We start from the raw sequence: 72,089 nt of genomic DNA on the forward strand, positions 1-72,089 counted from the left end.
TTGGGCAAAGTTCTGGGGATATAAAAGTAAGCAAAAAATACATGTTCCATGATTTCTTGGTGCTTACAGTTTAGTGGCAGGAATAAACATTAAACAATCACACTAATGGCTATGTAATTACAGAGATAAGTGATCAGAAGGGAAAGAACATGGTTCTCTGTTGGCAAATGACGAAAGAACCCTAAATAGATGGTGGGCTTGGATCAGAGAAGGCCTCTCTGAAGCAGTAGAGGTAAGGGTGAGTTGGAATGAACTAGACGAGTAGGGGGCTGGAGTTGGGAGCTGAAATGCACATCTCAGGGAGGGGAACAGCATTAGTGTATGTCTTAAGGATTTGGTCTCTATCCTAAGAGCACTGAGAAGTCACTGAAAGGTTTTAAGAAAGGTGTGCCATGATCAGATTTACATTTTATAGTAAGATCATTTGAGTTGCTGCAGGGATAAGGGATTAGAGGGGAGCAAAACGTGGAAGTCAGGGGACCAGTTAGCAATAGTCCAGGCTAGAGATAGTGACTTAGACCGGGGTGGTGGCAGTGGAGATGGAAGTGAATTTTGGAGGTGACAAATTTTTTGGAGATGGTGCTGATAGAACTCGGTGATAGATTCAATAAGGAAGTGCGGGATGGGAGAGGGCAGTGGTGTCCTTTAATCTTTACAGCCACCCTTCAAGGGAGGGGTTTCTTTTTCCTTGTTTGACAAATAAGGAAACGGACTTCCCATTGCTTTAGCATAAAGTCTACAGGCTTCATAGGGCCCTCGAGACACTATATAATCTAGGCTCTGTTGACTAACATATCCTGGTCTCCCTTCTGCCACGATCCCCCTAGTTCTCTGTGGTCTAGCTGCAGTGGCCTTTTAGTTTCTTGTTATGCCAAGCTCCTTCTAGTCTTAGAGCCCTTTCACATGCTGTCTGCTTGACCTGAAATGCTTTTCTCCTCTTCTTTGCCTGGTTCATGCTTCCTTGGGAAAACCTTTTCTGACCTACCAGACTGGGTTAGGCCTTCAGGTTATGTGCTCCCATAGCACTCTGCACTTTTGCACTTACTACAGTTGTACAGGCCTACCTCGGAGATATTGTGGGTTCAGTTCCAGACCACTGCAATAAAGCGGATATTGCAATAAAGTGAGTCAAATGAACTTTTTGGTTTCCCAGTGCATTTAAAAGTTATATTTACACTATACTGTAGTCTGTTAAGTGTGCAATAGCATTATGTCCAAAAAAAGTACATATCTTGGTTTAAAAATGCATATATTTGTTGAATGAATGAATGAAGCTTATAGATGCTGAGTTAACTTGTCTACTGTTAAACAGTAAGTGACTGATCCAAGACTTGAACTAACTCTAGTAACAGCAGAACCCAAGTTCTAACCACCATGCTAGACTGTTACTATTCATGTTTGCAACTGAAACATGTCAAAGGCCATACAGCAATTTCTAGAGAACTTAGTTTTCTTTTTCCTCCCTTCCCTTCCCCTCCTCTTCCTTCCTCCCTGCTTCCCTTCTTACTTCTCTGCCTGTCTGCCTTCATCTTTCTCTATCTTTCTTTTATAAGATTTGGAAGGGCTACTAGAGGTCTTGTCCAACCTGCACATTTTATAAAAGACAAAACTGAAGGTAGACCAAATTGCCTGCCCAAAGGCTATAGTTATTGGCAGACCTAATAGATAACTTTAGCTTTTATGGTGGGCATCATTCTAGCAAAATCAATGGAGATCTAATTTATTTCAATCTTGTTTATCCAATATCCGTTTGTTATAACCAGGTTAGTTTCATCAGTGACCTGGGCACATGTTTTGCTCATTTCTACCTCAGTACATGACCCACACTGGTCTCTTTGCCTGGGATTTATTCCTTCTTTCCAACCTGTTTCTTTTACTCATCTTTCAAGCCCCAGCTCAGTTCTCACCTCCTCCATGCAGACTTCCCTGCCCATTCTGGCTCATTGTAAAGTCATATAGCAGTCTCTATAACTCATTTGGCCTGGATTCACGCACTGACATGTATTTTCATTTAAATGTTCTCAGGTGTGTTTTTTCTTCCCTGTAGGCTGCCCTCCCCACAAGCTCGTCAAAGGCAGGAACCATATCACATAGTGTGCCTCTTTTGTACTCCTTTTTATTCCCAGAAAAGCTTTAGATACTTAGTAGACACTCAAAGAATAGTTCTTGAATGAATGAATGAATAAATGATGTAAGCAAGAAAAAAAATGGGATGGTAAACTCTGCCATCTGGTGGCTATTAGTCTTTAGTGTTGCAATTTTCACTGCATGTTTTAGTGTTGAAATGAGAAAGGTGGCACACGGTAATAAACAAAGGTGATGATGGTGAAGTGGGGAAGGTTTCTTTTTCTTTTGCTCAATGTACCAGTGGCGTGGCTACTGAAATGTTTTATAAGAGAAAGCAGAGGTGGAGGGAAACCAAAAACCAAACTAACCATGTCCCTAAGGACTGGACACAGAGCTGGGGAGTATTGATTGTGTTTCCTCAGGTACAATCCCTGCTTTGAAAGGGACAAGTAAAAGAAGCCATCCCAACAAGTTCAGCAGTCCAGAGCTCTGATCAGATGACCAACCTACTTATTTGGGGGGATCTATTAATAGACCTTTTACAACAGTCGTCCAGTGAAGAGAATCTTTCCCTTTGTGTTAATGGTCCTAGGATCGTCTTAGTTTTGTTGAGCAACTGTGTGCGGATCACACAGCCTCTGTTGTCTCAGTTTTACCAGTTAATTTACTTCTTGATTTACTTCCAGGTCTGTTGTGAGACTCTATGAGACCACAGGTATGAAGATCCTTAGAAAAATTTTTAAAAAGTGATATATGTGTTTAACATTTCCATAAAAGAAAGGTAATGTTTATACTTTCCATTTCAACAGCACCTAAATATTTATAAAGTACCTTTACAGCCATTGTCTATTTTCAGTCTCACAGCAACCTTAGGAGACAGGCAGGCAGGCCTTATTACCCTCAATTCACACATGAAGCTTAGAGATTCATATTCAGAGTTAATAAACATACACTGAGGACCTGTTACATGCCAGGCATACTGATAGGTGCTTTCATATGTTAGAGAAGTGAAGTTAGTTGCCCAAGATCACCTGGGCTGGTAAGTGGCAGAATCTACACTCCCACCCAGGTCATCTGACTTCGCAACCCAGTGCTCAACTACTACTGACTTTAGGTTGGTCTAATTCCTCTCCTGGGGCCATCTGCATTTGATTTTTCTCTCTCTTTTGTGGAATTAAATATTTTGTTGCCTGTTAAAAATCTTTAAGGTCTCAAGAGCAAGTGCACCAAAAAGCACTTGGTGTAGGTTACAAACCCTTACTAATGCAGTGGTTCTCAGCCCTGGCTGTACATTAACATCACCTGAGGAGTTACAAAAATTACCCATGTCATGGCCCCACAGAGGAGTAATTAAGTCAGAGTTTCTGGGGGTGGATCCCAGGAAAAAGTCTTTTTTTCTTTTTTGAAGCTAATCCTAAGGTGCAGCCAAGGTGGAGAACCACCCTGCTCTAGCAGAATGGTCAGTGACCCAACATTCTAACAGTCAATCAACTTTCTCAGAGACTGGTCCCAGCAAACATCAAGAGCATTCAACGAGGGGCCGGCCTGGTGGCGTAGTGGTTAAGTGCACACGTTCCGCTTTGGCGGCCTGGGGTTCGCTGGTTCGGATCCCCGGTGCGGACATGGCACCGCTTGGCAAAAGCCATGCTGTGGTAGGCGTCCCACATATAAAGTAGAGGAAGATGGCCACGGATGTTAGCTCAGGGCTAATCTTCCTCAAAAAAAAAAAAAAGAGCATTCAATGAGGAAGAGGGAAGAGGAGTAAAGAAACACCTTGGAAATGTCACTGTTGAATTCGATTTTAGTAGTGCATGCAAACTGAACAGCAGTGACAGAGGTAAATCATTGGAGCTAAAGAAGAAACAGGAAAGAGAAGGACATGGATCCCACTTTGAGGTAGAGAGAGGGTTGGCAGACACATCATTCTCACTCCATAAGAGCAGACATTATAAGCCCCTATTCATCCATCCATCCATTAATCCATCCCTCCCTCCATCCCTCCCTTCATCTATCCATCCAGTATTTACTGAACATCTACTATGTTGCAGTCACTATTCTAGGTAGTGGGGATACAGCAGTGAACAAGGCAGATATAGACTTTAGACTCATGGAACTTTCATGCTAGTTGTGGGTTTAGGGGAATGATTCAGCCATGATGTCCTCGTGACCTTGAACATCACTACATAGGCCACATAGCCAAGGCTCAACCACGGTCTGACTCAAGTCTTGGAGGAGTGCCTGTAATCCTCTCTGAAACATGGCAACATAAGCAATATTGTGAGGAGCTGTTACAGGACCATTTCTCATCTACCTCCTTATCTTGTGGGAGGCTGCCATGAGGCAGTTTCTTGTTGGCCTCCCTGGTCCTGGTGAGGCATAGAACTTTCCACCATCACACAAACACTCCCCTGAAGTATAGCAGCAGTAATAAATTGCTTGGCTGTAGCTTAGAGTTGGCTCTTCTGCAACAGAGTGACCCACTACTCATGTCATCACTCATCTGGCCCCTCCAATTCAATCATTCTGTGGGACTAGGGACATGGGGTGCCGACACCATGATGATCTTGCTTTTGCTGCCTGTGTAAGTAAAAACTGTATCCATTTGGGCTCATTGTCTTCTTATTGGCTGGATCTATGGAAATGTAGTAAGCCAACCTAGCAGCTGCCAATACACTGCTGCTTAAGGACTGCTTGACCACTAGACAGTAGGGACAGACCCATACCAATTAGACTGAAAAACAAAATTATTACAAGTTGTGATAAATACAGTGAACCCTGAAATGTCAGCTGTATGTGAGCTGAGAAATCACCTAAACACTGGGGAGAAGGGACAGGGCTTACTTACAGATGAAGAAATGTAGAAATGTAGAAAAAATGAGAAATATACAAAATCACCATTAGACAAATACCATAATAATTGTTGTGGACAAGATGCATGCTAAAATCAGTGGGCTAAAGTTTGAGAAGAAATAGGATATTTGTTTAGTCTCAAAGTATCTCCCCCAAGATATTTGTTAATTACAAGGGGAAAAATAGTAACTTTACAGTGGAGAAACCCAGTCCCCTCTGTTTGAGAGGGACCATATGGGAGTCAGGTAACTAATGGAGTCCTGGCCCAGGAATAGGTCACTGTGGGTCTGCTGGGTCTATGGACCTACCTGATGGTCATTTTCCTAGTTCCAGGCTCTATAGAAAAACTTAACATCTGTTGCAAACACCCTCCTAGGATGGATCCTAGAAGCATGGGAAACATGATGGCTGACACTAAGTTGGGTAGAAATGCCTGAATTGCCATGACAGACTGGATTATAAGGCTCAGGGAGGTGGGCATGCTGGAGTGGATATGTTACATGAGGCCATAAGATCCACTGGAGGATTATGTTGCACAGAAGGGCTCAGGGAACACACACTTGGTTCACCAAGGCCATGAGGACTGTGCTGGTGAGAGGGGGATCAGCATCACCAAGAAGTTCATGTGGCTCTCCTCTTCAGGCCAGGGCAGAGAGTAGGAGGAGCAATCACAGAGCTGGGCTCATAACCAGCAATGGGGATGATGGGGAAACCAAAGTAATAGAGGCCGGGTGGTTATGCTCAACTGCCAGAAGCTAGGTGGATGCAACAGTCATAATAAGGAGCTAGGTCAGAGTGGCAGCCAAGGGGACCTGACCCAGTGGGAGTTATGGAGGCAGTTAATAGAATATGATATCCTTAGGGGCAAAATAGATGGGCAGACAATAAGGACACTGCTCTGTCTGCAAAATTGAAAGCAATCAAGCTTGAATGATCAGGAGGCTGAGAGGAGTTGCTCCAATACAAAGTCATGACCTCTTGCTGTGTTTCTGGACATAAGCCAGTTTTCAGACCTGGAACCCATGGACTAAATGGAGGTCCAAGTCCCCAGGGAGGAAGGATCCAGCAATACCAATGCAAGGTGTATACCACCACAATACATATACTACAAGTATATGTAGTAATGATTCCTCCAGTCTTTTCCCAAAGGGACCCATGTTTATTTACTTGGGTAACTGTCCACTGGAGAAAGGAAACTCAAACGTTTTTACAACTGCTAGACTGACAGGCATGAGAGTACAAAAAGCTTTTTTCTCAAGGTTGTGGGGTGGGGATACTCTATAGTGCAATTCATATTCCAGAGGATCTCTGTGGGATCAGACTGAGGCTACTCTCCAGCTAAGACCAAATTCTTGCTTAGCTTTTCCCCCTGGCCCTATACTACTTGCCGTAGTCTCTTCTCCTGAGAGCACCTCCCCAGTAAATCATGTGCACAAGAATTCTTGTCTCAGATCCTGCTTCTGGCAAACCCAGCCTAAGACAAACAAACTGTGTCCATTCATACATGAAACATTCATAATACTCCACAGTATGGTTGTATCCTGGTACATTTAACCCCTCTCCAAGTGATGGACATTTGGGATTTATCTAGTCTTTTTCTGTTACAAACAATGCTTCAGTGAACATCCTTGCATCTGACTCTTTATGTCCCATATGTCTTCAAACCTCTTTATATAACTTGTCTTCAGAAATGCTTATCTAGGATTTCAGGTAGTCCCAAGAGGGCTATGAATATTAGTTTTGTGGACTATGGCTGTATTCCAGGAAACTAATTACCTAAGGTAAATCATAAAAAAGTCCATGAATTATGGAGCAACACAGAGGTATTCACAAAGGGTCACAGATTAGGGAAATGGAAAGGGTGAAGGATGTTTGGAGAAATAAGTTGAGTTAGAATAGTCCAGATAAGCTTTGAGGAAGTGGTTAGATTTAAGTAGCATTTAGGAGTATTTTTACTAGAAGAAAATTAGAATATCGAGGTTAGGTAGGGTTAAGTGGCAAACACTGGTTAGAATGTTCTGGTTAATTAGGAGACTGAAGAGATGAGGCAAGGGACTAAAGTGAGGATCTTAAAGTGCGATATTGGAAATTACAATCAAAATGGCTAAACTCACCACGTGCACCTAGGAATGAACTATTAATGAATACAAATGCCTAAGAATCACTTGTCTTGAACTCATTTCCTGTAGTGCTTTTCTGAAAGAACACTGTGCTCCTTTCTAAGCCTATTTTATTTGTTTTTATCATCATTCCTCCCTCACTTCCTGTCTTCATTGCCAAGATCCAGGTGGTAAACACAGGCAAGAGAACATGTCATGGATCATAACTGGACAAGCTGCGTGACTCAGGAGACTGAACAAAGGTTGGGTCACAGGAATTCTGCATTGGCTGTGCTCTTACACAAATGGGTCACCTGGCCTGTTTTTTAAAAATGTATCTGTTAATATGACAATGTGCATTTTGTGATTGTTCCATTCTGGCATGCTGCTTTTACTCCCATTATACTACTGTTTTCATTCTGACTTGCATTATAGTTAAAATATTTACTATTTTGAGGTCACAAAATGGTGGTTTATGGGACATCTCTGGCCCATAGATATGCTTAATTAAGCTAATGCATGTTCACATTAAAAAAATAGTTGCCAATATTTCAAAAATAGGAGAGTTCATACAAAAATATGGATTCCTGACTTCTGAAAAAACAATCTGGCACACAGGGCTCTCATTTCCTCATGACAACAACTGACTGGAACTGAGCAGTGGCTGCCCTTATTGTCAACTTGACATTGAATCTGAAAGTTGGTTACCATATTTCATGGAACTGGCATTGTTGTTCTTCCTTCAGTGACATTAAGAAGAAAGTGAAATATTTTTCTATATCCAGTTTCTATAAAAATTGGGAAAACAAAAGCTAGACTGAGAGAGAGGACTGTTGTGATTCAAGAATTAAAGGATAGAGGTGGGTTGAAGAACGGGTTAGGCTAGGAATGGAGAGCTTGGACAAAACCGCGGAGATGGCAGAGGGAGGGAGTAGAGGAGGCAGTTGGGTCACTCCCCTTCCCGGGCTTTTCACGGGGGAATCCACTCCTAGGGCATATTGTACTGTTTCTTTGCCTTCAACTGAAATTTTCATTTAGAGTCTCCATTATACCAGGAACAAAGGAGACATAGCCTCTGCTCTCATGGAGCTCACAGTTGAGTAGGGGAGCCAGACATTAGTAAATAGCTATGAAGGAAAATAAGAGGGTGCTAAGGAAACAAACACTAAAGAAATTTTTCCTCAGGGTTCATCCATGTCACAAATGGCAGAATGTCCTTTCTCATGGCTGAGTAATATTCCATTGTGTATACATATACCATATCTTCTTTATCCATGAGCACATTATGTTAAGTGAGATAAGTCAGACAGAGAAAGACAAATACTGTATGATCTCACTCATATGTGAAATCTAAAAAAGGTAAACTCGTAAAAATAGAGTAAAATGGTGGTTAGCAGGGGCTGGGGGTGAGGGGACAGGACAGATGTTGTTTAAGGGCACAAACTTGCAACGGGCAGTAAATAAACCCTAGAAATCTAATGTACAGTATAGTGAATATCGACAGCAATATTGTACTATAATCATCAAACTTGCAGAGAGACTGAACTTAATTATTCCAACCATTTAAAAGAAATGATATTATGTGACATGATATAGGTGCTAATTATCGCTACAATGGCATCATATTACAATATATGCGTGTATCAAATCAACATGTTGTATACCTTAAATTTATACAGTGTTATAGGTCAAATATATTTCAGTTAAAAAGAAAAGAAATTTTTCCTAATCTGAGTAAGGTTTCCCTGTGGAAGTAACACTAAAACTGGGGCCTGAAGAGTAAATGGAGTTAGTTAGCAAAGAGGAGGAGGTAGAGCTTTGCAGACAGAGGGAACAGCATGTGCAAATACCACAAAACAGGTGGGAGTTTGGCACCCCTGAAGACCTGACAGAAGGTCAAGTGGCTTTTGTTGGAGAGTAGGGAGGAGAGTGGCTGGGAATGAGGCTGGAAGCTTGACAAAGTCAGTGCACAGCCTTGAAAGCTGTGGGAGGGAGTCTGGATCTTATCTTCAGAGCAGCGAGAGTTACCAACAGATTTTAAGCAAAATGCACCATGATACGAATTTTGTTTTAACTCTTGCTTCACCTGCCCAGTAGTGAGTTCTTGTCCACAGAAGGCTTATCATTCTCATTGTTTTCTATGGTTAAATCAGATAAAGATTTTTCCCATAAAGGATCTTTTAAGTTTTTCATTCAGAAATAATCATTGCAGTACAAATCTCTGACTACTGTGGAAAATGTCTTTTAGGATATATAAAACAAGTCTAGAAAAAAAATGCACTCTTTTCTGGCTTGCTGGCCATATTGAAACCAATGGGAATAGGGAGGGGTGTATTTTCCAATCATGCCAATTAATTTTAAAATTTAAAGGAATACAAACAAAATCATTTTATTAATTCAGTCCTGCTCCTCTGACCTTGGATATATTTTTCCTATATATCTCTGCCATTCTTGCTTCACCAGCAACTGCCCTTTTCAGACCCTTGATATCCACATGTGAATTGTGGTCTCCTCACTATGCTCTGTGCCAACCTTCCAAACATTACATGCTTGAGCTGGAAACCATCATTGTCATCTTTCCCTGCCAGCAGGCCTGCCTATCCCATCGCCATGTCACTCTGAAGTTCAAAAAGCCCTAATAGCTCTCCCATTGCCTACAGCAGGGTTTCTAAAGTGTGGCCCATGACTCTGCTCAAATCTATGTATTTGCTTTTATATGCATAAAACATCTCTGGAAGGATACACAAGGAACTGATAACACTGCCTTCAGGGAGGGGAATAAGTGGCTGGGGGCGGTAGTGGGAAGGAGATTTTTCTTTATATAATCCTTTGTACTTTTTGAATTTGAAATCTGTGATTTTAGTATTTTTTTTAACTTAAGAAGTATGGTTCATGAGTATGTTTGTTTTCTAGGGCCGTAATAACAAAATACCACAGACTGAGTGGCTTAAACAACAGAAATTTATATTCTCACAGTTTTGGAGGCCAGAGGTCCAAAATCAAGGTGTCAGCAGGTTTGGTTTTTTTCTGAGGCCTCTCTCCTTGGCTTGCAGATGGCCGTCTTCTTGCTGTGTCTTCATATGGCTTTCCCTCTGTGCATGCATATCCCTGGTGTCTTTTTTGTGTGTCCAAATTTCCACTTCTGATAAGGACACTAGTCAGATTGGATTAGGGTCCACTCTAACTGCCTCATTTTAACTTAATCACTCCTTTAAAGGCCCTGTCTCCAAATATAGTTACATTCTGAGGTACTAGGGGTTAGGGCTTCAACATAGGAATTTGGGGGGGAGGGGCACAATTCAGCCCATAACAATGAACTAGATGCACTAGAAACATCTCTAGTGCTTGTTAAGAATGTTAAGAATCCTGTGCTCCATCTCAGATCCACTGATTCACAGTCTACTTGTCATGAGTCTGAGGACACATAGGTTCAACTCCAGAAACCCTCAGATTGGCAGGACTTCACCTTTTTCTCCTCAGAGTACATATGTCTGAGGGGAAGTCATGCTTCTCCCTTTAGTTCCTATCAATCCTTGGAGGGAGGAATTCCATTCCTTCATTCTGCTCCTATTAACCTCTTGGCACAGGTCAGGCTCTGTTATGCACACTACCTCTGCTTTGTAACCCTGGACATATGCCCCATCCAGCTTCTGCAACAGCAGAAGGTATGTACTTCCGTCCACTCTGTTTCAGTTGCTTTAAATGGACCTCACATTTTTATATATGTGGGAACATCAACAATAATAGTAATAGAAATACTATCAACATTTATTGAATGCTACTGTGTTTTAGGAATTATATTAAACATTTTATATTATCTCATTTAATCTTTACAACAAAGCTATGGAGTTAGTTATAGTCATCTCCATTTTACAGATGAGAAACAGGATCAGAAAGGTTAAGTAACTTGGTGAAGATAGCATAACTAGTAAATTGCAGACTCTGGGCTCTAACACAGGTCTGTATATCTGTAAAGTTCATGTTTTTCTACTATAGTGGGGATTTTTGCCTCTAGCTTCATGAGGAATATTGGTGTGTAATTTTCTTTTCTTGTACTATTTCAGTCTGGTTCTGCTATTGGGGTAATGCTGGCCTCATAAAATGCATTGGGAATGCATTTTATGCATTTGCTCCTCTACTGTTTTCTGATAGAGATTATGTGGAATTGAAGTTATTTATTCTTTAAATGTTTAGTAGTGAAACCATCTGGGCCTAGCGATTTCTTTTTTGGCAGATTTTAAAAATATGACTTCATTGTCTTTAATAGTTATATAGGAATATTCAGATTATTTCATCTTAGATGAGTTTTCATAGTTTGTGATTTTCGAGAAATTAGTACATTACAGTCCTGTGTCACTTAATGACGGGGATTCATTCTGAAAAATGTGTTGTTAGGCGATTTTGTCGTTGTGTGAACATCATAGAGTGTACTTACACAAATGTAGATGGTATAACCCACTACACACCTAGGCTCTATGGTACTAATCTTATGGGACCATCGTCGTATATGTAGTCCATTGTTGAGCAAAACATCATTATGTGTTGCATGGCTGTACATCTAAGTTATCAAATTTATGTGAATAGAGTTGTTTGTAGTATTCCCTTATTTTCCGTCTAATGTCAGAGACATTTCTACTGATAATCTCTCTTTCATTTCTGGTATTGGTAATTTGTGTCTTGTCTTCCTTTATCAGAATTTGTCAGGTTTATTGATTTTATTGATCTTTTCAAATAATTTGCTTTTATTTTTGTTTGTCTTCTCTATTGTTTTCTGTTTTCAATTTCATTAGTTTTTTCTTATCTTTATTATTTCCTCCTTCTGCTTACTTTGGGTTTATTTCATTCTTATTTTTCTAGTTTCTTGAGGTGGGAACTTAGATTATTGATTTGAAACTTTTCTTCTTTTTTAATATAAACATTCAGTGCTATAAATTTCCCTCTAAGGATTGCTTTAGCTGCTTCCCACAATTTTGATGTTTTACTTTAATTTTCATTGTTTTTTTTTTTGAGGAAGATTAGCCCTGAGCTAGCTGCTGCCAATCCTCCTCTTTTTGCTGAGGAAGACTGGCCCTGAGCTCACATCTGTGCCCATCTTCCTCTACTTTATATGTGGGACGCCTACGACAGCATGGCTTGGCAAGTGGTGCCATGTCTGCACCCGGGATCCAAACTGGCGAACCCCAGGCTGCCAAAGCAGAACGTGCGCACTCAACTGCTGCACCACTGGGCCAGCCCCTCATTCAGTTTTATTATCTAATAACTGTTGTTAATTTTTCCATCTTTTTTCTCTATGTAATTTTGAAAAAAATCTATTGCTATTTTTTCAGATTTACTCATCTTTTCTTCTGCAATGTCTTGTTTGCTTTTAATTCATCAAGTTTACTTTTCATTTCAGATGTTGTAATTTTTCATCTCTAGAAGCTCCATTTGAATCTTTTAAAAATATTTTCCATTTCTCTTCTGTCATGCTTATGTATTTATCTATCTTCTTGAGCATATGGAACATATTTATAATAGCTGTTTTATTGTCTTTGTCTGCTATTTTCATCATCTTAGTGTCTTTCTATTGATGTTTATCCTTATTAAGGGTCATATTTCCCTTCTTTGTATGTCTAGTAACTTTATATTGAATGCCAGACATTGTTCGATTTTTGACATTGGTTGCTGGATTTTGTTGTGTTACTTTATATCATGTTGGATTTATTTATCTGATATGCAGTTAAGTTACTTAGAATTAGTTTGATCCTTTCAAGCCTTGCTTTTAAACTTTGTCAGGACAGGCTTTTAGTCTAGCATTAAATTTGTCCCCCTCCTAAGTTGCCATCTTTCTGAGGATTCTACCAGATGACCTATGTATTAGAGATCTTTCTACTCTGGCTGGTGAGGACATGAAGTATTACCAGCCTTATGTAAGCTCCAGGAATTATTCTGGGTACTGTTTTTTCATGTTTCTTTGCCTGGCCCTGGGTATTTTCCTCTTATATCTGTGTAGATCAATACTCAGCCAAAGACTTAAGGGGACCCTTCTGCATATCGCTGTAACTCTTTCTGTGTGCAACTCCCTCCTGTCTAGTAGTCTGCTCCACAAATTATAGCTGCCTTGCCCTCCCTGAACACTGGTCTCTGTCTCCTCAACTCAGTGAGACTGCTGGGATCTGTTTGGGTTCCTTCTCTTTGCACTGCATCCTGAAAACTGCCTCAAGACAGTAACCTGGTGCGATTGTAGAGCTCACTTTGTTTCCATATGCTTGGGGCTTACAGTCCTTCACTGCTTGTTGCCCAATGTCTGAAAAACATTCTTTCATATATTTTGTAAAATTTTATAGTTTTTAAGGTGGAAGGATAAATCTGGTCCCTGTTATTCCATTTTGGCTTGAGGCAGAAGTTAAATTAACTGAATTTTAACTTTTATTTTGCTTTGCTTTTCTTATCTTGCTATGCTTAGCTTTTAAGAGAATGAGGCAAACAACACAAAAACAAGGCTGTATCAGGAATTTATTTAAAAAAAAATAAATTTGTAAAGCATGTCCTAACCTCAGTCCCAACTCAGCCAACCTGAGAACTATATGCCTAGATGTTTTCATAATGGATAATGATGACCCTTAGGCCCTGGCCAGTAGAAAAGTACTGTGTTTCACCCAGACTCTGCTCCCTCAGAAAGGATGAGCTCAAATTTTATAAAAAAGCTTTCCAAGGAGGGTGTGTTTGGTTATGGGGAATAATCCAAAGGGGTTTCTGCTTAACACTTAGCTTCCTAGAACATTCTACTGCCCAAAAGAATTGCTCCAAACTTTCCAATTAGTGTAGATTTTTCCCTGTATTTGTCATTTATTACCTAGTTTATCATCTTTACATATAGTTGCTTTTTACCCTCTTCTGTCCTTCCTCATCATCAGTTCTCCTTCCCCATAGATACCGTCTTCTTCCTGGGCCCAGCATGTCAGAAGCTGAGCTATGTATCCTAAATTCCTGTTAGGTATGAATCTTAATATAATCCTAGCGGTACTTTCCACTGCCCTCTGCCATGGTCCCTTTGCAGGCTAGTTTTCTTACTGGCTTTTGAATATTTTGTACTCATTAGGGATTTTAAGCCTATGTCCATGCTGTTGCCACTGCCTGCAGTGTCCCTTGCCATCACAAATCTTGGCCACCCTTCAAGGGTCAACACAAGTTGCAGGCAGCCATCTTTGTCCTGAGCTCCACAAGGCACACCCTTTCAATCTGTATCGTTCACTTAGGCACTTAATGCCTTTCCAAGGGTCCTGACAATATCACTCATGCGTACATCTTGTCTCCACAATTACAATGTAAACTCCTGGAAAGTAGAGACTGTTGAGAAGTATTCTTATCTTTATTTGTACTCCAACCCCTTGCCCCCAGTGTCTACCATTTTGTTATGCTCGTGGTAAAGTAAGCACCCACACAATACTTTTCTGAATGGGTAAATGAATGGAGGAATAAAAAAGCATCCTGAAATCTTTAAAATGAGCAGTAACAAAAGCTAACATCTACTGAACACTTACTCTGCCAGCTTCTTGCTAAGAACCATACGTAGACTCTCATTTCTCTCTTTTTCAGAGGGATCAGCATTTATTTCTTTTTCGAATGTTACAATAAATCCAGGTGGGATAGAATGGTTTTAGCAATTAGAATATCTATCTCTATCTATCGCATCTATTTCTATATCTATCCAGGGTTTGGCCATTATATGTTATTTACAACAAAGGGGAGGAAAAAAAAGACAGCAGGTTGTTTTACATTAGATACTCTCCTGCTACACCTCCACCCCCAAAGCCTAACCATTTCCCTACCATGTCTGAAAAAGACACAGTTGATTCACAGTCTGAGGCATAAACTTAGAGAGGACCAGTGCCCCAACTCAGAGACCCTTAGACTAGCACGAGGGACCAAAAACTCAACATGAGGTGGCAGGGTTGCATGTTCAGGGGCTGGGAGTGTGAACGAACACTCCACTTGTGGCTCAGGGGCTTAGTGGGAAGGGTAAACTAAACTTATGTGGAAAAGAAGTAGGGAAGAGAATCAGAAACTGACCTCTGCAGATGTAGAACCAAAGAAGGAGGTGGGGACATGGATAGGAGCATTCATATCACTAAACTCACATGGGAGACTGCAAGAGATCATTTTCAACTGTCCTTGAAGAAGGAAGGCCATATGGATAATGAAAGAGTCCTCAGGGAGGAGAAGGGGAAAACGTGGCTGGGAGGGGCAGCGGCCAGTTCCTTTTTTAGCACAAGGAGAAAGCCAGAGCACCAGGTCTGGCCTGTGATCTTACAACGACAGTGCAGTTTTTTTGCAGCTTAGAAATCATCTGTGTGCTCCCACATGCAACTCCTCCTGCTCCGTGGCTTTTGGTGTATGTGCTAGTCTCTGGCCTGAGGGGATGGACAGCTCTGTGGCCTGGAGCCCTGTCTCTTCTTTTGTGTCTCTGGCATTACTGGCAGAGGTAGCCTCTGCCTGAGACTCCTGGCTCTTGGGAGGGGGTGGTAGTGGGGGCTTTTCCTTCCTGGCACACTGTTCAATACTGCCAGCCCGACCTCCTCCTCCTCCTCCTCTCCTTGGTGAGTGAGGTTGGAGACACATCTTCAACCTCTTTCTGGTTTCTCTTGAAGGATAGGCCTCTATTTGAAGGGGAACTGTTTCTCCTCCTTCTTCTCTTTCTTCTGCTCTTCCTCCTCTCTCACGTGTCTCCCATTCTCTTTCCCCTCCTTCTCCTCTTCCTCCTTATTGTCCTCCTTTCTTTTTCTGAGTCTCTTGGGGGCTCTCTTTTGGACTCAAGACTGGGAGGTGCTGACTTGTGGCACCTGTGGTGGTCTGGGCTGCCTCATCTGTTCTATTCAGGTTGAGGAGACACCCTTTGCCTATGGATGTTAAATCTTTATTGCTTTTCAAGTGGCCATTCTCCTGTCCTTTGGCCTTGGTGGTGGGGTGGAGTAAGTGTTCACATTGTCCTAGGGCGTCTAAGAGCTCTGGACGCTCATACTGGGAGTTTGCTGGGGGATACCTAGAGCCTCCCCAGACCCACACCCCTGGAGGGAGCTAGTGCTAGTGGAGTGGTGGGCCTGCCTTACTGAGGGAGTGGAACGGCAGGGGAGAAGCTGCACCAGAATCTCTTGTTTAATTTTTATAACAACTCCATGAGATAGATAACTGTTATCCATTATTTAAGGATCGTGAAACTGAGTTTCAGAGTTAAGTAACTTGTTCAAGATCACACAGCTACTAAGTAGGAGGAGGTGTCTTAAATTAAAACCTATGTTTGTCTCCAGAGTCTGTGTTCTTAATCAGGATAGGTTAGGCTAATTTGATTGCAAATTAGTAAACTGTTTGAATGCTGGTACTGGCAAATATGACTTTCCTTGCTGCTGACTGTGAGGGTGAGGTTTCTAAGAGAGTAACATTTTCAGAGGTATTATTGTCCCCTCGGAATTGTGTGCCTTTTTGGACAGGGACTGGACCACCTACTGTTGAGATGTTGTGGCAGATGTAACTAGGACCTCTGAAGGGAATTGGAATAGTTGCCAATTGGACAAGTTTAAGTCACTGTGTCTTGTTCAGCAGAGCCATAACAAGTGCTGAAGGGAGCACAGCTAGTAGCTAATGGAGGAGAACCACACATGGAATCAGAATTCCTCTCATTTGCCAAGCTTCTTACCAAAAGGTTTCCTGATGTAACTCGTCTGGACTTTGTTTCTTTTCTTGAATGAGTCAGGAGTTTAGCATGCGGGCATCTGGATTCCAGCAGGGTCCTGCAGCCCCCTATTGAAGGTGCCAGCCAGAGCTCTCCTGTGAGTACAATAATTACCAAGCCGTTATTGAAATGGGCTTTGGAAGAAAACTTGTTTAAAGGGTTATATCCTGGGAATTTTTACTCCTCCAATGTTATTAAAACCCAGTTGCTGTTTTCCCAGTTAGGCAAATGTTAGAGGAAATGAAATATAAGCAGAGATTAATTTCTTCTCTCTGACATTTGATTTGCATTAGTTCTGAGTTATACTGTGTTCTTTTTAAAGCTGTGTTCTACGAGGTTTATATATATATATATATATATATTTTGAGATTGTTAATGAACTTTAAAACTCATGTTTATAGGAGAGAGCTTTGATATGACCTGCCTTTTTTTTTTGGTTTATCCAAATGGTGTATTCTTGAATATGTCATTTTGGGTAGAAATAGCCACCAAGTAGATCCCTTCCTGCAGAGCTAGGCATAGTGTGAAGGAGGATGCAAAAGCTTCCATTGGTGGCTCCCCACTTTTTCAGCCGTTTTTCTTCCACTCTGCCATTCCTGCCTCCAGCCAGCTTGTACCCATGTACTGCTCACTCTGCCTTTCCCCCCAGTGTAGTGTGCCTACCCCTCTTCTCCCTCTCTCTTTCAAGAACTTCACCCCCCTCATAATGTCCTCCTCAGGGCCTGCTACTTTCAGGTCTTTCTTTCATTCTGGACTTGAACTGACTCCTTCTTACTATTTCTCGTGGTCTGACCCCTACATGAGTCTGGTTTAAGCCTTGCTATACTCTACACTGTGCTAGAGGCAACGATAGATATTTGTTGAATGAATGAGTAGGTAAATGAATGAATTTGAGGAATTGTGGTAATTAAAAAGCATGTCAGATCTTTTATTTCTTTTAGATCATTTTAGTATGAAAAATTTCAAGTACGCAGAAAACTAGAGGCAGTAGTATAAAGAACCCAATGTACTTATCACCCAACTTCAATAGTTATCAACATATAGCCACTCTTCTTTCGTTTTTACCCCATCTACCTTATGTCAGGCCCTTTAAGTGAATGTGGTTTAGACAAACAAGTGCATCACGGGGACACTTTAAAAGCTGCTATAGGTATCTGTTCCTCATCATCTGAATTCATTTAGACCTCCTGCTCACCCCGTCTGTTACTCTTTGTTCTTAACTTTCCTGGTTTCTTGTTTTGGCTCCTTTTTTCACTTCTATCAGGGGTTCTTAATCTGGGTGCACAAGTTCCCAAGGAATCCATGGATAAAAATGAAGGGGTCAGTAAATTTGTACGGGAAAAAATTACAGCTTTGTTTTCACTAACTTCTAACTGAAATTTAACATTTTCTTCTATCATGAATATAAGCAACGAACCACGGTAGTATTCACAGTACCTGCAACTTTTAAACCAGTGGAAATCTTTTTATATCAAATTACGGAAGTTGTAGAGATTTCAAAATACCTTTTATGCTCATCGCTGCTTTGAAATTATGGTAGTTAATACACCCACCACTAGATCTTGTTATTTAATGTGTTAATAAGGAAATACATATATTACTATATCACATATAAAACATTACAGTCATATATAGTCATGGGTTGCTTAACGACTGGGGTATGTTCTGAGAAATGTGTCGTTGGGAGATTTCGTTGTTGTGCAAACATCACAGAGTGTAATTACACAACTCTAGATGGTATAGCCAGGGCGCACCTAGGCTAGAGGTACTGATCTTATGGGACCAGTGTCATATATGCAGTCCCTCGTTGACTGAAACATCATTGTGTGGCAGATGACTGTAATTGTATAGCAGTATATTTGGGTTCCTTTGTAATCCATTGTGTTTTATTTTATGCATTTGAAAATGTTATTCTGAAAAGAAATCCATAGGTTTCACCAAAATGTCAAGGGTTCTATGGCTCAAAAATGATTGGGAACGCCAGGTCTAGACACTTTGATTGAAAACATGTTTGAACTCTCTATTCTAACTTTGATTTGCTGTCTTCTTCCTCGCTGCCGTTTGCCCTCCCCTCACCACCATACTGTTTATTGCTTGTTTTCTGCCTAAAACACAGAAAAGAAGCACCCCTCGCCAAATCCTGCCTGCAGGGCTAACTGCCCAGGGCCTGCTCCTTTTACTCCCTGCCACAAGCAGAGCCTGAGCAACCTTTGCTGGCAACCTCAGAAAATGGATTCAGCCAATTATCATTTACTAGCAGTAGGAGGGCCTGATGGATGACTTTAATAAATTTTAGTTTTCTACTGCTAAGTAATTCTCATAATTCAGCTGGTTTCACATTATGATCTGTTTTAGCCCCTGACTGTTGGGTAACTAATTAATCTCTGACTCTTTGGGGTTTTGGCAAGCCCCTGGCCAGCCCTTGGAATTGTAAAGGAAGTGTGCTCCTCTACACTTTCTTTTATCAATGCTTCCCCCTGCTTTTCTATACCTTCTCTGCCTCCTCCCCCTTCATGCGCAAAGCCAGTTTCATTCCTTCTGGGCTTAGAACTCTGCTAGATGGCAATAGAAAAATATAGTGGGCCTCACAATCTGATGGCCTCTGTACTTAATTTATAAGCATGAGCTGTAGGAGCACTGCTCAGGTTGAGAGGGGCGGCCATTCTAGTTGTGTAATAAATTTCCTGCACTGGAAGTTTTGTCTCAATCTTTGCCTCGGCTCCACCTAGCTGTCCCCATTTTTCCTACCTGCTATCACTCAGCCTTTAGGACTCTGACCTAACCTGGACAACTAGCATGTGGGCGTGGTTGCTCTAGAGGTGGGGCTTCCACAGCAGGTACCAACACCCCAGGAGCATGTTTCATGTAATATCTAATATCCAATTGTCATGTAATAGACAATTGATCTCTCTTCTATTTCTAAAGTCCCTGTGCCTACAGTGAAGTGTCCCTTAAGCTGTTTTATTATGTCTGAGGATGCTTCTGTTTCTATAGATCATTTGCGGAGGAGAAAAGATTGATGTGCCCTGATTCTTCCCTTCTCTAGCTAACAGCTCCTGTCAGTTTCCCAGGTAACTTCTCCTTAAAAGGGAACGTTCTTAAAAGAATCTAATAAGTGTCGTTTATAATGTCAAAATACCTTAAACTTTCAGTTTTTTTCAGGCCTTTAAATGCAAAATCAGCCATGAAAGTCCTATAAAAATCTGAGGCTGACGGCTCGGGGTTAATTCTGGCCCACCCTAACTCATTTCATGTGTTAGCTCCCCTGCATCTCTCCAGTTTTTGCTTTATATCTTGGTTCTACATTTCTGCTAACCCCTCAGACTGGGTGATTTATGTTTTGGGCTTTCTACCAACTTGCGTCTTGGCATCCTTAGGACTCTACATTTGGAATCTGCTCCTTGGCTCCATGCTCTGTAACCCTGGGCAACAAACACATTGGCTCCACCCACAGTCCTTGGAACATCCTCTCCCCCTGCCCAACACAAATGCTGAGCTCATTCACTTTCCAGGGCCTCCAGAGATCTCTTGTATAGAGTCATGGATCATGCATCCCACCCTGCAGTTCAGCAAAGCAGCATCTGATAAGAATGGGACGAAAGTTCAAACAGCACACTGAACTACCACCATTCTTGTGCAAAAGCAAGATTGGAGTTGCTAGCACTGTTCTCTCAGGTCCCCTGTCAAGATGCCCTTGAGCTGCTTCTGCTTCTGTTACGGCTTCTCACTTCAGATGTAAACATTAACACAGATAAAGCAATTGCTTTTTTTATTGTGGTAAAATATATATGATAAAACTGTCATTTAATCATTTTAAGTGTACACTTCACTGGTGTTAATTACATTCAGAATGTTGTGCAATCATCACCTCTATCTATTTCTTAATTTTTTCTTATCACCCCAAACAGAAACTCTGTACCCATTAAGCAATTATTCTCCATTCTTCCCTCTCTCCCACCTCTGGCCTCTGGTAACCTCTAATCTATTTTCTGTCTCTATGAATTTACCTGTTCAAGATATTTCATATAAGTGGAATTATATTTGTTCTTTGTGACTAGCTTATTTCACTCAGCATAATATTTTCAAAGTTCATCCACATTGTATCATGTATCAGTATTTAATTCCTTTTTATGGCTGAATAATATTCCACTGTATAGATATACTACATTTTGTTTATCCATTCATCTGTTGATGGACGCTTGGGTTGTTTCCACCTTTTGGCTGTTGTGAATAATGTTGCTATGAGCACTCATATACAAATATCTTTTTGAGTCCCTACTTTCAATTCTTTTGAGTATATATCCAGAAGTGGAATTGCTGGATCATATAATTATTCTATGTTTAACTTTTTGAGGAACTGCCAAACTGTTTTCCATAGCGACTGCACCATTTTACATTCCCATCAGCAATGCCTGAGGGTTACAGTTTCTCTAACACTTGTTATTTTCTGATTTTTTTATTATTGTAGCCATTCTGGTAGGAGTTAAGTGGTATAGCTTTGTGGTTTTGCTTTCCATTTCCCTAATGACTAATGATGTGGGGTATCTTTTCATGTTCTTGTTGGACATTTGCATGTCTTCTTTGATGAAATGTCTATTCAAGTCTTTGCCCATTTTAAAGTTGGATTGTTTGTCTTTTTCTCATTGAGTTGTAGGAGTTCTTTATATATTTTGAATATTAAAATCTCATCAGATATTTGATTTGTAAGTATTTTCTTCCATTCTGTGGGTTGTCTTTTCACTCTCTTGATAATATGCTTTGATGTGCAAAAGTTTTTTAGTGAAGTGCAATTAATTAATTGTTTTCTTTTGTTGCCTGTGTTTTTCATGTGATGTTTAAGAAACCATGCACAGGGGCCGGCCCGGTGGCGCAGTGATTAAGTTCACACGTTCCGCTTCTTGGCAGCCTGGGGTTTGCCAGTTTGGATCCCGGGTGTGGACAGGGCACTGCTTGGCAAAAGCCATGCTGTGGTAGGCATCCCACGTATAAAGTAGAGGAAGATGGGCATGGATGTTAGCTCAGGGCCAGTCTTCCTCAGCAAAAAGGGGAGGATTGGCAGTAATTAGCTCAGGGCTAATCTTCCTAAAAAAAAAAAGAAAAAGGAACCATGCCCAAATACAAGGTAATGAAGATTTCCCCCTGTGTTTTCTTCTATCAATTTAGGTTTTTGATCCATTTTAAGTTAATTTTTTGTATATGGTGTAAATTAAGGTCTATTGCTTTTGATAGTCTCAATTCGTAAGTTCTCTTGTCTCTCTCTCCAAATTTAGCTTTATACCATTGTTTCTGCCATTGCTATTTTTAAATCTGCACCCTTAGATTGGCAATGCAGCTAAGACCTTGGCCCCATCAAGTCTCTGCAACCATGAGTAAGAGTCACTTAACCTATGGGCTCTCTTCCAATGTGTCAGAGAAGGATATCAGACATAAACATAGAGTCCCAGATGATTGGTCATAAACTCTAAGAGAAGGCTGTTTTCTTACAATATTATGCAGGAGAACCATGTGCTTACCACATGCTTAGTTGAATGTAAAAGGATAAAAGTATAAAAAGTATAATATATATAATTATATAATAATATAATTTATAAAATATAGAAAAGGATATTTAATGCAGAATTCAGAAGGGTTGAAGAATCCTGGGTTGCCCACAAAAGAACTGTAAGAGCTGAAGTCTGGCTCTCCCCATGTTAATCAGATGACCCAATCTTTGCTACATGCTAATCCTTGATAATATAAAGTATATATCCTATTGTATAGGATAAAAGATATATAAAAGTATAAAGTATATATCTTAACCCTTTAAAGAGTGAAGACTATACTGAGCAGATAAGGCAGCATGACAGGCCACTGTGGGGGATCATTTTGGGCAGGAAGCATTTTCAGTGCTGCTAGGTGTTCACCACGCCATGCTGCTGGTGGTTGACTGTGTAACACAGTAGGCTGAGGCTGTCCTGAAGGAGTAATGAGTTTGCATCTAATGTGAGAGAAAGAGACTCTGGAATGAAAGCCTTGCTCTGTGCACACTCCTGCTGTAGATGACAGCATCTCTCTCTCAGTCCCTCTACTGTCTAACTCTGTGGCATCTGCTAAGGAAGGTTAAGAATCACTTCTTCTTTTTCTTCTTGTACAACTCAATGAAATTTCACTGAGCATCTACTCTGGGCCAGGCCTTGCACTATACTGGAGATTAACAGGTGAAAAAAAAACTTGGTTCTTATTCTTGGGAGCATTCTCATCACAGCCTTGTTTCATTGCTGCCTTGCCCTCCTGCTTTATGGAAACTTGACTGCTTCAGTCTCTATTGTTATCTGGGGACATTTGAAGGAGCCTACATGGCAAAGAAACTCAGAATTTTTTTTTTTTTTAAAGATTTTATTTTTTCCTTTTTCTCCCCAAAGCCCCCCGGTACATAGTTGTGTATTCTTCGTTGTGGGTTCTTCTAGTTGTGGCATGTGGGACGCTGCCTCAGCGTGGTCTGATGAGCAGTGCCATGTCCACGCCCAGGATTCGAACCAACGAAACACTGGGCCGCCTGCAGTGGAGCGCGCGAACTTAACCACTCGGCCACGGGGCCAGCCCCAAGAAACTCAGAATTTTACACTCAGCTTTCCATAGAGGAAATGGGCTTTGAGGATGCGTGTGAGAGAGGTATAGATTTGAACAAGGGAAACAGGACATGCTCCTACAAGAAAATCTTCCTTCTGCCAACTACTGTGTGTTTGTATCTTGTTAGATTGTTGGGCTTTGATAATGTATTAACATAATAATAAAATAGTTAACACTTAGTGAGCACTTACTGTTGTCAGGCACTGTACTAAGCATTTTGCATGTATGAATTTATTAAATCTTTGCCACAATCATATGAAGTGGTGCTGTTATCATCCCCATTTTACAGACGAGGAAACAGAGGCATAGACTGATATGCTGGTTTTGCTGTCTTTATGTTTATGTAAATGAAGCAGCATCCTTGGGGATAGATGTTTCCTTTCAAGGGGGTGCCAGTTTGGTTGAGCTCTGCCTGAATTGGGGTTGCATTTATTTCCTAAGAATCTCTGGCTACCATGTTGATCTGGTCGGCATGGATGATGTCCTGAAGGCTGTTTGAACCCTCTTAGGAACCCTCTTCTGCCTTCACCAGGGACTGCCTCTGTTAAAAGGAGCTATGACAAGCTTTAGAAGCATGTTGGTTAATTTTAAAATGTGACCAGAAAGGTGAAGCTAATGTCAAACCTTGGGAGAACAACCTGAATGCCATGACTTGTTTTAACTGACTAAGCATCCATTTAGAGATCCATGACATGAAGATGTTAAAGTTATGAGTACTAACTCTGTAAACACTGATTAACTGAGCAAAATTTCCCCTAATTGTGCTTTGGAATTTCTTACCTCAGTCAGATTTCTCTGGCTGGTGAACTTGTTAACTGTTAATGTTGAGTGTTTTTCACGTAACCATGGCACTGTAACCTATATAGCACTTGGCCAAAGTACATCCTTGAAAGCTTTTGGGTGGGCGGGTGGGAGAGGGTTGAGTAACAAATCATGACTTCCCTGGGATAGAACATTCCCTCTTTATCTTCCTTCTCCCTCTTCTCTCCCTCCTCTTTTCTTTCATACAAAAACTCTCAGCCCAATGCTCTCACCAAAATACATAATCTGCCTTGCAAGTGGATAAAAAGAAACTCTCTGTTTAGATAGCCTCCAATCCCCTCTTCAGTTGCAATGTGAACAGTGAGCCAGTTTTGCAAATTGTGCCATTTATGTGAAAAATACTAGGTAAACTACTTTTAAAGTGGTACAGAAAAAGTAATTTTATTAAATCCCTGGTGCTGAAAATATAGTCATGGTCAGCAAGTGTGTATATTTCTCTCATATGCAAAACTTGCTGCTAGATGCTACAGTGGAGGAGATAAAAGAGTAAGACAGTTTCTGCCTTCTCCCAGAGGCTTAACCCCAATCCCCACTATTCTTTGCAAAAGTCTCTTGAATCGCCTGTTCCACTTAATTCTCACTGCTTTTCCGCCATACCTGCTTTGCTGCCAGTAGTCTCCCAGCCCACTTTCATCTCGTATCAGTCTCTCTTGTACACCATTGCCAGATTAATTTTCCTAAAATCGTGTTTCCCGAATTGTGTTTTGGGGAACGTCAGCCCTGATACATGCTGCCTGTTAAAAAGAGCATTTTGTGCTAATGCAAGGTTAGGAACCAAGGAACATTTAAATCCCTCCTGAAGATTCACGGTGTACATGATTAGCATGTTAAAGGATCTGAGAAGTCCTGCAATAAAGAAGTATCTTTAATTTTCTTTAACCCAAACTTAATTGACCACAGAACTTCTTTTTCATATAACGTCAATTAATATTACATACAACACTTTTTCAGCAATGCTACCCTAAAACATCGGGGTTTTTTTTTTTTTTGAGGAAGATTAGCTCTGAGCTAACATCTGCCACCAATCCTCCTCCTTTTGCTGAGGAAGACTGGCACTGAGCTGACATCCATGCCCATCTTCCTCTACTTTATATGTGGGATGCCTACCACAGCATGGCTTGCCAAGCGGTGCCATGTCTGCACCCGGGATCTGAACCAGCGAACCCCGGCCGCCAAAGCAGAACATGTGCACTTAACCACTGTGCCACTGGGCTGGTCCCTAAATCATCGTTTTAATCATACCACTTTCCCAGTTTTAGCATCTCCAGTGGTCCCCCTTTTTTCCCATGGGGGAGAGGTATCCACCTTGTCAGCCTTATTTCAAGGACCCTTGCAACCTGATGCTAACTTAATCCAGCCCAATTTCGTCTCCCACTGCTTCCCTACCTGGACCATTTTTCTCCAGCTACCCTACTCTGCTCATCCTTCTATGCTCATCAGCTATTAAGGGACAGAAGAGGGAGGCCAAGAATGGTTGGGGACAGAGATCTGAGGCTTTCAGTAGTCATCATTTGTGAGTAGCTTACACTTAGAAGGCCCATCAGCGGGAGCCTGGGAGTAGGGCAACCCAAGCAGGATGAAGTGGAGGTAGAGTTCAGGATGAGTAGGTTTGGGAATACCAGTAGCTGAAAGTAGCTTACAACTTGAGATATAACCATGAGCATGCAGTGCAAGGCCTGATAGCTAGAGAAATGAACATCAGTACAGGGCAGATTCCAAAAGTAAGTGCCAAAAAAAATAAATGAAAAGAAGCAGTAGTGAGATCAGGTCAACTATTTGTCATGTGCGGAAACAGCTGTGGTCCCTGCCAGGTGGAAATTGAGACTTCTCTTCAGAAAAATGCACATACACCGAATTTTGCACAGAATGTAGAGGTTTCGTAGACTCTGAAATCCATGGGCCTAAGTTTAATAAGACCTTCTTATCTAATGTTTCAGAGGAGATAGATAGAGAGAGAAAGAACTTTCCAAATAGCAGAGATGCTACCCACGCTGATCTCTTCGGTATATTTTTCCCTTTATTTCTCCAGAGCAGTCCCAATTATAAAAGCTAGCAGCATGACATCAACCAAATTGTACTTCGCTTCTGCTTATTGACTTACTCTGCTACTCCCTCTAGAACTGATTCAGTGACCTATTCTCTGTTATACTTTTTCATGTCCCTAGGAAATTCATACTCTGTGACCTTTCAATCTATGAAACACACACACACACACACACACAGAGTTGCTTAGATAGCTCCATGTCCATTTAGTATCCTGGAGAGATGGAGCCACATGAAAGAAGACAAGGGGGTGTAAATCTTCCGTTTATGTCCTCTGTCCGTGGTGGTGGATGGAAACTGGAATTTTGGTGGTGAGCACAATGCAGTCTATACAGAAGCTGAAATATAATGATGTACACCTGAAATTTACACAATGTTATCAACTAATGTGACCTCAATAAAATAGTTAAAAAAAATAAATCAAGATCCCCAGAGGGCTTTAAGGAGAGAGAGTTTTCTGTGTGTGTAAGGACAGGGCAGGGTGTGAATGAAGCTGCTGTGCTGGGTGAGTGATTACGCTGGTGATGCTTGCTTCAAAGAACAAGTGTGCTGGAGTGGTGCTCATACTAAAGTACGAGCCTTAAGTTTCTTATCACTATTTTTCCAAAGCAATGGTGTCAACCCTGGCTATATATTAGAATCACTTGAAAAGCTTTAAAAATATGCCCATGTCCAGGGGCCGGCTCCGTGGCTGAGTGGTTAAGTTCGCGCGCTCTGCTGTGGCGGCCCAGGGTTTGGATCCTGGGCGCGTACATGGCACTTCTCATCAGGCCACGTTGAGGCGGCGTCCCACATGCCACAACTAGAAGGACCTACAACAAAGAATATACAACTATGTACCTGGGGGCTTTGGGGAGAAAAAGGAAAAAAATAAAATCTTTAAAAAAAAAAATATGCCCATGTCCAGGCCCCAAACCCCAGGGATTCTGATTTAATTATTCTGAGGTGTGGCCAGAGCATCATTATATTTTATTTTATTAATTAATTAATTGATTTTCAGTTATTTTATTGAGATCATAATGATTTATAACATTGTGTAATTTCAGGTGTACATTATTATTTATCAGTTTCTGTATAGACTGCATCATACTCACCACCAATGGTCTAATTTTTATTCATCACCATACATATGTGCCCCTTTACTCCTTTTGCCCAACCCCTAACCCCCAACCCCCTTCCCCTCTGGTAACCACTAATGTGTTCTGTTATCCATGTGTTCGTTTATCTTCCTCATATGAGTGAAATCATGCAGTGTTTGTCTTTCTCTGTCTGGCTTATTTCACTTAACATCGTACCCTCAAGGTCCATCCATGTTGTTGCAAATGGGACGATTTTGTCTTTTTTTTCCCCATTGTATGTATACACCACACCTCCTTTTCCATTCATCAGTTGATGGGCACTTGGGTTGCTTCCACTTCTTGGCTATGAACATAGGGGTGCATAAATCTCTTTGAATTGTTGATTTCAAGTTCTTTGGATGAATATCCAGTAAGTGGGATAGCTGGATCATATGGCATTTCTATTTTTAATTTATTGAGAAATCTGCATACTGTTTTCCATACTGGCTGCACCAGTTTGCGTTCCCACCAGCAGTATATGAGGGTTCCCCTTTCTCCACATCCTCTCCAACATTTGTTATTTTTTGTTTTGGTACTTATAGCCATTCTGACAGGTATAAGGTGATATCTCATTGTAGTTTTGATTTGCATTTCCCTAATAATTAGTGATGTTGAACATCTTTTCATGTGTCTGTTGGCCATCTGTATATCTGTAGCTTAGCAATTCGCCACTCTTGAGCAACAGTGTTCACTTCACAGAATCTGGGTGGTCATTTTTCATACTCATCTTGCATGAATGATGGGATGACTTAAGCTGAAATGCAGCATAGAAAGATTTCTTTGCAAAAAAACTCACAAGGTAAGAACAAAATATTTTGCATAATTTACTAGTGAATACCATAAAAACTGCCTTATCTCAAGCTCTTTCTCACATATCGAGTAGACTAACAGGACATCTTAGGGTATGATAGAGACTCTTTTTTTTTTTTTTTGAGGAAGATTAGCCCTGAGCTAACTGCTGCCAATCCTCCTCCTTTCACTGAGGAAGACTGGCCCTGAGCTAAGATCCATGCCCATATTCCTCTATTTTATGTGTGGGACGCCTTCCACAGCATGGCATGTCAAGCGGTGCCATGTCCACACCTGGGATCTGAACCAGTGAACCCTGGGCCACCAAAGCAGAACGTGCACACTTAACTGCTGCACCACTGGGCCAGCTCCAGAGACTCTCTTATGATAGATGACTCACAGGTTAAAATCTTCAAATAAAACCACCATGGATGCTTCACTAGCTTTCTTTTTTTCTTTTTTTTAAAGATTTTATTTTTTTCCTTTTTCTCCCCAAAGACCCCCAGTACATAGTTGTATATTCTTCGTTGTGGGTCCTTCTAGTTGTGGCATGTGGGACGCTGCCTCAGCATGGCTTGATGAGCAGTGCCATGTCCAAGCCCAGGATTCGAACCAACGAATCACTGGGCCGCCTGCAGCGGAGCGCGCGAACTTAACCACTCGGCCACAGGGCCAGCCCCAGCTTCACTAGCTTTCTGAAGTACACTGTGACTGCACTCTGGAACTTCAATCTATTTCAAAGTCCTGGAAAATTTCCCTTACCAACTTCTGGAAAGAAAGCTTTTGGATCAGAAGGTCTATTGATTTTCGGCCTGTAAGACATGACTTGTTAAGTTGCTGGCAGCCTTAGTGACTAGCTAATTTTGTGGGGGCTTTCCATTCAGCGGGTTTGTGAGCAGAGTGCTTTGTGTCACCCATTTCCTTTAACCCAATACCAAAGTCTTAAGTTGCTTCTGTGTCTTTCTCTGTGCTATACCACTAATGTGCTCTAATAACCAAGCTAAGCAAAAAAAAAAGCTGCTCTTTGAATCAACATCCAACCTCTTCACTCTTAGAATCGGTGTCTTTTTAAAAAGTTATATATGTATAAATATATATACAATATATAATATATAAATACATATATAAAAGTTACATATATACACAATACATACATACATAATTTAACTTTTAAACACTAAGAAATTTTTTATATAATCACAATGACATTATCACTAACAAAATTAAGAATAATTCATTAATATGATCTTCTAATACCCAGTCCATATTCGAATTTCCCTGTTTTTCTCAAAAAATGGTTAGTTTAAATCAGGATCCAAACAAGGGCCGCACGTTACATTTTGTGGCTGTCTTTCTTGGGTCTTTTTTGGTCTGTAACAGTTTCCCCTCCTCCTTTTCTTCCCGTGTGTTGTGGGTTGAATGTTTGTGTCTCCCTGCTCAAATTCATGTGTTGAAATCCTAACCTCCAATGTAATGGTATTAGGGGGTGGGGCTTTTGGGAGGTGATTAGGTCATGAGGGTGGAGCCCTCATGAATGGGATTAGTGCCCTTATAGAAGAGACATCACAAAGCTCTGTCATCCCTTCCACCATGTGAGGATACAGCCAGAAGATGGCTGTCTGCAACCAGGGAGCAGGCCCTCACCAAAAACTCAACTACACTGGCACCCTGATCTTGGATTTCCAGCCTCCAGAACTTGTGAGAAATAAATTTCTGTTGTTTATAAGCTACCCAGTCTATAGTATTCTGTTATAGCAGCCTGAACCGACTAAGACACCATGCTATTAGAAAAATTGGGTCACTTGTTCCTTAAAATGCCCCACTTTCTGCGTTTGGCTTGTTACTTCCTTCTGGTATCATTTAACTTGTTCCTCTATCTCTTTTATTTCCTATTACTGGTATTTAGATGTAGACTATAACATTGATTTGTTTCGGGTTGATTTCTTTTGACAAAAATACTTTGTAGGTGGTGCTATGTACATTCTATTGCGTCAATCAGGCAGCGCATCATGTCTGGTTGTTTAACTTTTAGTAATGAGATTTATTTCATGATGAGGTGTCGTTGGCCTGTTCCTTGTTAAACTTTCATGTAATAGGTTTAGCATTCATTGATGATCTTTGCCTAAACCCATTATTTCATTAGCAGTTGCAAAATGGTGATTTTATAATCCTATCATTCCTTTTGCATTGATTAGTGGAATTCGACATAGTGAAGAGTTTTCCTTATCAAGTATTTAGAGGCCTTGAAATACAGTTTGACCAGGAAATGCACAATCAATGCTTAATTCTTTATCTTTATTAATTTTTAGTGTAGTGAGTTGTTGCTCCAGAAACTTCCAATGATGATCAATGAGGTGTTTTTTCTCAATTATCTTAATGAACTCATGAAATTTTATATATTTGATGTGTTTCAATCAACCAAAGTCATTTTTTGATGCTCATATTGACGGTCTTTGGCCAGAAGAGTCCCCTTCAAATTGGCTCCTGAGTTCTTTTAACACTCCTCAGTAGTCTTTGATAGTATCCTTGCTTTCTGGTATGACAAGATGCCCCAGACTCATCTTGAACATTTCCTGCCCCTGACCTGGAATCAGTCATTTCTCCAGGGAGCCATGGATCCTTTTAATGGGAAATACAATGGACATAGGTAATTTTGTTTCTGTTTTTAAAATAGACTATTTTTCAGAGCAGTTTGCGGTTTACAGAAACATTGAGTGGAAAATGCAGAGAGTTCTCATATATCCTCTCTCCCCCTCTTCCACAGTTTCCCCTATTATTAACATCTTGCATTAGTCTGGTACATTTATTACAATTGATGAACCAATCTTGATAGATATTATTAACTCCATAGTTTACATTTTGGGGTCACTCTTTGTGTGGCATAGTTCTATGCATTTTGACAAATGTGTTATTTCATGTGTCTACCATTAGAGTATCATACAGAATATTTTCACTGCCCTAAAAATGCCCAGTGCTGCACCTATTCATCTCTTGCCCCCTCTTCCTGAACTGGCAAGCAGTGATCTTTTCATTGACTCCATAGTTTTGTTCATAGATATTTTTTAAAAGTTCCATCAGATGAAGGAAGTTGCTAAAGGACCAAAAGTGAGGATGGAATGTCACCCACAGGAGATAACTGAAGGACACAAGTCCCTGCAGAGGCAACAGCAGATGGAATCTAGAAGGGATTAGCCTCTGATAGAAGCAGCTCAAGTCACCAAGAATGTTGACAAGAGTTAAGATAGAGAGGACAGCTAAGCCTGGAGGGAAATACTGCCCCAAGCAGAATTTCTACTACCACCTCCAGGTTTTCAGTGGGGTGCAGATCCCAGGCGCTCTCAGAACCTGCCTCCTGCACCTTTGTGTACCCAGGCTCAGGAGATCTAGTCTTTCTGTCTTCCACCCTCAGAGTCCTTTCCTTTCTTCCTACTCTTGGAGCCCCCTACTGTCAGACAATCCAGTACTAGTACTTACCTCTAAGATAGTTGTGAAGCCTAAATGAGATAATACATGTAATATGCCTTACATACAGAAAGCACTCAATAATAATCAGATGTTGTTGTTACTGAATGAAGGCCCCAGAACTTTCAGATCTTGAAGTCCTTCACCCTTTTATCTGTTCTCAGGTTTAATTACTACCAGGGCTTATAGGATTTTAATTAGTATCAATATTTGTGATGAGGTTTCATCCAATTCCCTTACTTATATTTATCTGTACAGTAGCCCATATTTGAGGACCCCTTTTGCTTAGGGCCCAGGACAAAGGACCACTGCCTTCCTCCCCCCCTCCAGGTTTTGCAAAGGACTTTTAGAATCCCGAATGCCTTGTCCATGGCTAGAGTGTAGGTGAGCCTTCTCTTTTACGGGAATTAGGTCTGTGAGGCTGCCAGGCTGGCAAAGTCCAGGGGTAAAGCAGTCACAATTGGCTGACATATTTGAAAGGCTGTCCTTTGGTGTATGTATGGACAAAGTTGTAAGTATTCTCCTACTCACTGGAACGTCCTCATTTCAAATATGTATTCCATCCCCTAGGGTCATCCAGCAGGCTGGAGATCAGGGAATGTGGATACTTCTCCCTTTACCATCACTATTCAGGCCTTGAATAGTGGGGTAAAACTGGGGCAAAACTGGAATTTGCTGGGGTATTTTTTCTGTCTCTGAGAGAGAGTATACTTGTTTTGAGGAGACCCAGGCCAATGGTACAATTTTAGGCCCTTGGGGAAACAATGTCTGAACTTCCAGTCTTGAGAGTTTAGCCAAGAGAGAAGACGAGAAACTATCAGACATAATGAGTCCAGATAGGATGGGCTGTGCTGAGCTACTGCTACAGGCCACAGGCTTTGTGAACAGAAGTAGGCTGAGATGAAACCTGCTGCTCTTCAGAGCTCCAGGTGTGGACCTAGAACCAGACCTTTCGCAAGGGCCAACACAGGAAATAAAGGATAGTAGTTCTGCCTGTTCCCCTACCTGGGTGCCTTAGATTTTTAGAGGCAAGGTCTAGGTCTTCCAAGTCCCTGCAGACAGTGATGAGACACTCCCACAGAAGTACTCTGTGTAGACGATGCCTCTAGGGTTGTTGCTGGAGGGGTGGGGCTTTGTGTCTACAGAGTCAGTCTTTGCCAACTACTTAATAGGCTGATGCCATCGGCTAGAAAGTGGTAGCTTCCTCCCTCAGCTCCTATGTTAACTAGGATTAGGAATCACAGAGTTGCTGTGAACTCTTCCAGGAGGTGCCTCTAGGACAAGTAGTTCATGGACTGATGTGTAGGTAGCCAGTGAAAGCTGAGCAAGCTGGGTAGGAGAGCCATTTTGGAAGGAAGCATCTGTGTAGAGCACATTGAACTCCAGGTCAGCTGGGTTGGGAGATGCCCAAGTGTTAGTGAGATAGAGATCCAAAGTTAACACTAGGATACCAGTCTGGAAACCTATGTTAGGACTCCATTACTGGCCTTAGAGTGATGAGCTTCTGGTCTTAGGTCTTTATAGCTCTCCAGACTAGACTTTGTGTCACCTCAAACTAGAGAGAAGTTAGAGCTGAAGGCCAAGGAACTAGGCTACTAGAGATCTCAGGGGAGGAAGCTAGGTAGGCTTGAACCTAATCTCTTTGGGCATGCTTCCAAGTAGCGTTTAAGTGGCCCAACTGTCTTCCTGAAATCTAGGCCCCCTTCTGTCACCCTCGCCCTTTTCTGGACAACTAGTTATTTTGCAATTAACAATGGGTTAATTGCTTGGAAATGTTTACTTCACTGAGCCAAGATTTATTTATTTGTTTATTTATTTATTTATTTATTTTAAGATTGGCACCTGTGCTAACAACTGTTGCCAATCCCTTTTTTTTTTTCTGCTTTATCTCCCCCAACCCCCCCATACATAGTTGTATATCTTAGTTGCAGGTCCTTCTAGTTGCGGGATGTGGGATGCCACCTCAACGTGGCCTGACGAGCGGTGCCATGTTCGCGCCCAGGATCCGAACCCTGGGCCGCCGCAGCGGAGTGTGCGAACTTAACCACTTGGCCACAGAGCCGGCCCCTAAGCCAAGATTTAAATTTGCTTCCAGGAAAGTATCTCGGGAGAGTCAGAAGCCTGCAATGCATAGTTGGTTGCAAAATGGGAACTAGATGGAGAGGGGATCCATCTCTATTAATCTCCACTTAAGTAGTGATTAGACTTGTGAAGAGAGCTAAGAATTTAATTGTTCAATGTCATCAAGAAGTCAATTATTTTAATCTCTCTTCGATAGCTAGCTATTAATTAACTGAGTATAAAGAGGAGAATAATTGGAGATAGATTTTCTCAGACTGTCTTGTGCCTCGTAGAGTCAATATTCTTGGTTATTAATGATGTCTTGGATAAAAGGAAGTAGGCACAAAGGGAGACAACCAGCTAGAGGTGATGCCTGGCTAAGGGCAATATGATGGGCTAAATGGACTCAGAGTATCCTGCCACTTCTCACAGATTTTTCAGCAGTCTTTTCCCCAGGGCTCTACACAGCAATCCCAACCGTGGGGCTTCCCCGTTATATACAGACCCTCAAATTTCATATGTAATGATTAAGAATATGGGTTTGGAGTCAGATCTGAGCTAGAATCCCAGCATGGCCACTTACTACCTGTGTGACCTTGAGTAAGTTACTTAATTTCTCTGTTTCCTCAGCTGAAAAATGGCAGTAATAAAAATACCACATGATTGTTTAGAGAATTATATGAAGTTAATGCACATAAAGCACTTAGCATAATGCCTGACAAATAAAAGATACTCAACAATGAATATTTGCTTCTTTTCATGCGTTCCCACACCAGGAATCCTCTGTGGTGGAAAATCCCAACTGCTCTGATGTTTTACACATACTTCGTCCTATAAGGCAACTACCAATGAAGGCTTGATGAACCCTTGGGCCCTGCTCAGGGCTGTGGCCTGGCAGCCCCTCTGTCTTTGACAAACCCATCTCTCCCCTTTCCAATATGGTTTAATGGTCTTGAGTGTGGGCTCTGGAGTTAGACAGATCTGGGCTCAACTACTTTCTTGTATAACTTTGGGCAAATCATTTAAACCCTCTAAGTCTCAATTTCCTCATCTGTAAAATAGTGATAATAGTATTGTTACCTCATGGGACTGTTGGGAGGATTCAATGAGCTGATGCTTGTAAAACACTCAGAACAATGTCTGGCACTTGGTAAGTGCTCATAAAGTATGTCAGTGCAGATAATCCACAATCAATCTATAAGTCAAAATTGGAGTGAATTTATTATCAGCTAGATCTAAGGACTATAGCCCAGGGCCTGCCTTCCTCAAGGAAGGGCACCAAAGAAGGGGCGTGTACAGAATGGTCATATACTGTCTTGGAACAAAGAGCACACAGCACATATGATAGGAATGTCCCTTCCACAATAGTCACAAGATTGCTTTGCTGGCACAGCAGATCAGTGGTCACAAGGTGAGCACAGCAGGTTGGTAATTAATCCTTTGTTTCTAGGAAGAAATGCTTAACCTTAAGGAAATGCCAATATGGGGGAAGATACATCTCTATTTTTAAGGGCATCATTCTTGTCTTTGAGACATTGTAAATGTTTGAAGCAGATGTACAATGCGTGCTCAACAGGCCACGTCAGGCCCTTTTGGAAAAACAAGGTCAGGCTGAATTAGTTTTAAACCAAATGGCTTCCTCATATGCTCCAATATATCCTATTGCTTTTCATTTACTTATCAAGTGGGAGCTATAATATTATATGTATTATTCTTTCCATCCTGGCTCCCATTCTCTCAGAGACCTGAGGGGTGTCAAGAGTTCATCTGAAAAAATCATCTAAGTAGACTTAATGGTTTAAGCGTCCCCTCTTGTACCACCATGAAACCAAAGGTACCATTAACTAGTGACAGGTTATGGTTTCCAGGATGTGCCATTTTAAAACATGGCCACCAAATTTTTGTCACTCTTCCCATTGAGAGATAATGTCTAGTCCTCTCCCCTTGAATCTGGGTTCTGTGAATGCTTGACCAATAGACTATGGCAGAAGTGGCATTGTGCCAGTTTCTGGGCCTATGCCTCAAGAAACTGGCTGCTTCCACTTCCTGTCTCTGGGGATGTTCACTCATGGAACCTAGCCACATGCTGTGAAGAAGGCCAAGCAGCCCATGGAGAGACCCCCGTGGAGAGGAACTGAGGCTTCTGGCCCTCAGCCCTGGCTGAGCTCTCAGTTGACAGCCGGCACCAAATTGCCAGTCAATGTGAGTGAGCCATCTTAGATATAGATCCTCTAGCTCCCAGTTGAGCCAGCTGACAGCATATGAAGCGAAGATCAGCTCACCTTGCCAAACTTTACCCATGTTGTGACCAGTATAAATGTTGTTTTAAGTCGCTAAGTTTGGGGTGGTTTGTTATACAGCAGTAGATAATCAGAACACAAAGTATGGGCAGCTGGCCAATAGGTGGGGGAGATCTTTTGGGGCAGGCTGTTCCTTGTATTGTCAAATACGTCATGCAAGTGGTAACTGGTCCTATCCATGTGTAGGACTAGCCTTTGGCTGAATTATGGAGTGCAATTGTCATGGGATGTGGTTATTAAGTCTAATGCTTCAGTCTTAAGAAATAAACCATAAACACAAGATGTTTTTGACCAAAATTGTTGGACAGTGTTGCACTAAATATTGATCCCCTCCCTGTCAAATCTATTTCTCCCTCAAATCCTATAGCTCAGAAGTGATATCATGTTCTATCCAGTTACTCAAGTAAAACACGTAAGGGTTATCCATCAATCCTCCCTTTCCCTAACCCCGCACATCCGGTTCAAATGGTGCAGTCTGGAAGTGAAGGGAGTCAGTACCCTGGAGTATGAAACTTGACTAGTGGAAATAAGGAGGCATGAGGGAGCCAGGCAGATAAATTTCTCCTACTTTTTCCTTTCATGTACAACTATAAAATGTGCATGCATGTTTTCCTTTCAACCATTCTGAGCAAACATACCTGGAAAGTGACCTGCAGTTTCGTGAAGTAATGGCCAGTGAGGTAACGCGTTGCATCATATTGGTTTACATTGTTCCTTGCCTCACATACCTTTTTTCTTCATCCTTTTTGCCTTAGGCTTGCACAACTCTCAGACGGTTAGTACTTGAATTCCTTGCTCAGGCTGTTTTAGAAGACCCTGGCTAAGACATTTGATATTAGAAGTGTTTCTAGAAAACAGACTATCAGGATGGGGTTTTGGAGTTGGATTTGGATTGTTCACCTGTCTAAAAGCAGTAGGGACCCTATCGCTGGTGGTAAGTGTATGGAAATAACTCTGGACAGAGTGGCATTGCAATTACTTGGGCTCTCAGCTGTGGTATGTGGTATTTTATTGGTATGATATGGAGGTGGAGGTTAAGATATGGGAGGTCAAGTGGCTCTGGCACTTAATCGACATACAGACAATGTTATTTGTAAGGATCTTGGAGTAGAATAGTTGCTTTTGACTGCAGTAGAAACTTTGCCTCTGTGACAGATTTAAAGGAGATCTTTATCTGCTGCAGCTGCAGGACGGACTGTACTAAATATCAGGCTCAGGATCTAATAATAAGGGTGGTAGAAATACAAAAAAGACTAAATGTACAACTTAGTCAGGTCCAGTTTTTCAAAATCAGATACGGAAAGAGTGGGACATGGAGAACTGGGATGGTTATTTGGGTGGATGAATCCAAGTGTTATGAACACTCCAATTTTCCTGAACTTTTCTTGCTGGCATGAGCAGCCTCTTTTCCTTTGCCAGAGGAGAATAACTTCCTTTTTTAGGGAGACTATGTCATGATTTCACCTGAAGCAGCTGCCTTGCAAGATGACGTTTTTTCTCAAGATGTACCCCACCATAGTCATTATCTCCAAGTCAATAATCAGAATCACATCTCAGCCCAGCTTAGATGGGAGAAGTACACGCCCTGCTCCAGAAATTTTTTATGCTCGTTAATAGAATTGAAAGCAGTTCACAATCTCAAAAACATTATTTGTATGCAGGAAGCCAGATACACACAAAAATACATACTGCATGATTTCATGTACATGATTTCCAAGAACAGAAAATACAAATCTATGGAGAAAGAAATCAGAAAGTGGTTGCCTCTGCGTGGGTGTCAGGAAATTAACTGGAAAGGGCAGGAGGGAACTTTCTGGAGTAATGGAAATGTTGCATATCTAGTTTTGAGTGGTGGTTGCATGGATATATACAGCTGTCAAAACTAAGGTCTCTATATCTTTTTGTATGTAAATTGTATGTCAAAATAAAAAATTAGCAAGCAGTTCACCTTTATATGGCAAGGACAAGCTCACCGTCTTACCTCAGGGCTATTTTAACTCCCATTCTTTTTATAATAATATTGTATGTAGGAAGCTTAAACATCTTCACACTGCAGAATATCACACTAGGGGGCCAGCCCAGTGGCCGGTGGTTAAGTTCGCGCACTCCACTTCGGCGGCCCAGGGTTTCGCTCGTTTGGATCCTGGGCGTGGACATGTCACTGCTCCTCAGGCCACGCTGAGGCAGCATCCCACATGTCACAACTAAAAGGACCCACAACTAAAATATACAACTATGTACTGGTGGGATTTGGGGAGAAAAAGGAGAAGAAAAAAAAAGATTGGCAACAGTTGTTAGCTCAGGTACCAATCTTTAAAAAAAATAAAGAATATCACACTAGTCTCCCTTATTGGTGAATATATTTACAGCTGGAATTTCTACAGGTTTGGGAGTATGGGAAAGAACATCTTCTCTAAGGTAAAGGACAAAATACTTTGCACTTCCTACCACTAAGAAAGTGGCACAGCATTGGTAGATCTTTTGGGATTTTGGACACAACACATGAGAACACTGATTTGACCTGCTTATTGGGTCCTAGAAGGCTGCCAGTGTCAAGTGAGGCCCAGGGCAAGAGATGGCTCTGCAGCAGGTCCAGACCACATTACAAGCTCATCTGCCTCCTGGGCCATATGATGTATCAGATCCAATGGTGCTGGATTAAATCTCTGGCAAACCCCTAGGAAAGTCACAATGCAGATCTCTAAGGTTCTGGAGCAAGGCCATACCCTTCGTGGCAGAGAATTCTTTTAAAAACATCATCTGGTGTGCTAGTAGAGACTGGGCATCTGATCATGGGGCATTGTATTAGTTATCTATTGCTGATTTACAATATTATCACAAATTTAGCAGCTTAAAACACCACACATTTATAATCTGATAGTTCCCATGGGTCAGGAGTCTGGTCTTGGCTTTGCTGAGTCCTCTGCTTAGGGTCTCACAAGGCTGCAGTCAAGGTATTGGCCAAGCTGCATTCCTTTCTGGAGCTCAGGAGTCCTCTTTCAGGCTCACGTGGTTGTTGGAAGAATTCAGTTCCTTTCAGCTGTAGGACTGAGGACCTTGTTTCCTTCCTTGTTCTTGTTGACCAAGTACCTCTCTTAGTCCCAGAGAGTGTCTGCAGTTCCTTGCCATATGGCCCTCTCACAGGTCCTCTTACAACATCACAGTTTAGTACTTTTTCTGATATACATTTACATTGCAGAATGATTACCAAGATCAAGATAATTAACACATCTGTCACCTTATATAGCTAACATAGTTAACTTTTTTTTGTGTGTGATGAGAATGCTTAAGATCCACTCTCAATAACTTTCAAGTAGACAATACCTCATTATTAACTCTAGTCACCATGCTGTGTAAACTATAGTCACCATGCAGTTTAGTTTTTTTTTTTTTTTTAAGATTTTATTTTTTCCTTTTTCTCCCCAAAGCCCCCCGGTACATAGTTGTGTATTCTTCGTTGTGGGTTCTTCCAGTTGTGGCATGTGGGACGCTGCCTCAGCGTGGTCTGATGAGCAGTGCCATGTCCGCGCCCAGGATTCGAACTAACGAAACACTGGGCTGCCTGCTGCGGAGCGCGCGAACTTAACCACTCGGCCACGGGGCCAGCCCCCATGCAGTTTAGTTTTTAAAGGCCAGCAGGAGAAGCTCTCACCCCAGTCTGTCAAGATGGAGTCTTATATAATGTAATGTAATCATTGCAGTGATTATCCCATCGCCTTTGCCATATTCTCTTGGCTAGATATAAGTCACAGGCTCTGCCTACACTTTAAGGGGAAGAATTATATAAGAGTGGAGTCATTGGGGATCACCTTAGGATGTGTCCACCAGAGGTACCAAGTGACTATGAATATGAGCTCCTTATAATAAATTGAGTGTTATCTGACATACTGAGTTGTAATGTTGGGTATGAGCAGCAACAATCTATTGTGTGATGGGAGTGGTACACTTAGGGCTGGTCTCAAACAGGTCCAGTAGGCATGAATGAAGTATAGGAATGAAGTGTAGATGGTCCAAACAGGTGTCACCTGTTTCTTCTGCACCCCTGCTGTCTTTCGACCGACACCTATGTTGCTTTGTGCTGGGGAGGGGGGTTTTCTACTATTAACTAACAGAGGAGGAAAGGTTTCTGGCCTGATTTACAGATGGGTCAGTGCAATACATTGGAACTATGTGGAAATGGATTGCTGTCCCATTATAGCCCTACTCAGCAGTGGCTCTGAAGGACAGTGGTGAAGGAAATACTCCCAGTGGGTAGGCTTCCCTTTACTAAAGCTGATCTAGCATCTGCCACAGCTAAGTGTCCAACCTGCCAGCAGCCCTCCACACAGCACCATTCTTCAGGAAGACCAGTTATCTGCCTGGTATCAGGTCAATTACTTGGATCCCTTCTATCCTGAAGGGAGCAGTGATTCTTCTTTATCAGAATGGTTATTTACTCTAGATATGGATTTGCCTTCTCTGCGCACATTGCCTACACCGGCACCACTGTTTGAGGGCTTACAGAATGCCTGATAGAGCAATAGAACAGACTCTTGAAGGCTCAGCTAAGGTGCTACAAGGAGGATTAAACCTTGTAGGTTTGGGCGCTATAAATTTATATAGGCTAGGGTATGATATATGCTTTGATCCAATGATTGGTATACGGTACTGCATCCTTTACAGTTAGAATACACAGATCCAGGAATCTGAAAGAGTCAAGAAACTTGCAAAACTCCCATAAATACTGCAGGAGGTGGGAGTCTCCTTCCTATCTTGCTGGGATAACAGCAGTGATAGCAGTGGAAGCATTGTTTGTGCTGATGGCAGCCATAGCTGCTGCCAGAGAGGACCAAGGGTTCAAACAAAGAATGCCATTGTCCGAAGCAGCTGGGAAAGTGTAATGACAGATGAGAAGAGTGGAAGAATCAGGTAAATGGAAAGAATTTGGGGGTTTTTGGTGCAGTGAAATGAGGTAGAGTTCTGGAGTCATAGAGACCTAACTTTAAATCTTGATTCTATAACTTATCTGCATGACCTTGGGCAAATACCTTTATCTTCTGAACCTCAATTCCCATGTCTGTAAAACAGAGATAATAATAGTACCTGCCCACACAGTTATTGTGAGAATTAATTAATGTTTGTGCTAATGTTTGTAAGATGCCTAGAGCAGTGCCTAGCAAAGATTAAGGGTTCAGTACAATTATATGTGCAGTGAACATACTTCTCATTTTAAGACAAACATGGTATGACTATAAAAGCAATGAGAAGGAACTATCGCAGAAGTTACTTGAAGAAGCTTCTTTGCTAGTACTCTCATTAACCTCGCAGTGCTTGTGCCAAAGATAGATTTACCTTGACACTAGTGAAGCTTGAGCTCTAGGGTCCTGTATTTGTACTAGCCCCATTCAAAGCTCTGGGAGTGGCCCTGGATATGTGTTCATATAATTGTGTTTTTTCAATTATGTTCTAAAGTTTATCTCAATACAGTTTCTTTAGAAATTCTATTAAAATAATCAACTGATTTTGTTCTTTTTAATTTTTGCATTTTGTTTCTTGTCTTCAGTAAGAAAGGATCTTTCAGTCAGCTATTTGCAATACTTTTATGCAAATGATATATTGCCTTTATTTCCACATTTTGAGCAGCACTGCTCTGGCCTCATGCACAACTGTTATTCTGGGACTTCTCTTTGCATCTCTTCTATGTTCCACCCACCTGTTTCCTGTATTTCATATGTTCCTCTCAAGAAGTTTCCTAAGAAAAGATGCGTTGAAGTAAATTCCTTGAGAATTTTAATATCTCAAAATGTCTTTATTCTTCTCTAGAACTTCTTGTCTTTTGGCTGGGTATGTATTTCTAGGTAGGAAAAAAAATATCCCCAGTATTTAACTTCCAATGTTGCTATTGAGGAATTAAATGTAATTCTGATTCCCAGTGAGTATTCTTGATCTCTGTATGTATCCTGTTATGATTTCCCCCCCTAGAAGCTTATTATAACTTATCTTTATCTCTAATTTTTCCAAAATTTAATGATGATAAGCCTTACTGGAGATATTGTCTCATTAATTTGGCTGGGCACTCAGTGAGCCCTTCTACCTAGAGACTCATGTCCTTCAGTTCTGGGGAATAATCTTGTATTGTTTCTTTAATATTTTCCTTCTCTCCTTTTTTTCTGTTGTCTCTTTCTAGTACACATATTAGTCAGATATTGGATATGCTGGAGTGGCACACTGATTTTATTCTTTTTCCTCTCCTTTTATCCATATTTGATGAAACCAGGCTACATCAGTAACTCCGAACCTCAATATATGGGGAGGAAAAGCAGATATAAGACTTGTAAATTGGGGTCAGCCCAGTGGCGTAACGGTTGAGTTTGCATGCTCCGCTTCAGCGGCCTGGGGTTTGCCAGTTTGGATCATGGGTGCGGACCTATGCACTGCTTATCAAGCCGTGCTGTGGCATGCGTCCCACATATAAAATAGAGGAAGATGGGCAAAGATTAACATCAGGGCTAATCTTCCTCCAAAAAAAAAAAAAGACTTGTAAATGACTTAGAATGGAGGAGGTCTCATTCCATGTGCTCAAAAAAAGGAGATACCAATGAAAAGCAAGCTAATTCTCCCTTCAAAATTCTAAATAGCCTCAGGAATTGGAGGAACCATTATAACTTTGACAGTGGGTACAGTGTTAAAACTTCAAGATGGTTTAAAAGTCTGTTTATGGAACAGTTCGTCTTCCAAATTCTTACCCCCATTCAGTGCAGTCAAGACCCCAAATCACACAGGAGACAGGAGGAATAATCTTTAGTAAACTGGAGCAGAGAAGCTCTGAGCTCTGGCACACCAGGTGTAGAAGAGAGCAGTGATGCATAAAACCAAAAACAGATAAAATAATTGAAAATCTGCTTCTGGATTGAGATACTCCCAGCACATTCTCCTGTCCAACATCAGAATGCAAGCGGTCAGGCTTACTCAGTTCCTCCACAGGTAGCTGATTAAAAAAACTTTCTGTGGAGAAATCAAATAACCCAGTGATGTTAATATTTAGAGGAACCTATGAAAAATGGCAGAAGGCCACGAGTTTGTTCTAACACGCAGCCCACCAGTTGACAAACCCTGCGCACACACAGAGATTCCATTCAGCATTTAAAAGTTCAATTTAAAATTAAACGAGCAACTGAGGATCACTAGTCATTTGAAAAAGGCATCCAAAATGAAAGACCGAGACAAAAAAAGCAAAAGAGAAGCAAATCAGAAGATCAAGAGATAGTTAAAAAACTTAAGGAAGCTTCAAAGAGAATGTAGCATTCTTAGAGTGGTAAGATATTACATCCACTAAACTAGAACAGAATGCTATATAAAAGGAATAGAGAACAAGTGACTTTGGAACTCATTCTACGACACAATTTTGGTTTTTGTCTTCCAGTTGTACATACCATGATGGAAAGTAAGAATGCACAGTTGTGAGCCTGCGTATCATACTGAAAATAGGGGATAAGTGGCCAAAATGTGTTCTGAATACTATATGAAAATACATTTTTATGTTTTCTCATGTTATAAACAATCCATGTTGTTTGATTTTCTTTAAATTATATTAAAAATAGTATAAATTGTCAGGCAGACATAGAGCATAGGGCCTTCTCAGCTCTCTTCTGAGCATGTGCCCCGTCCTGGGCATGCATGCGGCCTTCTAGGTTCCCAGGAATATGTGGAAGCTTTTCAAAGACCTTATTCCTCAAAGTATCTCATGGCCCAGGCTTCCTCCCAAGATTTTTGGTTAGTCTATTGTTGGCCCCAACAGTTATCCCTTGCCCTAGGTGACAGCAGCAACTGATATGTTTTTGACAGTTGCCCCCTGGGTAGTCATCTCAGCTTTGGGAGAATTTTGTCATCTCAGCTCTGGGAGAGTTTTGAGTTAGGCTAAATAAAGGCAAGCCCTTTGAGTCTTTTAGGGAGTCACCAGGCCAGTTAAAACAGACACACCTCTTTGAGAATAAGGGCCGTTCTGTTCCCTCTGGTACTGGGTACGGGGTACTTGTATCAGGAATGTGGACTTTTGTCTTTAAGGCTGCTGCTGAGCCAGGGAACAGGGAATGGGTCCAGGGTAAGTTGAAATGCCACAAAACTCTCTTAGAAAGATCCAGCTGCTTTTTCTTGATGAAGCATACTCCTGTTTCTGCAAGTTTTTGATTAGTATCCTGAGTTCTGAAAAAGTTAATTCTGAAGGTTTTTGCCAGTTCATTCATTGCTTTTGTGGAGGGATGGACTTTTGGATTTCTTACTCCACCGTTTTCACAGATGTCACTTGGATTCTTTCCTTGTTTTTGATGGCTTTGACAGTTTTGGGGAATTTTTTAGAATGACCCTCCATTGATATTTGTCTGATGTTTTTTTCATGATTGTGCTGGGGCTATGAGATTTAGGAGGAACGCTACAGAAGTAAAGTTCCATTTTTACTACATTATATTGCAGGTATATACTATCAACAAGACCTACTACTGTTAAGAATAGTGGAAGTAGAGTGTAGTGGTTTAGGGGTTTGGGCTCTCCAGTCAAACACATCTGAATTCAAAGCCTGGCTCCTCTAATTGTTTTAGCAAGAGATAGAACTTTTCTGAGCCTCAGTTTTCTCATATGTAAAACAGGAACGATAATATTCTCATAATTATGAGCTACCTCATAAGGTTACTGTGGAGAATCAAATGAGAATACGTGTGAAGTAATTTACATACTGTCTGGCACATAATAAGTATTCAATATATGCGAACCAGTAGAATAAGAGGTTGTGTGTGTGTGTGCGGGTATATACAAGAACAATTTTAAAGATAATACCAAGAGAATCCAAAGTGATTTTCATTATATAAAATAATGCCACAATTTTTCTGAAAGATTTGATGGGAAACCCAGAGTCCCATAGGTTTATATATATTTGAGTAAAATGGGAAATTTCATATGTGGAGCATTATTCCTGAGGGCAGGCCAGATGCCTACTGTAGCTAGAGTTCTGGATTAGCCAGGAGGTGGTATAAGGCCTGGCATTTGTGGTCAGGGAGGGACCCGAGAAGAAAAGGAAGGGATGAAAACTACGTAGTTGTTAAAAGCACTAGTATTAGAATCATACAAACCAGGGGTCAGATACTGTCTCTCCTTTCATAGGCTCTGTGACCTTGGGTAAAGTGACTTAACTTCTCTCAGCTGAAGTTTCCTCATCTGTAAAATGGGGATGATAAATTGAGGATTAAATAAAATAACCCATGGAAATAGCCCAGAACATTCCTGTTACATAGTTAGTGCTCAATCAGTGTTAGCTGCTCTTTACAACCTAACAGTTGTGACTTGGTCAGGAGACAAACCATAGCAGTTACAAGTCTTTACGTCAGGGAGGACATTTTGTGCCAAGAAGTGGCTTTAGGAAGCTTCCCCTTTCAATACGGAGGATGTTTTGGGCTCTTCCCCTTTCTAGTGGTCTCAATGTCTTAGGCCTGCTACAAGCTGCCCTAGGGGTAGGGTGCTTTTGTGATATTTGTGGTGGCTAAAAAAATCTTTAAAAAAAGATTTTCAGTGTACAATCAGAAAGAAAATGGAAACCACATGGAAAGTTTAGCCCATTCCAATGTGTTCTTAGTCTCTCATTCTATATCCTGCTGGGCTCTTTTCTGCAGATGATGGCTGAGAATATCCTCTTTAGAGTAATAAATCACAGGAACATTAAATGCATCCTTGCAGCTGCACCAGGGCTAGTTAGAGGCCTATTCAAGAAAAGGGCTTATGTGGAGGAGTTTCTCCCCCCTCCTTTTAAAAAGCCACCTGTACCATTTTTGTCTTGGTTTTTAAGGGAAATGATTTTAAGTTGTAATTTTATTTCTCTACTTGTGTTTATGATGTACAAGTAGTTCTTTGTTAATAGGGAAAGAAAAAAAAACCCAAACCCAAATGCCAAACCTAATTAAGGCTCTTTAGAGAAAGTGTGCCTCTTTAACTTTCCAACTTCCTTTCTCAGTTAGTAATTTAGGGGCTGGACAAGATGCAGGTGGAAGGAATTGCTTCATTGACAGCTGGCCCTGAATCTCTCACATTCCTGGAAGTGCACCAGTTCATGGGACAGAACTATCTGTGAGAACTAGGGCTAGTGTGGAAAGAGCACGTACTGTCATTTAAATCCTTTTCCTGTTGATTGGCAAAATCCCAAAAGTCTTTGAGGCTAGGAGAGATAGCTTTGAGGAGAAAATTGGGACCAGATCATCTAATCCAGATGTCGAAACCTAGGCCTTGAGGAGGAAAAAAACCTTTTATTATAAACTAGGCCTTGAGGAGGGAAAATCCTTTCATTATAATCATATCAATTCTAGTTAGATTCACATAATGAGGTTAGCTGTGCAATTTGGTGAAGATGATGATCCGCCATGTAGAATGATTTAAAGAGTTCCAGAAGGGCTCCCTCTGCACAATAAAATCATCCCTACTCAGGTTCCTAGAGCCTGATAGCCTTTCATCAGTGATTCTTAACCGTTTTGTAGTCCAGGACTTGCTTCAGAATCTGGTGAAAGACCTTTCCCCCAAAAAATGCACATGTGTATGCACACATCAGTGTACACTTTCATGAGGTTCACATACTCCTGTGAACTGCTCTGAGGAGTCTTTGGATGGTCAGTGTTTCTCAGAGTTGGTTTTCAAAAGCCACATAATGGGCCCCCTGTCCACACATAGACCACCATTGAAGTAAATTGAAAAGAAGCTCCTTCACATTTTTTCACCTTTACATTAAAATATTTAAAATAACATATTTAATAATAGCTTCATATCAGGAAGAGGGGTGGTATTTAGGGACAATATTTCACCAAGTTGTAAAGGTCTACCTTGGAGGTGCACAGCTTGATCACAAATCGGCTTCCATATTGAGTTGGTTTCTTTCCTTCTTATTTCTACTAAATTTTAAAAAATATCCAAACTGTAAAATACTTTAAAATGCCTTCAAATACTCCAGGATGGATGAAATAAGAATGGTAAAATTTGGTAACTATTTGTCTATAGTTAGGTTCCCACAAAGCAGAGTCTGGGGCAAGGATTTGGGTGTACTGAGGTATATTTGGGGTGTTGTCCCAGGAAGCAGGAGTGAGGTAGTATGGATTTTTAGAGAAGGAGGAAAGGTCAATGCAAGGGTGCATTATGAGGTTCCTACATTGGGCAACAAGGGCTTGATTCTGGGCAGACTTCCTGAGAAGGATACAGAACATCTCTCAGAACTGTTCACCTGATGGATGAGAGGCTGTAGCTCTCATCCACTGGTTCCTCTCCCCCACTGGTTCGAGGTTATCCCCAAAGGCATTAATGCTCTCACACTTCTTGGCTGTGCTTTCATGTGGACTGGCTTTGGAGAACGCACTGGGGCAGATGCGGAAAGAGAGAAGCTTGATCTTGAGGTGGGATGCTGTCAGGGTGGTGTGAGCCTGAGCTTGCATAGAACTATCCATCATGGCTCTAGCTGAAATCAGAGGTGAACTGAGGGGCTGTGATGTAGGGCATCAGAGGCATTTGCTACACTATTGAATCTGAGTACTGGGTACATGGAGGTTCATTATTCTATCCATTCTACTTTTGTGCATGTTTGAAAAATTTTCATAATAAAAGTTAGAAATCCTAATTCAAAATCATAGGTCATTGGGGACTTCCTCAAATATTTATTGTCTTTATTATATAGTTTTGGGTATTTGGAGCAAACATGGGCCCAGAAGTTACAATCACAGTTCCCTGATGACACTTTGAAGCACTCCATCAGTTGCTAAAGCCCTTGAACGAATCCTGCTCAAGGGCTGGAAGGTTGAATAGTTCAACTTGGGAGTAGATGAATGTGGATTCCTAATCACCTCTTTGATTGCATTCAGTTCCAGAAAGTGTGGTGGCAAGTTCTACAGAAAGACTTGGATGTGATGTTTAAATATACTCAATAATGTGTAGTCTATTTCTTTCTGTGAGAAGTGAAGAAATCTCCATAGGTTGGGGCAGAATCAAATTCTTAGTGATGAAACTACACCTTAGTTTGGTCTTTTTAAGAAACCCTGATTATTTTATTTTTAACATTAAACATAGTAATATTTCACCACTGAAGTAATTACTTGCAGCCTCTTCAAGATTGTGAATATATGGCTATGTGAATATATGGCTATGAAACACCTCTTGGGCAAAGCGTTTAAAATCCGAGAAATGATCTTAGGGCATTGTCATCATCATAAAGTCTTTTTTTCTCACACCTTGTTTCAATAACTCATGGGAAAGTGGTTTCTCTCAACAGCTGGCATGCCTAGAGTGGAAAAAGTGGAGTTTGGTATTTGCTGCTCATTTCTTTGTACAGCATGCTGGGAAAGCATACCCTTAGGGGCCACAATTTGATTGTATTCACAATTTTTGCGGTTTTCTTCAACACCAAATCACCATCAGAGGACATATTGCTGATTGCTAACTGTTATCAGTGACTCAAACAGTGAGTGGCTTGGCATTTGGATGCAACCTCTGTTATTTGCATAGCAACATATTTCTGGTCTGTGCTCGTGGCTGATGCTCCTCAGAATTGATCCCAGTGCCCCTTTCCAATCTACTTTGTAACCCACAAAAAACACTTGTTAACTAAATTCAAAACCTCCCCTCTTATGGAGAGAAACTGGGTCACTCTTGCATTGCTGGTGGAAATGTAAAATGGTACAGCCATTCTGGAAAAGAGTTGGACACTTTCTTATAAAACTAAACATGAAACTACTGTACAACCCAGGCACTCATGGGCATTTATCCCAGAGAAATTAAAACTTATGTTCATACAAAAATGTTCACAGTAGCTTTATTTGTGATAGCCCCAAACTGCAAATAGCCCAGATATCCTTCAGTAGGTGAATGGTTAAACGAATTGTGGTACATACATATTATGGACTACTCTCAGCACTAAAAAGGAACAAATTATTATTATTATTATTATTTTAAAGATTGGCACCTGAGCTAATGTCTGTTGCCAATTGTCTTTTTTTTTCCTTCTTCTTCTTCTTCCCAAAGCCCCTCTGTAAGTAGTTGTATATTCTACTTGTGAGGCCTTCTAGTTGTGGCATGTGGGATGCTGCCTCAGCATGGCCTGATGAGTGGTGCCATGTCCGCACCCGGGATCTGAACCAGCGAAACCCTGGGCCACCAAAGCAGCACATGCGAACTTAACCACTCGGCCATGGGGCAGCCCCAGGAACAAATTACTGATACACACAACGTCTTGGGTAGATGATTTTTACTTTTTAATCTTTATAATTCTATAAAGAATTATACTGAGTAACAAAAACAATGCCCAAAGACTACATACTGTATTATTCCAAACATATAACATCCTTGAAAGGACAAAATTATAGAAATGGAGAACAGATTAGTGGCTGCCAGGACTAAGGAGGGGGTGGAAGTGGGGGTAGCAGGTGTATCTATAAAAGGACAACATAAGGGATCCTCGTGGTGATGGAAAAGTTCTTCATCTTGACTGTATCAATGTCAATATCTTGGTTGTGATATTGTGCTGTAGTTTTGCAAGGCACTATCATCGGGGAAATTGGGTGAATGGCACATGGTTTCTCTCTGATTATTCCTTACAACTGCATGTAAATCTACAATTATCTCAAAACTACAAATTTAATTAAAAAAAACCACATTTCCTCTTATAGCATGAAATTTCGTGGTCAAAAATGCAAAAATAGGGGCCAGCCCTGTGGCCGAATGGTTAAGTTCGCGCACTCCGCTTTGGGGGCCCAGGGTTTCACCAGTTCGGATCCTGGGCACGGACATGGCACCGCTCATCAGGCCACGATGAGGCGGCGTCCCACATAGCACAACCAGAGGCATTCACAACTAGAATCTGCAACTATATACTGGGGGGCTTTGGGGAGAATAAAAAAGAAACAAAACAAAACAAGATTGGCAACAGTTGTTTGCTCAGGTGGCAATCTTTGAAAAAAAAATGCAAAAACGTCATGGAGCCCTTCTCCCTTGTATACATACCACTCCTATGCCAAGAGTCTGCATATCACTGTTTTTCTCTGATACTAAAGTAAAATATTTGCTGGCGCCCACAAGTGTTAGTAATTGCCCTTCTACATTGTGTGCCATAGGTATTATGGATGTCCAATGATGTTTGTTACAGCAATTTTGCTAATAGCTCATTCTGCTTTCTATAAATCCTTTGTCGTTAATGTTATGCCTGGTTTTACAAGCTTCTTGGCAATAAAGTGACTTATACTTGTTTTGCCAAAAGGTCTAAAAACTTTGTAGGCTACCCCATAGCTTTAGTATCTTTTCTGCCTTAGTCACAGTATTCATCAATTTCATACAGCAAAGAGTTACTTCATGCCTGTTGTTGAAAAATTCAATTGGTTTACCACAGGGTTCACTGTGCTTTAATAATTATGCAAAAGCGTTGATGACTTCATGCTACAACTTGATATGTTTTATTACAAATAGCATGCAGGAGACTTGTGGCAAATGGATGGCAGGTCTAACAAAATCAAATTTTCAGATATTTATCTTCTTACTTCATATTTGCATTTTTGGCTGCTTGTGTGATATTATCACATGCACAGATTTATTTGTCCCAGTGCATACAGATTCACATTCTGTATTTGTACTGGAGTCCTGCTCGCTATTTATGTTCATGGTGTTTACTGAGTTGTAGCATTTAATTTACTATTTTTATTACTACTTTAATATTCAGTGAACCACTTTTGAGTATTTGATTTCGTTGGGGGATATACTGGTATACAATAGTCATAACACAAAATGCAAATTTAACAAGCATAGGCAATAACATGCAAAAGGCACAAATGTATGTTAACAGAGATGAACTGTACCTTAATAAGTGAGTGTTGACAGAGGCAAATATAGTTATTGTTCATGCCCAACCTTTAAGAACATAAGGATTGTTAAGAATGGAAGGTGATTGCTGTGAAAAATCAGAATTAGCCTTACATCTCAAATAAGTGAAAAGTATGTGAAGAAATTATCTCATTGCTTTTTCCTCTGCAACTTGCCAGGTTTCTGGGGACAGTTGGTGGCCCTGGACCACCCAGAGTCCATGCACCACACGTTGAGAAACAATGCCTAAGGGAAAGGTATATGTTACACATTAAACACATTTATTCATACATCAAGGTCTGATTCTATTTAAATTGGTTGAACTTGATTGAACTTAATCGTCAAGTTTCTACTCTGAGTAGGAAATTGTGACAAAACAAATGCTTTTATCTGGTAGGAAAGAAGGTATGGCATCTTCCATAATAATAGGATTGTAGCTGGGAAGAGGTGTCCAGCTGGGTACTACATATCCCAGCCTCCCTTGTGGTCAAATGGGGCTCCGTAAGCAATGGAATGTGAGCAGAAGTGATGTGTGCTCATTCTAGGCCCAGCCCTTTAAACTTTGCACATGTGCTCCTCTGTGGTTTCTTCCTCTTTCTGTGAGCAGAAACACGGTTGCTCCTGGAACACAGCTTCCGTTGGGCAGATGAGGCCGTTACCCTGGAGGAGGGTGGAGAAATGTGATGGGATGGAATGAACCCAAGTCCACGAATGGCTGCATACAGTCATGTGTTGCCTAATGGCATGGGTTATGTTCTGAGAAATGCGTCGTCAGGTGATTTTGTTGTTGTGCAAACATCCTAGAGTGTACTTACACAAACCTTGATGGTATAGCCTACTACACATCTAGGCTAGATAGTGCTAATCTTATGGGACCACTGTCATATATGTGGTCCATTCTTGACCAAAACATTGTTATGCAACTCATGACTGTAGAGCCAAGTAGCCCACATATGCACCCTGGACTGTCATGTGGAGAGAAGCTTCATTGTTGTTTGACTCACTGTATTGTTGGGTCTTCATATTCTAGCAGCTTAGCCCTTTAACCCTAATAAAGAAGGGGAAACTCTGAAAGTCTGAAAGCCCTGGTTGGTAGGTTGCGGGGAAGAGTGGCTCTTGGGGGCACAGGGCAGATGGGAGGGAGTCAGGACTTGGCACAAGACTAACCACTATATATGGAAGGTGAGTGCCCACCTGATTTCTAATGCTGCTTCTGATGGTACTGCCAGGCAGGGGAGACAAGAAACAAGCAATAGGCTTGGTTGTAAGTCATGCAGAAGTGTAGTGTTCCTAAGGAAAAGTATAACTGACTCAGGGGAACTGGTGGCACTCAGAGTCACCCTGTACAGGATTAGAAAGAAATGAAACCGTGGCAGCCACATCAGGCCTAGGTCATCCCTGGGCCATGTGAAGCAAGATCCAAGAGAGTGGCAGTTCTAAGCTCCCTGAAGGGTAAGTGGGAATCTTGATTTACTTCAGTCATGATTAGTATAAGAACTGCTGCAGAACTGAGTCCACAGGTTGTGGCTTCATTAGTGGCTTCAGGTATAATGATTTGGGGCTAGGAGAAATCAGAGCAAAATCTCATTTACCTTACAATTTGATCTACAGCTGATCTAGTGTCTCGGCTACTTCTAGGACACCTTTGTATAAACCAGAAAAAAATGCCCCTTTTTCTGGGCATATGGTCTGGCAAACACACAATGTGTCAAATTAGGAAAAGAAAACATGGCTTGGTGAGTGCAGTGCATTTTGTATTTCAGCCCCCATTTCCCTCCATGACTGGGCATCTTTGTGCAGTGAACAACATGTACAACTGTACATGGTGGCCTTGCAGACTGTCAGAAGTACAGGGAGAGTGAAGAGTGAATTGGAGAGTGAAGGAACAATCCAAATGTGACTCACTGACCAGGAAAGGCAAAAGGAAACTATTTTGGAGAAGGGTGATTTAAAAAGTTTTAAACTTGATATGCAAAGGGGCACCCCAAATATACAATGTATCTTCTTGTATCAATACCTTTGCTCATGCTGTTCCCCATCTGAAGCATCCTCTCTGGTTATCTAATTCTTACACATGCTTCAAGGCTCAGTTCTAGATTTACCTCTCCAAAAAACCTTCCATGACCTCTGTAGTTCACAGAGATCCCTTCCTCCCTCTTTCCACTGAAGTCTGACCATGCCACACTTCATTCTGCCCCAGATGTTTGCTGAATAAACAAATGGGTAATCCTTGCTCAAAAACGTGTCTGTTTGAGTGACAGAGGGTCTAAAATTTCTTCTCCAATCCCAAACAATGTGTGTGTCCATTTAGGGAACCTCCAACAAGGTCCCCGCAGCAGAGTATGGGGACTACTTGAGACCAATCAACTTGAATTTTTTTCCTTGTTCAGACACTATTTTAACAAATTCTTGTAGTGGAAAGAACACTAGGCTCATTGCTTGGTTCAAGTTTTGCTACTGACTAGCCACATGACTTTGAACAAATTGAATCACCTCTCTGGCCAGCCTTAGTTCCCTACCCTGTAAAATGAAGCAATAGCTCTAATGGTCTACTGTATTGTAAAGCAACGTGATAAACGATGTGATAACTGAGCTGAGCTGTGAAGATGTATTAATACCTATGGCGCTACAGTAGCCCCTGTTATCTGTGGCTTTGCTTTCCACGGTTTCAGTTACCCACAGTCAACCATGCTCCGAAAATATGAAGTGGAAAATTCCAGAAGTGAACAATTCATACGTTTTAAATTGTGCACCAAACTGAATAGTGTGATGAAATCTTGCACTGTCCTGTTCTGTCGTGCCTGGGACATGAATCATCCCTTTGTCCAGTGTATCCACGTGGTACACTCCACCTGCCCGTTAGTCAGTCACTTAGTAGCCATCTCATTATCAGATCAACTGTCGCAGTATCACAGTGCTTGTCTTCAAGTCACCCTTATTTTACTTAATAATGGCCCCAAAGCACAAGAGGAGTCATGCTGGCAGTTCAGATATGCCCAAGAGAAACCGTAAAGTGCCTCCTTTAAGTGAAAAGGTGAAAGTTCTTGACTTAATAAGGAAAGAAAAGAAATTGTATGCTGAGGTTCCTAAGATCCATGGTAACTATTATTACAGTATATTGTTATAATTGTTCTATTTTATTATTAGTTGTTGTTAATCTCTTACTGTGCCTAATTGGTAAACTTTATCATAGGCGTGTGTGTATAGGAAAAACATAGTATCTATAGGGTTCGGTAGCATCTGCGGTTTCAGGCCTCCACTGGGGGTCTTGGAAGGCATCCCCCGCGGATAAGGGGAGATGTGCCTAACTTCTAGCTCAGCCTGAAGCAAAATGTCTTGGGTGGTAAAAGGTTCACAAGATGTTTTATGTGTCTGATGACCAAAAAGCAGCTGCAGGAAACTTGGGGAAAATCTAACTCTCCCTCTTGGCCCACGTAATTTTACTTTTTTTGTTGTTAATGGGCTGCCACCACCTCATCTTTCTCCTGCAGGAAGTTTATTTGTTCATTCATCCATTCCATTTAGGGTTGATTTATCAACGTTTAGATTTATCAAATAAAAGTACAAGATTCCTTCATATTTGTTCAGTCCTTCACAGGTTATGAAGAGGCAGGGCAGTGTAATGGAATGCACTAAGGCAGGAATGGCTTTGCTATCTAAAGTGTGTCCTCCAACTGGCCCCTTCAGGATTACTGGGACCTTGTTAGAAATGCAAACTCTGGGTCCCACCCCAAACCTATTGAATCATAATTTGCATTTTAACAAGGTCCATGGTGATAAATTACACGTTAAAGCTTGAGAAGCGCTGGGCTAGCTGTTAATCTCCTCCCCCATCTGCTCAACAGCTGTCCCTAAAGTCTGGAGTAGGGAAAAGGAAGAGGAGGGTTGCCTAAAGTACCAACTCTTCAGTCGGCCCCTGCATCATGGGGACTGTAGCACATTCAGTGGTTTTGTAGGGCAGTGCCTAGTAAATGGCAGGTGATGTTGAGTTTTCTGTCTGGGTCATGTGCTAAAATGAAGTCAGAAACCACATCCACAGTGTGATGAGAGCTCTATGTCTAGGCAGGGCTGGACCTGGGTCAAGCTGTAATCCCTACCTGGCTGTGCTATCTATGCCTGTGAGCTCCCCCTTTTGGCTCCATTTTCTCACCTACAAGGCCCTCTCCCCTTTCCTTTCAGGTGCTGGGTGCACTCTCCAACCAATGTGAACATCCTAGGAAGGCATGTACTCTAGTGTAAAATTAAGCACTTGTTTTTCCTCCCCTGAGCTCTTCTTTGTGAACCCCTTTAAGGGATTTCAGTCCTGAGCTAGCTATTGGAGTAGGGTATTTTGGGAGGGGTGGGTCATCCACTACTCCTTAGAATAAGGACAGCTCTCCTTCCAGGCTCTCAGTCCCAACCCTACCCATATTCCAAAATCTCTCCACTTGACCAGCTCTCACACAGTTGCTTTTCCTGCCTTCACAAGTCTCTTCCTCCTCCCTCCCTGCTCCATCCCTCCCAGTTTGGGCTTTGCTGGGCAATGGTTGAGGTGAGACTTGAGGGTGGCTAGGCCCCAGAGACCAGTCAGAGACACTAAAGCAACTTGGAGATGCCCAGGAAAGCAGAATAGGAAAAGAAGCAGGCAGTAGTGTGGTACCTGTGGGTCTGATAAAGGGACTGGGGACAGGGCTTCAGAGGCAAGAAAGTCTCCAGAAGAATTAGGGAGTCAGCCTCAGACCTGGGAATCTGACATACAGACCAGAGATCCAGGGAACAAGGAGAGTTGTGACTGGGCACGAGTATTGGCAAGAAACCAGGGACTGGACAGAATTTGTGAGGTCACAGAAGGACCAGAAACTGGAGTGGATTTGGACCTAATAGTGGGATTGGTGGCTCCAGGAGCAAATACTTGAGTCTTGTGCTGAAGTCCTACCATTTGTTTTACTCGTTCGAGTCAGAGACCTGGGCATTATAGAGTAGGGTTAAGAATGTGGGCCCTGGAGCCAGATGGCTGGGGGTTAATTCCTGGCTTCATTGTTTACGGCGGGTGTGACTTTGGATAAGGCACTTAATCTCTCTGTGCCTCAGTTGCCTCATCTGAGGGATGCTTTGAGAATTAGCCAAGACAATACATGCCAAACACTTAGCACAGCCCTGGCGCGCAGTACATCCTGGATAAATGCTGTGCGTTATTATGACTAACCCTTAGACTCCGTGCTTCCATCTTGCTGCTTCTCAAACTCACCTTTGGTTGTTGGTACATGTTCACTCTGCTTGGAACACCCTTTTCCATTAATTCCTTTTCATCCTTCAGGGCTCAGTTCAGACATCATTTTTGTTTCTCCCAATCTCACACTCACAGTACTTCTGACATCAGATGTGTGGGTTTTCCACACCAAGCACATCAGCTGGGTGTCCTATGAGTCAATTCAATTCTAACACTAACTGGAGTTATTGCTGACCCCACAGGTTAAGGGCTCAGTCCCACAAGACTGCCCCCAGTTCCTGGCACAGAGCTCCTAAAACCCCTATAATTTCCTAAGTGATAAGAGCACTAGGAGTATTTTTTGTTCTAATATTTTGTCTCTAACTCTCGTCCCTGGCACAGGGCTCCTAAAACCCTTGTAATTACCTGGGTGATAGGAGTGTCTTTTGTTCGAACGACGTGTGAGTTTTGGTGGGCTCCTGGATAGTTTCCAGATGGGGACTGGTCACCAGAAAAACCAAGCCGTGATTAGAAGCTTGGACTTTCAGCCCCAGGCCCCATCCTCTGGGAAGGGTGAGGGGCTGGAGATTAAGTTAATGATCAGTCATGCTTGTGTGAGGAAGCCTCCATGAAAATCCCAAAAGTGCATGGTTCCAAATGCTTCCTGGTTGATGAACACATCTGCATGCCAGGAGGGTGGCACACTCCAACTCCACGGGGACAGAAGCTTCTATGCTCAGGACTCTCTCAGACCTTGCCCTATGTATGTCTTCATCTGTATCCTTTATCATATCCTTTATTATATAATAAACCATAAATGTGTTTCCCTGAATTCTTTGAGCTATTCCAGCAAATGATTAAACTTAAAGAGGGGGTTGTGGGAACTCCAGTTTACAGCCAGTCAATAAGAAGCACACGTGACAACCTGGACTTTTGACTGGCATCCGAGGTGGGGGGCTTTTCCCTGGTGTTCTTTGTAGTTGGACTGGGGGGGCTTATTGCGAAGTGACCTACCCTAGCGTGTTCATAGCTCAAAAGGGCAACTGGGCCCACTTGAGACTATAAAATTTATACTATTATTTCCTTAATGTTTTTGAATCGACTTGCTTTTTTTATATTTAAACACATTTTCATTAAAAGGAAAGTTTATGTCACTTATCATAAATTGAAATCCAGTATCAAGTGCCCTAAATAAAACTGTAATAATAACTCTGTAACTGTTAATTATAAATGATCATCTAGGTATGACTAACAATCATCTCACAGCTCACTGGTGGTTTGCCTAACTCTCTTTGAGTAACACTACGTTGTTTTAAGCAATTTCTCCATCCTCGGGATTATAACAGGCCTTGAAGAGCAACTAATAAACCTCCCTCCCGCATCCAATTCTGCAATAGCCTGCACAATCTTTCTGTTGATATCCTCCTGCCTCAGCTTGAACTTCTCTCATGAGGAGATGGAAAACCTTTTGCTTCTGACCAGAAACTGCCATCACACAGTCTTCTTTGCTCTTTGATGTTGACATAAGTATATAGCCTTTGAGGAACTTTTACTGCTAGTGGAAACCAGATGTAGGGTTGCCTGGGTGTCCCCACCTTTGCACTCTGTCTCTCTCTTCTCTTTTGACTTAGTCCTTGTAGGAAGAAGGACAAAGGAGTGCCTGGGTGATGCTGGTGTGTTGAAGAGTATACACAGGATTGAAATTTGATTTATGTGTTTCCCTCTGAGGGAAACACAGACCAGGCACAGTGAACCAGACCTAGTAAGAAATCCTTGGTTTTGGGAGGGGAGGGAATATTCTGAATGCAGATGTGTGTGTGTCTCTTGGGCCAGCTGACTTTCAAACCGTTTCTGAATCTTTTGAGAAAAAGAGGATGGAAGAGAAGGGAGAAGTCTCTAAAAAAGGGCATCAGCACATAAGCAAGCCTGCTTGGCTGTTCCTCTAACAAAGGGCATCACAAAGGGGAGAGAGGCCTTCTCCCCCATATATAACAATACATAGCATGGCTTTGGCTTCTCAAGGAGCCCAGTGCCTCTGATAGCAGCAGATAGCAGTGCCCAGCAGACACAGAGTTACTTAGCACAGGTGCCAAGGAATAAACAGGAGGGCAGCAGCCGCAGCCATTGGCAGGAAGCCGATGTCCCCTGTGTACTCCAATATGATTCAGGGGTCTCTTGTTAGAGGCTAAGATCTGCATGAGAGATAGAGGCATGAGCTGGTAAAATTTGGAAGATGACTGGTAGTGTGACTTTTTCTACACTCACAGGCTGGCAAGTCCTGGGGAAGCTCAGGTAACAGACAGTTCAGAGGAAAACTTTGTGCCGAGGCAGACTAACCCAGTTCCAGATATCATAGGACAAGGGGTACATGCCCTTATAATGATGGTCTCTTTCAAAATTCTCGGAAAGGCCTTTAAAATATAATACTTGGAAGCAAAGCCTGCAACAAAGACATGAGATGTCCTGCCCCATCATTATTGTGAATTAGCCACTTGATCACCAACCATCAATTGAACATGCACTGTGGCAGCAAATGGGTCTGAGTAATTGGAGGCCAGCTATTTGTTTGCTAGGGAGACAGAGCTATTAGGGTGATGTCTGGGTGAGTTATTGAAGGGGAGGGATGCATTCATGGCACAAAATGGGTCCTTGAAATAGTTTCTTCTATGATGGCCCAGAAAAAAAATATAGGACTCCAGCCCCTTGCATGGTGATGATCACCATTTGCTAATGTCTGCTGCATCTAGACTGGAGTGGGGTCTGTCAGTGAGCTTCCTGTTGACACAGGTGCTGGGGAGAGGTTGGAGAAGAGGAAATACGCTGGAAACACTGCTGTCAGGATCAGCACTGGGGTGGGGGGTGTCTGGTGGGGGAAGCAGCTGCATCGGGGTGGTAGAAGTGGGAGGGGAAGGAGTGGAGGCTTGCTGGGTTTTGTGCACCCTGCACTGACAATGCTCCCTAGTCCAGCCCCGCCCTGTGGGCCCTGGGTAGGGTGGGCCCTGGGCAGCAACTGGGGGCAGGGGAGAGAGGAAGGGAACTCTTGGGGCTACAGCCATTCGCCTGAGGCTGGGTTTTCAGTGGATGTCTTCATGTGTAAGGGACCAATGGACCAAGACCATGGACTGGTGTACTTCCAAGTTCTTTTTTGTTTGTACTATTGCAAATTCCTGGTTCCCAGGTATTGATCACCAAAAAAAAATCCAGTGGCAAGGATCTGCTTATATCGTATCTTCTTAGGAAAGGAAGCTTCTGCTAAACTCCACCCTCATAGGAGCTGCGAGGAGCCTCTTGTCCCCTCCTGCAGCTCTCTCTTCCCTCAGTTCTTACAAAGCACACCAGAAAGCCACTTTTTTTCCTTGTTTCCATGGGAGGAGGAATAATAAGGAAAGTCCGTATGTGTTGAAGACTTTTCATGAGCTGGGCATTCACAAAAATCCTGAGAGGTAGGTATTAATATTGGCCCCATTTTACAAATGAGGATGCTGAGGCTCACTTATCCCTGCTTATTTCCTTCATAACACTGATCACCATCTCTAATCATCTTGTTTATGTGTCCCCTTGTCTGTCTGCCTGCATAGAGTACATACTCTACGAGAGAGGACTTCTGTTTGTTGTGTTCCCTGCCCTCTGTCCAGTTCCTGAAAATGTGTGGCACATCACAGCTTCTCAAGAGGTTGTATCTTCTGTCAGGTCTGGGATTTGGTTTTATCCTACTTACAAGCTCATAACCTAGTCTGTTACTGTTTTGTGGGTGCTGGAAGAAAACACAAGACTTTAGGATCAGAGACGACAGACTGTATTACTCACAACACAGCAAGTAGCATGAGTGTCAGCATGTTTGCATCAGCTCCTGTTTTCCCCAAGTCCCACAGGGGCAACACAGAGGGACCTTGATACGTAGTCAGTTTACATCACAGCTGAAGGACACTGAGCTTGGGGAACCCCACATTTTGTAGCAAGCAGTAAGCATGGCTACTCTTTGTATAACAAACAACCCTGAGAAGTATCCCAGATAAAAAGTGATCAGGGCCGTGCATTTTTGGCACAGCCAGCAAGAAATATAGGAGCACAAGAGACTCATCGAGGAGCCCCAAATCCTCCCCTCTTGGCGCTTGTGAGCCACTTGTGGGCACTTGGCAGAGCTACCTTGTATTAGACTCTCTTTAATGCATAGGCCTTGTCTCCATATCTGGTCTAGACTGGGAACCCGTTGGGGACAACGCCCCTGTGTAATTACTCTTTGTGGGCCTCATAACTGACCAAGTGCACTGCACACAGCAGCCCCTTAGTAAACAACAGAGAATGGCAATAACAGCAGTTTTGGAGTCACAGACCTAACTTTGCATGTCAGTTCTGATTCTACTCATTTTGTGACTTGGGCAATTTGCTCCACTCCTCTGAACCTGTTTCCTTGTCTGTAAAATGGGCAGAATACAAGGTACTTATTTCACGTGGTTCTTGTAATTTAAATAAATTAATCCAAATGTGGCAAAGAGTGCCTGACATGTAATAAATATTCAAAAAATGTTAGCTATTTATTGTTGCTATTATTATTACTGAGCCCCTATGTGCCAGGTGCTTTAATATTCAGCTTTTGATATAATCCTTATCATACTCAAGAATAATAGATGTTATCCTTTTTTTATACACAAGGATACAGGCTCAGAAAGATTAAAGTAACTTTTACGCAAAGTGTCAGAGTGGAGTTTTGAGTCCTCTGTAATATTTCTGCTACCTGAATTGAATGGTTTCATGTTTTTTGAAGGACTGGAATGGCAAGCTTCCCCACTTACACCATTTCTTTAACAAAATGCTTTATTGAGACCCTCACAGTCACTAAGCCACCAAGGATCTTACTTCAACTTTCCCCAGAAGCCTGGTCTGGGGGGACTGGGGTGAGGAGAAGCTGAAGGGAACAGCAGGGTAGTGACGGGCTTTCTGGGGAGCTGAGGGTAAGAACAGTGTGCTGAGGGAGGGCCAAAGCGGAATTAAATCCAAATGCAGGTGATTTCACTGAGGCTAGGAAAATAGCAGACTTCTGGCTTGAGAAGGGAAATCCCGCCCACCAGAGGCAGTGGGCCCAGCTCCTTCTAGCAGCTGGGAAGGCTTCTGCACTCAGACAGCAGGCAGTTCTCCGGGATCCAAAGTTTGCTTCCTTTTTTCCTGGGACTTGTGCAGGGAGGGCTGCAGAGCAAGAAGCCATCAGAGACGAAATAACCCAATTCAATGCCAAACATGCTCTCTTCTTGAAGGTGTTCAGGATGACTTGATCTGCAACAGAGCTGCTTGTCACCCCTCCCTAATTTGGGGGCCTCCTGTTGGGGCACAGCTCATCCCCTTCTCTTGGGATATGAGCCAGCTGGGATAGATGCTTCACTCAAAGACATGTGTGCACTTTGTCCCAGATCTGAGCTCACTCTGAAGGGCCTTTGAACTCATCAAGCAACTCCGAGAAGTGGAATAGGATCAAAGAGCTCAAGAGAATCATGGTTTAAGCTTCTTTTAAATTCTAGTCTGGATGTGCTGTGAAGAGGGAAGAAGCAGCTTCCTTGCTCAAGGGCATCACACAAAGAGCAGAGCTGTTGAGTCCTCACAGAGGACCACTTGCACCATAAGTACCTGGGCAGGGGAACACTGAGGCTTATAACCTGCAGATTATTGGGCCCCCTCTCAGATCCTCCAAATCAGAATCTCCTGGGCTGGGGGCAACTGGGTTAAGGCATGGGCTTTAGAGAGTTCTGGTCTTGCCTTTGCTACTTATCAACTGTGTGATGTTGGGCAAGCTATTTAACCTCTTGGAGCCTTAGTTTCTTCCTCATAGAATGCAATAATAATAGTACCTCCCTCACAGCGCTATTGGGAGGATTAAATGAGATAATAGTGCCTAGTTAAAAATGGCAGTTATTATTAAACTTCTTGTCCTCCCACCATGCATTTTTTTCTGCTTTCCCTTTTCAGTGGGAAATGCGAACTTATTTTTCTCCATTTGATGCATCCCTGTTTCCTCTCATCAGCAGGTGTTTGGCACCTCTAAGCACTTGTTAAAAACTTGGGCAGGGGCCGGCCCGGTGGCCCAGCGGTTAAGTTCGCACGTTCCGCTTCTCGGCGGCCTGGGGTTCGCCGGTTTGGATCCCGGGTGTGGACATGGCGCCGCTTGGCGCACCATGCTGTGATAGGCATCCCACGTATAAAGTAGAGGAAGATAGGCAAGATGTTAGCTCAGGGCCAGGCTTCCTCAGCAAAAAAGAGGAGGACTGGCAGTAGTTAGCTCAGGGCTAATCTTTCTCAAAAAAAAAAAAAAAACTTGGGCAAAGCAGAGGCTCCATATAGTGGCTACAGATGCTTACCACATGGCGCTCCTCTCTGAGAAGTGCCTACCTGGGCACTGCCCCTTTCAGACTGCCTTCTCTTCCCTCCATCCTCCCTCCCCCTAAATTAAAACTTATGCGTCCAGTGCTCCATCTCTGTATGGCCCTCCTCTTTCTCAGGGCTGTGGCACCATGAGTTAGTCATGTAGCTGTATGATAATGCAGCCTGAGTTATTAATCTCTTGTGAGTTGGGTGAATGGGAATTAAACCCTCAAGAAGATCCCTCCTGAGTGGGCTGACAAAATAGTTTGTTAACCTCTAAAACTGAAAGCCGGCTCCTGCACCCAAGCTGACCCCAACCATGGAGACACAGGTCCTCATAGGCTCGGCCTCTCTGTCTGATCTCCTAACCATAGCACACTTAGTAATGCCCCACAGCTCTGCCTTCAACATACTCCACTGGCTGTCCCTTTCAGTTTTTTCCCCTTGATGATCATTTGAACCTGATTTTATCCAGATTCTTCTCTAATACATGTTTATTGAGTTAAGAGGGGTGCAATTGGTTTCCTCCGCAGAGGGGTTGTTACAGAGATTGCTGCTATTCATAGATTGAAGACCTATTTGACTTTCTTTTTTTAAAGATTGACACCTGAGCTAACATCTGTTGCCAATCTTTTTTTCCTCCTTCCCCCCAAAGCCCCCCAGTACATAGTTGTATATTCTAGTTGTAGGGACCTATTTGACTTTTGACTCAGCAGTTCATGCTGACTGCACATTAGAATCACCTGGTTAGCATTAAAAAAACGATTCCTGAGCCCTACTCTCAGATATTCAGATTTAATTGGTACTAGTAAGTTTGAAAAGTACCCTACCCAGGTGATTCTAATGTACAGTCAGGGCTGGGAACCACTGTTTTAAACTAAGTGGATTTCCTCATTCCACAAAATCAAGTGTTTATCATGTGCCAGGCACTGTTGTAGGCCCTGGGAAGACAGCCATGAAGACAGCCAAGCGACAAAAATCCCTGCCATCATGGGGATTATATTTTAACGGGGAAGATAGACAATCAATAAGATATATATTATGTAAAATGATGATAAATACAATGGAGAAAAATAAAGTAAGGAAGGGAGGAGAGGGGACGCCAGGGGTGGCATGTTATGCAGTTTGGATTAGGGTGGTTATCTCAGTCCCTTCAGGCTGCTATAACAAATTACCATAGACTGGGCGGCTTAACAACAAACATTTATTTCTCAAAGTTCTGGAGGCTGGGAAGTCCAAGATCAGGCACTGGTATATTTGATGTCAAGTGAAGGCCTGCTTCCTGGTTCATAGATGGCTGTCTTCTTGCTGTGTTCCCACATGGTGAAAGGAGTGAGGGACCTCTCTGGGGTCTCATTTATTAGTGCACTAATTCCATTCATGAGGGCTCCACCCTCATGACCTAATAACCTCTCAAAGGCCCCACCTCCAAGAGCGAGCCCTGTGGCTGAGTGGTTAAAGTTCTGTGTGCTCTACTTCGGTGGCCCAGGTTCATGGGTTCGGATCCCAGGCGTGGACCTACTCTGCTCATCAGCCATGCTCTGGAGCTGTCCCACATACAAAGTAGAGGAAGATTGGCACAAATGTTAGCTCAGGGCTAATCTTCCTCACACACACACACACACAAAAAGGCCCCACCTCCAAATACCATCACATTGGGGGTTAGGATTTCAACAGATGAATTTTAGGGGTACACAAACATTTAGCACTTAACAGTAGTCAAGGAAAACTTCACAGAGAAAAAGATAATTAAGGAAACCTGAAAGAGGTTGCTGGAGTGAGCCATGCAAATGTCTGGAGGAAGAATATTCCTTCTTTTTTTGTATCCTTTGTGACTTTATTCTATGCATATATATAAATATACATAACATACTTGCAAAATGATATCGTACAACATATACTGTTTTATAGCACACATTTTTTGTTTATAAAAATATAAAATAAAGAGAACATTACTTCAAGTGGTTTGCAGAAAACAAGACATTAAAATAATTTTAAATGCACAGCAACAATGTAACAGATCCAAAAGCAATATAGAGATGCTGTTGAAGTCCAGTTACTTTTCTGGAAAAGTTTAATTCAGTTATCCCAATTACTAAATTAATTGAGTTATTATATAAATAGTTGGATTATTGAAATACCTGGAGGAAGAGTATTCTTGGCAGAGGGAATAGCCAGTGTGAAGACCTCAAGTCAGGAGTGTGCTTGGTGTGTCCTAGGAAAAACAAAGAGCCTAGTGTGGCTGGAGGGAAGTGAAAGGAAGAATGGTGGATAGAAGGCTCAGGGTGTTAGGGGTAGGGGTAGGCAAATTGCTTAGGGCTTTGTGGGCCATTGTAAGGACTAGGACTTTTAATTTGAATGAGATGAAAAGGAACTGGATGGTTTTGAGCAGAGGAGTGGCCTGTTCTGACTCATAAAGGGTCACTCTGGCTGCTGCGGGGAGGACAGGACGAGGGGCAAGGATGGAAGGAGGGAGGCGATGTTGGGGGTTGGAGGAGTATTCGGATTCGTCTGGGTGTTCTTGTTCACTCTTATCCTCTCCCCTTGTGGAGATGGGGAGGAGGTTCATGACCCTGGACTTTATGCCGCAAGAATAAAGGGAGAAATAAATCAGATATGAAAATGTGCCTAACATTTGCAGATGTGGCTTCTCTGGATTAAGAGCCAAACAAACACACCACAGCAATTTGAATCTCTTCCTCTTTTGTCTCTTATTCCACCTCAGATCCCCCTCCTGACCTATTCCTTGAGAATTCTTAGACACGCCCCCCCCCCCCCCCCCCCATAGTGACCTAGGTCTCTTGTCCTGCTTAACCTCCTGGTTTTGACAGTGAAAGAGAGAAAGACTTCTGCATTGATGTGAGCTGAGATCTTATTATAGCGGCCACCTGTGAAACAGCAACGGGAGGTAGAGACGCTTAATGTGTAAAATGTTCGTTGTCCTGGAAAAAATCAATACCATAAATGTGGACTTAATGGGACCCCTTGGGGAATGGGAGTCTGGACAATGTAGCATTCTCTTTAATTGAAAGGTAACCCACTCCTCGCCCCTGCTTTTTATCTCCTTTGCATTAGCTGTTGTTTCTGAGTATAAAAATAATGTTTTTACTGTGGGCTTATAATGTGCCAGACACTGTGCTAGGTGTTTTACGGACCTTGTCTTATTTAATTCCTGTAACAGCTGATGATGTCGATGTTATTATCCCCATTTTAAAGTTGAGGAAACTGAGGCTCAGAGAAATTAAATAACTCACTCAACGTGGCACAGCTAGTAAATGGCTGAGTCAGTCTATCTGAGCCTGAGGATCAGCCTCAGTGATCAGCGTTGCCCATCATGGACTCCATTGTGAGTGATTCCCGGGCTTCGGATGGGGCTTCAGCGTTTACCATGCTGGCTCATGGTCAGCAGTGCAGGCAGAAAGGGAGGTCAGGAGCCTGGGCTTTGCGATGAAAGCCCTGGGAAGGAGGTCCGTTTTTGATTATTATTTTTTTTAAAGTAAAAGCCCCAACATCAGCTTGTTTTCTTGTTATTAGTCTCTTCTAGTGGACTGCAGAATAACAGTGTTATAATGTTACTATAAGTGTTAAAGCTCCTTAATTTGGTATACCTAGTTTTTATTTTTGGCAGTGGGTATAAGGAAACCAACTTGAATATGGCCATAAATCTGAAATCCAAGCTGTTTTAAGTAAATACAGTTTCCTTCCTTTCAGTTAAATTTACTAACATGAGCTAATACTAACAAGATGTCAAAGTAAGACCTATTTTAATAAATAGATAAAAATTATTCATTGTTCTATGCAAATGGTTTTCCCATAGTTTGAAAATGTTTACTTTTTTCAAAAGGAATAAAAGTGCTCCTTGCCATTTAGTTTGCCTCCTCATTTGCTTAACAAAGCCAGTTTTCACAGATCAATGCACAACACCTTGATCTCAGCTCCGATCTGAATTACTGCAAAATTTGAATGAGAAGTTCTGTGCCAGGTAGCTTTTGTCTGCTTCTTCAGCTCCTCTGCCCTGCACTCGGCCTTGGGAGGCTGACCTGTAGGGATGATATCAAAGGCTTGCCCATCTTTAGTCAGGCCCAGATGGTAAAGGCATCTCCAACTCCTTTTACTAGGTCTCCACACCCTGCCTGCACTTTTATAAATAGTCCATTTATGAACCCTCCCTCTCCAAACATACTCATTTTGATTGTGCTCTCTATATTCTGTTGGGACCCTGACTATACAGGTTTTGTGTGATGTCTATATCTTTATTCCAGCTACAGGTCTAAGACGTCAATTTCAGGGTGATATGACCACACTACTAATTTGAATGTGCAAAGCTCCGTACAAGCCCAACGGTTGACTAGGTAGTGTCAGGGAACACAGAGACAAAGGAACAGTCACAGACCTGGCCATCAAATTCCTGTGATGTGGGTTTCAGGAATCTGGGTACAGGAAGATCATGACTGGGCAAAAGCCAGGAGCAGATCAAGGGGTAATGGTGACCTGTCTGGCTTCTTTGCTTCCCTATCAAGATCCTTCTGGCTCGGCTTTGGGTCTCAGGCATGAGGTTAAGGCAGGAGACCCCTATGGACTGGATTCAGCGCCCACAGTTGATCCAAAGAATAGGGTAGAAACACTCAGATCAAGTAAGAGACTTAGGAAAGGAGTCTGGGTCAAGAATCAAGCAGACAGTGTGACCTGGGAGAACACTGGATTGTAAGCTCTCTGGGGGAAGTTGTTGTGACTACCTTGCTCACTGCTGTACACTCTTTAGCACCTAGCCAATAGACTGGAAAATAGTAAGTATTCCATAAATATTTGAGTGAATGAATGAATACAAGAAGATGAAAGAATGTACTTAATGCACAAAGAAGTTAGGGCGCTACCTTAGGGAGAATCCTCATACAGCTATCAGGGTCAGTGTTTGGGAATGAGAGTGGCACTTTGACTTCTCTGGCTAGAAAAGCCCCACCTGTGCACTGCACATGGTCCTTTGGGCAAGTTCGACTACCAGAGTCAGGAACCAGAACCCACTGTCAGTTTGCCCATTGCTAGTTTTAGAGAAGATTTTGAGCAAATGGGGAGCTGATCTGATGAAGGTCTTCTTGGAGCTTAAGTAGCTATTTGAAAATACAGGAAAATTTTTTTCTGCTGAAAACAAAATATGCCAATATTGTCCCTCTCTCTCTCTCTCTCTCTCTCTCTCTCTCTCTCGGAACATTGGCCCTGAGTTAACATCTGTGCCAATCTTTCTCTACTTTGTATATGCGACACCACCACAGCTTGGCTTGATGAGTGGTGTGTAGGTCTGTGCCTGGGATCTGAAGCTGCGAACCCCAGGCCGCTGAAATGGAGTGCCTGAACTTAACCAGTATGCCACTGGGCCAGCCCCGCATATTGTCTCTTACAAGGGGAGTGTCATTTTTGGGCATTCTTGTCTAAAAATACAAGGTCACATGCAAAATCTAGTGGCAAATCAGTGCATTATAGTTCTGTTGACACTTCCCCTGTCAGGGCTAATTGTTTTACTTAAGAGTACAGTGTGCAAGTGAAATGTTTTGGGATTTTAAAAGTATATATGTGATTAGAGGAACTTTACCATTTCTCCTTAGGCCTCTTCAGGACTTCTACCTGGCAATGACTGGCAGGGAGGGAGGCACTTAAATTCATACTCTGTGCTTTAAGAAGGCAAGTTAAGTACTAGAAGCCTGGATGTTTCAAATATATCAGATAGTTCATCTGGGGAGCCTTTTCAAATTCACAGATACCTACCGCGCCATCCTCACATTGATCAGAATCACTTGGGAATCACCAATTTAAACATTTTATCAGTTTGGACTAGTCTTCTCCCTTCCCGATATCTGAAATGGGAGGTTAGCCTGAATTCCCAGAAGCATGAACAATGGTTTGGGAGAGAGTGGGTCAATGAAGTTTTAGACTCAACCAATGGTAACGGATTATGGCCATCCAAAGAGAATGTCTTCCTTTCCACTCAACCCCTGAGCTTTTAACATTTCAGATCAGCCTTGGTGGCTAGAACTGTTGAGAAAGAGCACTTTCACAGTCCTGCCGAGCACCAGCTGACAAAAAAAAAAAAAAAAATGAGGTCATGTCTTTCTTTTACACAATTTTAATGTAATCCTCACTAGCATTAGCGAAAATTGCCTTTTGGTGGCTGGAGGGAAGCAGAGAGCACTTGACTGTCTTAACATCCTCATCTCTGACAGCCTCTGTTAAAATGGAAAATTGTCGCGGTGAGAGGATCAGCTTCAGAGACTCTGACAGAGGGCAGCAGGTTCAAATCAACCTTGATTAATCCATCTTTGAAAATTGGTTGTGTAAAATGGTCAAGGTCATAAGGAGACACTTCAGCCCCTGAATCCTGTTCACAGAGTGATTGTTCTGTCTCGTTCCTGTAGAACACTAAATGTGCCATAATTATGATGGGGGAAGGGATTCAGAAAAGAAAAAGGAAGGTATGGAAGGGAGGGAGGGAGCAGAGTTTAGAGAGCAGGGATGAAAGTAAAAGAGGGAGGGGATGGAGAAAAGTGAGAAGTGAGAAAAGAAATGGGAGGTGGGGGAAAGGGGTTTATAATTCAGCCCCAGCAGGCCATTGCTAGAGCCACAAAGGCATGCTAGGAGCAAGCGCTGGGGAGCTGAGGAATAAAACCTAGATTATGAAGAAGGGAAAAATGGAGTAAAATCCACCTTCTTGTGGGTGGGGAGGGCCAACAATCCAATTACCAGGTCTAAGCAGGAAGGGGGCAAGTTTAGTCTCACGGAGGCTATGGGGCTCTATACTTACGGAAAGTATGGCAGGAGTGCATTTCTGGGGGTACAAGGCAGAGATGGTGACAATGTCCATTTCTATAGCTGTCTACCTACGAGTTCAGTCAGAACCAGGGCTCGGTCTAGCCCCAAGATTAGCATTGTATGGGTTGGGGCCTAAGGGTGACAGAAGCTGCCAGTGCCCACAGGACTAGGTAGACATGGAGGGGCCAGTGGTATAGCTATTTGTGCTGTTTAGGAAGACTTCCTGCCAAAGAGGGCTGCAAAGAGGCTGTGCTCTGGCACTGGGTAAACTGAGTGATTCCCAATATGGGCCGCAGTGTGGACTGGGCCTAAACAGTGCTGGCTCCTGTTTCCCCCTAGTCTGCTGTGAGAGAGAGAGAGAGATGTAGCCTGCACACCTCGCCTGAATATCAGGCTGCGTGTCTGGGCCTAGGGCAGGATAAGGATTACATTGGGAGGAGAGTGAGCCTAAGAGAATAAACAAGATGGTGGTGGTGGGGGAGGCATGGAGAAGAAAGACTGGAAGAAGGAAAAAAACCCAAGGTATAGGAGAAAGTTGTAGAATCATAGATTTAGGAAATTGGAGAAAAGGAAAGATACTTATGGCAAGAGAAGAAACCAGCAGAGTCCCTCCTTCCTTACCTCTCCAACTTTGAACCTATTATCAATTTCTGAAAAACAGCCTTGTTCTCTGTTGATGATTTATGGGCAGAATGGTTTTATGGATTCTCTGCTAATTTGATCCTGAGTAATTACTTTTGCCTCAGTGGTGGCATACTGCATATTCTAGTTCTAATTGTTCTAAAAACCATAACTGTTGCTCAGATAACATCCCATGTGCTGTATCTAGGATTTTTCTGGATCATGGTGGTAGTGGCGATGGTACTAGAGTGCTGAAGACGTCAAGTGAATAGTTTCTGGACCCTCATCCTTTCACATACGTTAATCAGTTTCCACATGATCAAAGGAAGTAGGCTGCCCAGCCAGCCTGACCCTGCCTGTGTATGTGGGGCCTCAGCTCCTCCACTAATCAGGATCCTTTTTAAAGATTTGGCTACTCAGTTACCCTGTTCTCCGAGGTGGTGAGGTGTGGCTGGCCTCCCTTGCCAGATGTGCTAGCTGCTGCTTGCAGAGCCCCAGGGAGCCAGTTTTCAGTGGCTCTTTATTTGCTGTTTCTGAAAGGACTGGATGTGTCTGTGTTCTGTGCTTTATGTGTTGCTTCTGGCCGACTATTTGCAGCAGGCTGACAGAGCCAAACACCACAAATACTTGTCTGAGGTAGTTGTTATCCAGAATCTCTGATGTCAAGGGAAACAAAATTAATGCTAAAAGCAGGAAGAGGCTCTCGTTGGCCTTTGGAATGCACGTGGCTGTGCTTGATTCATTCCACATGTTTGGTAACCATCCCGAGTTTACTGGAACACTTAATAACACTTTCCTAGCAGAAGGAAGAGGTTACTACCCTTTCCATTGGTAGTCAGCAAGCATGTTTCTGGAACTATCTGGTATACTGGATCGAGGGTCAGAGCACTGGTGCTCTCAGGTATCAACTTGGTGAACTCGGACCCCTGGATCTCCATGTTCTCATCTGTACAATGAGAATGTTGGGCTACTGCAGTGATTCTCAACCTTTCATATGCATTGGAATCACCTGGAGGGTTTGTTAGATCTCAGATTGTTGGGTCCATCCCTCGGAATTTCTGATTCATAAGGTGGAGCCTGAGAATTTGCATTTCCATAAACTCCCAGGTGATGTGGCTGATCTGAGGACTACACTTTGAGAACCACTGGTCTAGATGATCTCTCCAAGACTGTCTGTTTCTGAAATGTTGGGGTTGTGTGACTGCGTAGAGCATGGAGTGCCATGGGGAATAGCCAGAGGAAATGGAAGGCCAGCTCTGAGCAGGTCTTTTAGCCAGAGTTAAAGTAGCATCCAGTGTGTGACCCAAGGGGCACAGAAAATTAGTTCCTTTTCCAGCCTATCATGAGCCTGAAATCTTTACCACAAGTCTCTAGGTTGGCTTAAGGTCCCTGTTAGAATGTAAATATGCTACCAGGGAAGAGATGGCATTATGCCTTCTTATACCACCATCAGTCATTAGTTTCCTGAATCCACTCCTCAGGTTCTGGAGGACTGGGGTATAGAACAGACTGGTTTTGACTAGGTAGGACAAGGGCTATAGCAAGACTTGCTTCTTGGACAAGGCCAGCCTAGGTAAGGTATCATAGGGGTGGCTCTAGCTAGCATGAGGACAGTAGGTAGCTAAAAGGTTGAATGGTGATGAAAACCAACCTTTTATAACCAGTTAATCTTTGAAGTGGTGTATGTTAGGAGAATATAAATGCTTATGGTTACTGGCAAAGTAGACTAACACCATACAATATGCAAAGTTCTAAGAGAGAAGAAAACACGGGGGCCACAGGAAGTGGCCTTAAGAGGTACAGAGGGTGAGGATTTTACTGCTCTGTCTGGCAATAGAATACAGGGACTACCCAAGGCAGAACTGTTTCATAAAGTTTGTCATCAGTGCTTTCTTTATCTATCCCTTTCTATTTATTGAAAACTCTCTATGTGCCAAATAATATACTAGATGCCTTTTGTGAGTCATTACATCTAATATTCACAAAAATTTTACAGAATATTATTAATTGAATTTGGCATATGAAAAAACTGAGATTCAGAGAGGTCAAGTGGCTTGCTCATGGTCACACAACTGATAAGTACCAGAGTTGAGATTAAAATCTGTCTATCTAATACCAAAGATAGCACTTAAAAGTCAATTTTATTGAGTAATAATTTACATACAATAAACTGCACCCATTGAAAGAGTGCAATTCAATGAATTTTGACATATGAATATACTTGTGAAACCACCATCGTGATCATGATATAGGACATATCCATCATCTCCAAAAGTTTCCTCCTTCCTTTTGCAGTCCCTTCCTGCTCCCTGCCCAGCCTCAGGCAACCACTGATCTGCTTTCTGTTGTCCTAGATTA

This window comes from Equus caballus, chromosome X (genome assembly GCF_041296265.1).
Source record: "Equus caballus isolate H_3958 breed thoroughbred chromosome X, TB-T2T, whole genome shotgun sequence".
In the NCBI taxonomy this organism is placed as follows: Eukaryota; Metazoa; Chordata; class Mammalia; order Perissodactyla; family Equidae; genus Equus; species Equus caballus.